The 71,520-nt window shown below is 30.0% G+C and overlaps 9 protein-coding genes across 11 annotated transcripts in view; 5 read left to right on the top strand and 4 right to left on the bottom strand.

Annotated features, from left to right (window-relative positions):
* Positions 1-3,146, bottom strand: part of LOC114183252 (signal recognition particle 19 kDa protein-like) — a 3,944-nt gene extending 798 nt beyond the window's left edge. Inside the window, exons 1-3 of the mRNA XM_028070190.1 lie at positions 2,918-3,146; positions 1,268-1,451; positions 1,095-1,194 (exon numbers count right to left, since the gene is read on the bottom strand). Coding sequence (XP_027925991.1) covers positions 1,095-1,194; positions 1,268-1,447 — 280 coding nt within the window. The 5' untranslated portion in view covers positions 1,448-1,451; positions 2,918-3,146. The remainder of the gene's footprint in view (positions 1-1,094; positions 1,195-1,267; positions 1,452-2,917) is intronic.
* A 4,142-nt stretch (positions 3,147-7,288) lies between these two features.
* LOC114183150 (probable purine permease 11) lies at positions 7,289-9,880 on the bottom strand. Its single transcript, XM_028070057.1, has 2 exons — positions 9,544-9,880; positions 7,289-8,633 (listed from the first exon to the last, which is right to left on the bottom strand). Exons 1-2 carry the CDS (start codon positions 9,548-9,550, stop codon positions 7,552-7,554), a joined length of 1,089 nt encoding a protein of 362 aa, XP_027925858.1. The 5' UTR covers positions 9,551-9,880; the 3' UTR covers positions 7,289-7,551.
* Positions 9,881-11,633: 1,753 nt separating this feature from the next.
* Positions 11,634-15,296, top strand: LOC114185816 (acyl carrier protein 1, mitochondrial). Its single transcript, XM_028073743.1, has 2 exons — positions 11,634-11,921; positions 14,904-15,296. The coding sequence occupies exons 1-2, from the start codon at positions 11,748-11,750 to the stop codon at positions 15,078-15,080; spliced, it is 351 nt and encodes a 116-aa protein (XP_027929544.1). The 5' UTR covers positions 11,634-11,747; the 3' UTR covers positions 15,081-15,296.
* Positions 15,297-25,189: 9,893 nt separating this feature from the next.
* On the top strand, positions 25,190-28,881 carry LOC114184033 (transcription factor NAI1-like). 2 transcript variants are annotated; one of them, XM_028071267.1, is made up of 4 exons: positions 25,190-25,368; positions 25,515-26,003; positions 27,784-28,140; positions 28,512-28,881. In XM_028071267.1, the coding sequence occupies exons 1-4, from the start codon at positions 25,333-25,335 to the stop codon at positions 28,596-28,598; spliced, it is 969 nt and encodes a 322-aa protein (XP_027927068.1). In that variant the 5' UTR covers positions 25,190-25,332; the 3' UTR covers positions 28,599-28,881. The 2 variants fall into 2 exon arrangements, with proteins under 2 accessions (XP_027927068.1, XP_027927067.1); XM_028071266.1 differs by having other exon boundaries at positions 25,196-25,368; positions 25,506-26,003.
* An 11,072-nt stretch (positions 28,882-39,953) lies between these two features.
* On the top strand, positions 39,954-42,213 carry LOC114185485 (cytochrome c). Its single transcript, XM_028073226.1, has 3 exons — positions 39,954-40,234; positions 41,276-41,409; positions 41,835-42,213. Exons 1-3 carry the CDS (start codon positions 40,123-40,125, stop codon positions 41,925-41,927), a joined length of 339 nt encoding a protein of 112 aa, XP_027929027.1. The 5' UTR covers positions 39,954-40,122; the 3' UTR covers positions 41,928-42,213.
* Positions 42,214-46,986: 4,773 nt separating this feature from the next.
* On the bottom strand, positions 46,987-49,961 carry LOC114185484 (probably inactive leucine-rich repeat receptor-like protein kinase At5g48380). Its single transcript, XM_028073225.1, has 3 exons — positions 49,659-49,961; positions 48,413-49,372; positions 46,987-48,211 (listed from the first exon to the last, which is right to left on the bottom strand). Exons 2-3 carry the CDS (start codon positions 49,247-49,249, stop codon positions 47,204-47,206), a joined length of 1,845 nt encoding a protein of 614 aa, XP_027929026.1. The 5' UTR covers positions 49,250-49,372; positions 49,659-49,961; the 3' UTR covers positions 46,987-47,203.
* A 3,779-nt stretch (positions 49,962-53,740) lies between these two features.
* Positions 53,741-58,450, bottom strand: LOC114183205 (probable DNA-directed RNA polymerase I subunit RPA43). Of its 2 annotated transcripts, none has more exons than XM_028070134.1 (7): positions 58,261-58,450; positions 58,028-58,179; positions 57,811-57,920; positions 57,110-57,195; positions 56,384-56,488; positions 56,123-56,300; positions 53,741-54,111 (listed from the first exon to the last, which is right to left on the bottom strand). In XM_028070134.1, exons 1-6 carry the CDS (start codon positions 58,368-58,370, stop codon positions 56,165-56,167), a joined length of 699 nt encoding a protein of 232 aa, XP_027925935.1. In that variant the 5' UTR covers positions 58,371-58,450; the 3' UTR covers positions 53,741-54,111; positions 56,123-56,164. The 2 variants fall into 2 exon arrangements, with proteins under 2 accessions (XP_027925935.1, XP_027925936.1); XM_028070135.1 differs by lacking the exon at positions 53,741-54,111 and adding an exon at positions 54,807-55,537.
* A 1,582-nt stretch (positions 58,451-60,032) lies between these two features.
* On the top strand, positions 60,033-64,408 carry LOC114185989 (TPR repeat-containing protein ZIP4). Its single transcript, XM_028073980.1, has 5 exons — positions 60,033-61,389; positions 61,982-62,171; positions 62,255-62,287; positions 62,810-63,427; positions 63,623-64,408. Exons 1-5 carry the CDS (start codon positions 60,077-60,079, stop codon positions 64,244-64,246), a joined length of 2,778 nt encoding a protein of 925 aa, XP_027929781.1. The 5' UTR covers positions 60,033-60,076; the 3' UTR covers positions 64,247-64,408.
* Positions 64,409-65,027: 619 nt separating this feature from the next.
* Positions 65,028-69,716, top strand: LOC114186290 (rhodanese-like domain-containing protein 4A, chloroplastic). Its single transcript, XM_028074347.1, has 4 exons — positions 65,028-65,719; positions 66,704-66,806; positions 67,128-67,373; positions 69,482-69,716. Exons 1-4 carry the CDS (start codon positions 65,088-65,090, stop codon positions 69,530-69,532), a joined length of 1,032 nt encoding a protein of 343 aa, XP_027930148.1. The 5' UTR covers positions 65,028-65,087; the 3' UTR covers positions 69,533-69,716.
* Positions 69,717-71,520: the final 1,804 nt, after the last annotated feature.

Raw genomic sequence — 71,520 nt, 5'->3', positions numbered from 1 at the left:
ATAAATATTAAGGTTCCATACATAGCACAACTATAAGCAGAATCACATGTGGTAAAATTACTTATAATAACTAAAAAATTCAGTTATTTAAGGCAAAGAAACTATCCAAGGAAATCATTCATATTAAAATCAAAATAGTCATCCTCGTGCTCATAATCTTCATATTCATTAATGTCATCTCCACCTCCTACATCATTATAAGTAATTGAAGGAACCTCCAAATCGCCCATAGGTGAAGCACCACTAACATGTTCTCCAACTTTAGCTAAGATGTCTACATTTGAAGCATCCGAATCTGAATTTGCTCCATTCTCCTCCACAGTCCATTCATAAAAAAAAGCAAGACCATCAATGTTATAGAAATTTTTTCTTAAATCCTTCTTGTTCAATTCTGAATTAGTCATCACATACAACACATCATTCATGGCCTTTTACAATAAACAATCTATTTGCTCATTGGTAGTTGTAGGAAGTGGAACAGTTAACTATAATTGATTAGTTGGTTTAGGAGAGTTAGGAAATGTGTAGCTTACATTCGTGACTTCTAGTACAACTTTTCATTCTGCAGAAAAAAGAAAACAAAATTTTCACTTTTCTCTCCATTTCTCTCATTTTTGGCTTGGAGTACAAGAACCTAAGTGAGATAGGTTCAAGTTCTTCAAGAATTGTGCCTTCCATTCGGTATTTTCAGTAACCTACTATTTGGAACATAAGGTCATTGGAAAACTAATAGACAATTTGAAATTGAGAAACAATTTGTTCAAAATGAATCCGCTAACATATATAGTCTTACATTTTACAATGTGATTTAAAATGATTTTCTGAAGCTAACAGTAATAACCTTTACATCCTAGATGTGATTTTTTTATTCTCAACATAGTTAGTTGAAACATAGAAATAGATGTAATGCAAATGATCAACATGACTTGGATGTCTGTCATAAACAATTCTTCTATGCCAACGACTACCAAAGTATGAGTTTTGAAAATATTAATTCCAAGTATAACTGCACTACCCGGATACCACCATAGCCAGATCTGATTCAAAGCAACATACTGACAGAAATTCATATGGGTTGAAAAAATAAATCTTACGTGACAAGATAGAGGGATTAATAAGTGTCTCATCCTCCTTCTTTAGCAACACCCTCACGCGCCCTCTTTGCATGAAATCGCGAGGGTACGCCTTGTCGATCTGCAATTTTCCATATATTACTAAATTTCGCTGAGGTTAAATAGAGATTGTAAAATATCCAAAGTTAACAAACCTCAATTGCAAAAGGAAGCTTGAGGTAGCTACAACAATCACCGATTTCAGCACAAGTAGGGTTTTCGCAAGCTTTGGCGACTGCGATGCGTCTTCCTTCTGCCATTGTTTTTTTGGAATTGATGTAAACAGGATACATCACAATCCATTTTTTTATGTTGGGCAACTGGGTAGCATCCATTTGTCTGCAAAATCGCCAAATCTAACACTGAACACTGAAAATTTTGCTGTTTGCTTAATGCTATGGCACTCAACCAAATGATAAGAAGGAAGACAAAATGTTAGGGGTGATTCGGGTTGGCTCCCCACAGGTTAGGTTAAAAATGAGTGAATCCAACTCGGCTCACTTTATGGTGAGCTAATAAAATGGATTGACTCACTAACCCGTATAAAAATTGAAAATATTTTTTATCATTTTTAAATATTCATATTTTTCTTAGTTTTTCTTTTGCCATTTTTAATGCTAATTTTTCTCCTATCATATCAAAGAGGATAGATAATTCCTTGATCTGAATGCATAACTTTTCAATATTTAATTTCAAAGGATAATTTTAACTACCAATAAACTGTAGAATGTCCCAATTACAGTAAAAATACCCATAACAACCAAAGCCATTATGAATAGTAATGGTAGCCCTGTTTCCCCAACAGCCCCAAAACAACCACATTCAGTTGTCTTGGTTCTTAAAAGAAGGGTCTGCAATATGGTCTAAATGAAAGAAAGACTTCCCATCAATAGATTGCCCTTACTCCAGCAACTCCACTTGTCACACAAGACGACCACCAAGGAGAATAGATACATTCATTTGATCAAAATTAAGCACACATTTATTTCTACCATTTTTATAAAACCACACTTTCTAGTTATCAGTTAGCATCATCTGATTGAATAAGAAAACATGATTTCAATACCACCACTGCACGAACTTGTGTGCTGGGTGTACCTCCACCATTGTTTAATGTCACTTCTTCTTAATAAAAACTAGTGATAGTATATTGGAGTGTAATATACAATTGTCATTAAGTACCTAAGAGCACAATTCCTCTAGTGTTAGAACTATATCAAAGGTTTCCCTCCTCTCTCTCCAGTCAAATAATGTCTTCCTACTCTCTCCACCTCTTTCCCTATATTCACTCTAATAACAAAATTCTCATTCCCCTGCTGCCAGATTGACATTCTTTCTCCTTGAATAGAGAATGCACATAAATGGGCCTAGTGTGATATGAGCAACTACAGAACCACTTCTTTTACATTAAGAGAAACGTAATGTGATTTTTTACAACATTACAATCCCTACAATATAGAACTTTCACATTGGCAGGTTATGTTCAAATTAAAACCATTTTTAGATGACATATAAAAAACTCAGCATCACCTAATTCAATATTTCCGAAACATAATGGAATATCACTACAGTTAAACTCACAGTCATATACATAAGAGAGGTAATTATTTCTCCTTAAATATAATTAATACAGAGCTAAATATATTTGATACAGAGGATAGGGAAACTAGTGATATTAAGGGGAAGTGAAGAGTAAAAACAAACTGTCAAAACTCGAACGAGATAAAGAAGGAAGTAATGGATTCTCGAGGAAAGCATCAATCTTTATGGGAAAGTAAAATAACAGTGATTCAGACACAACTTACCTGCGATGAGCACCGATGCGGAGTAGGAGCTACGCGAATAGCACGGTTGCGGAGGACTACTGACGCCGAAGATCAGAAGCGAAAGATGGAGATGAATCAGAGGGAAGTTAGGGATTTTTGTGTGATCAAGAAACTGACGAAGGAAATTAAATTAATTTCAATTCTATGTTATTTAATTACAAACTAGAATTGTGCAACGCGGTTATTTTTGAAATAGAAATAAATTCTGTTTCTTTTGGTAATTAATTTTGAGATTAATGAATTTTGCTTTTCTTAAATAATTGAAAGCTAATTAAAAATTTAAAAAATAGATATTAAAATTTAAATAATAATGATAAATATAATTTAAAATAAGAGATATTAATTTTGTCCATGTTATAATTCAATATAGGTTTAAATATCTTTTTCATCTTCATTTCAGTAGTGTTTGTTGCAGATGATCTTCATTCTTACCAAATGTTTATAATGATCTTCATTTTCATAGTGTTTGTTGCGGATGATCCTCATTTTTGTCAAATGGTCCTCATTTTCGTAATTTGTGTTTAATTTAGTTCTTTTTTGTGACACCGTTTAAATCAGTAACGGAACATTGTACAGGTGATACTGTTTGTATTACATTGTACTAGGGTGTATTAAAAAAAAGAACTAAATTAAACACGAATTGCGAAAATGAGGACCATTTGATAAAATTGAGGACCATCCGCAACAAACACTACAAAAATGATGACCATTTTAAACATTTGATAAAAATAAAAACCATTAACAACAAATACTATAAAAATGAGAACAAAAAATATATTTAAATATTCGATATATAATTTCTAACATGTGCAATGCATGAGAAGAACCACAATCGAGTAGCATAAAATATCAACGCTTAAGGAATGCCACAAAATACAATCTCTAATTAAAGCCAAGCCCAAAAAAAAAAACCAAGATCGAGTGACTACAAAGCCAAAAAAAAAAGTGCATTGAAGATTGGACCACAAATGGGGTCTTTCTTCCTGCACCTCCAAAATTTCTTCTACACTTCCAAACTTTCTTTAAATTCCTATAAGACCTTTGACCATTTAACAAACTCCGCAGACACCACACCCCCAAAATTATGTAGACTTTCGGAAGTCAAAATATATGACTTTCGAAAGTCAAAATATATCACCGGAAGTCAACTTCCGAAAATCAAAAATCATCACCGGAAGTCGACTTCTGGAAGTCAAAAATCATCACCGGAAGACGACTTCTGAAAGTCAAAAATCATCACCGGAAGTCGACTTCCGGAAGTCAAAGTATATTACGGAAGTCGACTTCCGTATATAAAAAAATTATATATTTTATTTTATTTAATTTTTTAAAATACGTATATAAAATTATAAAACATTTAAATTTAGAAAAGATTACTTTAAAAAATAATAAAAAATAATAATAAAAATACTAAATAAAAAATTGAAAAACAAAATTAAAAAATAATTTAAATTCAACTAATAAAACTTTAAATAATTTAAAAATGAGAAAAAAAAATATACATATATATATATATAAACCGGAAGTCGGACTTCCGTATATATATATACAATCGGAAGTCGACTTCCGATATTAAAAATTATAAAACATATATATTTTATAAAGTTTTATTATTTTAATTTAAATTATTTTTTAATTTTATTTTTACTTTTACATATTTTATTGATATTATTATAATTATTTTATTTATATATTTCATGTATATTATTTTATATTTTATTTGAATTATTTAATTTTTTCTAAAATATAAATATTTAATTTTAATCAAATTTTAATTTTTTTAATTGTATATTTTTTTATATTTTTAAATTTAAATTTATTTTTATATAATTTATTAAAAATGTAATAAAAATACAAAAGAATTAAAAAAATGATATTTAAAATAACATATATAAATAATATATAAATAATCAAATTTAAAATAAAAAAATAGGAATATTCTTGAAAATCGAATCCTAGTGATATATAATTTATTTTAAATTTGATTATTTATATATGTTATTTCAAATATAATTTTTTTAATTCTTTTTTATTTTTATTAAATTTTTAATAAATTATATAAAAATAAATTTAAATTTAAAAATATAAAAAAATATATAATTGAAAAAATTTTAAAAATTTGATTAAAATTAAATATTTAAATTTTAAGCAAAATTAAAAAATTCAAATAAAATATAAAATAATATACATGAAATATATAAATAAAATAATTATAATAATATTAATAAAATAAGTAAAAGTAAAAATAAAATTCAAAAATAATTTAAATTAAAATAATAAAACTTTATAAAATATATATATTTTATAATTTTTAATACCGGAAGTCGACTTCCGTTTGTATATATATACGGAAGTCGGACTTCCGGTTTTTATATATATATATATATATATATTTTTCATTTTTAAATTATTTAAAGTTTTATTATTTGAATTTAAATTATTTTTCAATTTTGTTTTTCAATTTTTTATTTAGTAATTTTATTATTTATTATTTTTTTATTTTTTTAAGTAATCTTTTTTAAATTTAAATGTTTTATAATTTTGTATACGTATTTTAAAAAAATAAATTAAATAAAAAATATATTTTTTTTTATATACAGAAGTCGACTTCCGTAATGTTTTTTGACTTCCGGGAGTCGATTTCCGGTGATGATTTTTGATTTCCGGAAGTCGACTTCCGGTGATGATTTTTGACTTCCGGAAGTTGACTTCTGGTGATGATTTTTGACTTTCGATGATAATTTTTGATTTTCGGAAGTCAACTTCCGATGATGATTTTTGACTTCCGGAAGTCATATATTTTGACTTCCGGAAGTCGACATCCGGAAGTATTTTTGGGGGTGTGATGTCCATGCGTTTCTTTAAATGGTCAAAGGGCATTTTGAGAATTTAAAGATTTTTTGGATGTGCAGAAGAAATGCTTGGAGGTGTAGGAAGAAAGACCCGAATCCGGCAACTAAGACCACAAATGTGCATTGAAGATTGGACCTTGCTTTTCTCTTTTTGGATTTCGACAACACATTCATCCTGATTCATAATAAATATAACCTCATGCAATTGCATCTTCATGGGCTCATTCGCGGATAAGAAAATATTTCTTTTACCACCTCCCTATGGGTGTAGGAAAAGTATAAATTATTCTTAATTTCAGAAACAGAAAAGTAAAAAATATATTTCAATTTGTGTGATTTATAATACAGTTTAAGATAAAAAATAGTTTTAGATTGTACAAGAAAATATTTCATATTATATAATTACATAATCTGAAAATACATTTTAGATTATACAATTCAAGATAACAAATATATTTTAAATTGTATAATTTAGAATATATTGTATATTTCACAATTTAAAAATACATTTTGGATTACATAGTCCATTATATATAGATTTCCCTATTAAGGGCCTTTAGAATTGCTTAAACGGGCTAGTGGAAATAATATCTTTGTCGTAGCCTTTGATACCGAGAAGCATAAAATATATGAATAGTAAGTTGTATTTATATAAAATTATTATTCTCTATTTATTATTATTATAAATTAATATTAATTAATAAATTATATTATTTGTTATTATCAAGTATATAATTTATTAATTTTATAAATGATATATAATTTTAGGTTTCTCATAATAATTTATGATAGAGTTAAATTGTTCGATGAATAATATTTAATGAATTTGACTATCGCGTATCGTCTCACACCACTTCCAGCCAGTTGGATGGATTCATTGAATACATACTTAAATATACTATATTTTAGTTAGATGGATTCATTTGATATGCGTACACAAATTTTTAAATACATACTTAAATATACTATATTTTATATCTAAGAATATTTTTTTCAAAGAAATTATATTAGGATTAAGAACTATTTTCTGTTAACAAATATTTATTTCGTGTAAATTACATTTTACAAATGCTTAATTATTTTACCACGTAATCCGAACCTTGCATATACCATAGCAACTTTCATAAAAGCATTATTTACTGCCTTCTTAACGTCATGTATTCCAGAAGACAAACCAAAAAAAGAAAAGAAAAGAAAAGAAACTAATTTTGGATAAATTTGAATCATTTAAAATGAAGTTGACAAGGGCAGAAAAAAGAAGAAGAAGAAGCTAGATTGTTCTATTTGTAGGAAAAAAATTTATTAAAAACTTTCAAAATAGTAACATAGTATTGAAATCAAGATAGACTATTATCATCTATCAGTATGTTGATTATATCATCACAAAGAGATTTGATTCATAAAGAGAACCTTGTAGAACTCAAGTATTTAGCAATTAATTGGATATGACAGATTAAGAAGTTGGACAATAATTAGAAAAAAGCAAAGAAAACTTATATCCAATTTGAAATAACCAATAATTATTTTCAACTTCTACAGGGGATATTTTCAACTTATCACAGTTCACAAAGCCATCAAAAGAACAATAATCTATAATCTATAGAATAACCAATAAACCTCCTTAACTGTACCATCTCACTCTTTCAGTGAGAATGAGTAGAAATAAAACCTAAGCTACTAAACGCTATACTGAAGGAATCAAAGCATAAAAAGAGAAAAAAAAAAGGTACTAAAGCAAAGATATGGCCAAATTCAATGATCTCAACAAGCAGAATCATTCTGAGGCTTAGGCACAGCTTGTGCACGTCTTGCCTTTGCATCATCAAGATAGTTCTGATAGATGTAAGAGGCAAAACCCCAGAGAGCCAAAAGCATAGAAATTATCTTCACCCCATTCATCTTATCATGAAAAACTATAACAGCAGCAATAGGAGTAACAGCTAAAGAGACAGTGCTGATAACATTGGAGTAGAGAGAAGATACTAGGAAGATCAAGCCAACAACACCAACAGAACATACCTGCCATGCTATTGCAGTCCAAACCAAAGTCATTACATAAGCAACCTGTCCTTTCCCAAAACCCTCCATTTCTCCATGCATAGTACGCCATTCACCACTTGCAAATAGGCCTATCACAGCAGCACTAGTGGCTACAAGAGAAGTGTAGATTTGCATTTCCAAAACAACAGAAAAAGTTTCCTTCTTCAGAACCTTCTCAAATGTCAGTTGCATGAGGGAAAGCAAAAGAGAGTACCCTGCAGAAGCTCCAAGGGTACATAGGAAACCAATAAGGTACTTTCCCTTGGAAAGACCTGATGGTTCGTGTGAGTCTTCGTTAATAGCAAGGAGTGAAGCAGAGAAAGTGAGAATCACTGTGGAGTTTATAATCAAAGCTGTGAACTTTTGAGCATTGATAAAATATGAGAAAACTGCATTAAAGGCTAATTGTGATGCACAAATCAGCGAGTATGTAGAAGCCGAGAGGTACAACAATCCAGTGGAGTACATCATATTGTCGGCAGCAATTAAGACTCCTAGAACAAAATATATCAACACTATAAATTTGATGGAAGGTGCAACAGAAGTTGAAGCCTCTTCAGGTGAACGAATTGTACATAATGGAATGAACAAGAGTGGGAAGGCAACAGTTTGAACCAGAGTAGCCATCCATTTACTATTTCCACCTTGATCATAATAAAATCTTCCAAGGATAACAGCAGCAGATTGACCTATGATAAGAAAGCCTATGCTGAGTGCCACCAGAAACCACCATTGACATCGCTTATACTTATTAAATGCTAATTCAGACATTGTTCCACGTGCAATCATCGGTTCTTCATTGTCTGTAATTTGATGCAACATTAAAGTTAGGTTTTCATTAAGTACTTTTACAGAACCTCAAGAACATCAAATGAAAAAGACAATCCCATTTAAACTCAATACACAAGTATAGCTCTCTGCACCCATGTTAATAGTTGAATATGGGTATATCAATGTTCATCCACATGGAAGAATGATTTTATAGCATATATGCTGATAAAGACAAAGCAAATCAAATCTTTCATACATAGAAAACTAACTCCAAACTTAATCCACAATAGATTTCCATGATATTGAAATTGAAATTGTCAACCACCAACCTTATTTCACTAACTGAGATCAACTACATGGATTATATATACAACATCATTGAACTCAATTAAAAATCAAAGTCTAAGTGATATTATACAATTAATTTGGAACTTTATACTAATTAATTTAACGGCAACCTGAGTCACCACGACAAGTGATAAGGATTCTAAACAAACTCTCATCTTCTCCTTGATAGTTTCCCTAAAACTACTAAACCAATTATGTTCATTCCACCACTTTTTTTTTTAACAAAAAGAAATCTTAATACTAACCTGTGAAGTAATTGGATGTCAAAACATCAATGGTGATGTAAAAGTATCCTAATAAACGTATAAAAGAAACCAAAAAGCCAACCGAAACTGCAGATACCAACTCTCAGTCATACATACACAATCACACATAAAACCCGGAAAAGATAACAAATTTGGGACCAATCAGAGCTACACATGACATCAACAAAATGAAAAAAAAGAAAAGAAAAAGAACTGCATACCCATTGGCCATGACGACTCAATCAAGAAAAAACATGAAACCAATAACAGAAAATCATGATTGAAGCAAAACCCATATATTATCTTCTATCAAGTATGAGACTTTGATCGAAAAAGGAGAAAGAGGTACCCGTCATGTTGTTGAGAAGCAGCGAAGAAGGTTGGGGGCGACGAGGGAAGAGGTGAAGAGAGAGAAAGGTTCAGCGATTAGAAGAGGGTGGAAGGGAACATTTTTACGATGAATGAGTGAACATGAGAGAGTAAGTTGTCATAAAAGTCATAAAATGAATAGAATAAGATTCAAAGGTTTAGGTGTGGGAATGGCAATTCTCAATCGCACGTTACAGTGGAAGAAGCTATGAAGACCACGTTAAAACCTGTTTGGAGAAAATAACAACAGAATCACCAAACCAGAAACACTGTTTTGGGGGCACACAGATTAAGATCTTCCTCGTTGAGGTTAAAAAATAAAACCTTCTAATCTACTTAGAGAATTAATGTTTACTTTATGTAGTAAGATGAAAATAATTTTTAAGAATGAATAGATGTTTTTTAATATGAAATTATATTTACAAGAAGCAGATTGATATACAATTGTGGAGTTAACATTGACTTTTTGACATTTAAGAAATATTTTAGTAAGATGCATTTAAAATAAAACATTGAAAATATCTATATTGACAAATAGAATTATTAGATGGAATTGGATTACTCCTTTTAACGTTATTCGCAGAACGTTAGTTGATAATTTTAAAACCATAACTAATAATATTTATTATATTCTATAAATGAGTAGTTAGTTATAGAAAAGGAGATATAATACTAAATTATCCCTTCTTAAGGATCTGTTTGTTTCTGAGTCTGGAAAGATAATATGGAGAGAAATCCGTGTTAAAATCGAGGGTTAAAAAGATGTTAAATTATGAAAAACGATAAAATTTTCATGGTTTAATTTTTCTCTCAATTTTAATTTTCCATTTTGAATTTTTTATATTAAATTATAGAGATATCCTCTTTTTTGTCTATATTTCAAAATACCAATTTTCACTCTTTAAAATATAATTATTTATTAAATCTTTTAGAATTGATCGTTATTTTTACAAACTTTTTTTTAAAATTGTCTATCTCTCTACTTTTTTTTCTATTTATCAACAATTATTCTCTCATCTTTTCTGATATATTTCACTTTATTTTTAATAAATATAATTTTATTTTATATATTAATTTAATAACATTACATTATCATCACATACTAATATAATATCACGTATATTTAAAAAATGTGTACACACAAGAAATGTACATGATATTTATAACATAATAAATAATTAAAATGAATAATATTATAATTATAAATAAATAATTTTAATTTTAATATCTTATAAAATAAACTAATTTAATATTTAATAATTAATGTTAAAAAAGTATCTAATTAATTAATTTAATTATATATTATTAAATTAATATGGAATATATTTAATATCAATAAATATATTTAATCTATTATTTTCTTATTTACCACATTTATCAAATTATTTATAAACTTTGAAAACATTTTATTTATTTTAATTTTTAATTATTTTTCCCTTAATACAAATAACTCCACATAGTCTGTCTTTTCCCTGGAATCTATTATTTTTCGATTCATCAAATCCACTACAGAAACAAACAAAGCATAAAGAAATATTTGCTTGCAGTATTTTAACCCGTCTTTCAATTGTAATTAAATGCAATTTAAACCTATAACTTTTTATGTTGTTTTGATGTATATAAATTTTGAAAATTTCAACATAACCTATTATTTAGTGATCACGTAGATATTTGTATCTAATAACATGTTATATGCTATTTTAAAGCCTTTGCTTACATCATATCACTAAACTGCAGCCAAAACCATTTTTCTTTTAAATGAGTTTAAAGATTAAACTTAAAATTCGGTGCATTTTAAATTGAAAATAAAAACTTTTGCAGAACTGGTCAAGGCCATCTCATAACATAAATTGAATTATATATATATATATATAATATTATTTATATATCTTACAATAAGTTTTGTAAGAAAATCAACTGTTATATATGTAACAGTATAAAGTATAACTTTTTACAAGCACTATGAAGTGCAATTATATTGAAAGAAGTTTATAAAATATAAAACACCATAATTAGAAAGAGGACCAAAATTATGATTTTGGATTTGTTGTAATATTATGTAAAATAGGTTTGAAGTGATAAGAGGTGGTGCAGGGTTTAGTTATTTACATTTGCTCCAAAATACACAAGCTTTTGGTAGAGTCACTTCACTTGTTTGTAAAAGAAAGGAGGAGAGAGAGAGAAATGGCAGTGAGGGCCGCCGTACTCCGCCACATTCGTGTGCCACTCCAGGCCGTTCCAAAACTTCAGCCATGGCGTGCCATGTCATCACACGGCGACGATCATATCACCAAAGAGGAGGTCATCCAAAGAGTCCTCGCCGTCGTCAAAGATTTCCCCAAAGTCGATCCTTCCAAGGTTTCGCTCTTCCTTTTCCTTCCATACTTTCATTTCTTCCATCCTTTGTTGCATCGCTATTGACAAATAAGAAAAATTCGAAATGGGTATTCTGAATCGTGATCTGCTGATTTCACCTAATGGGTTGTCCAATTGTTTGAGAAATGGGGAATGAATGTGGCTGGCCTTTTGTTTTTTTATTGATTTGGGCAAAAGGGTTTTCGAAAGTTTGGAAATTTAGCTCAATTAGAATCTGGGTGGTGTTTGGGTTCTTAATTGCCTTTAAACATTTGGGGGTTGATTTAGCTATGAGGATCTTGTATCTTCCTGAAATATGACATTTTTTTATCAGTAACTATCCAGGTGGTGTTTACATTCTGTTGTCATTGTTAGTGCGAAAATGAAAAATTATATTTCTTAATTGTTATTACGCTGATTTAACCTATTGATGTTCCCCGAGTTTAGGTCAGTACTAACCTGGGTTGTGATTGTAAATTGTAATCTTAGTTAGTGTGAAAATGCGGAATGGACATTCCAAATCTGTATTCTGTTTATTGACGCCAAACTGTCTTCTCAAAATATGAAAATTTAACGAAACCATCTGACTTGTTTTTCTGCTTTGTTGTGTTATGTGAGACTGTGCATTGTGATCCGTTTATTTTGCCAAATGGATTTTACCATAGTCTGGAAATCTAGTTCAGTAACCATATGGTTGTGTGAAAAATGCAGCTCCCAAATTACTAATCTATTCCCCAAAGGTTCTTCCCAAAGTTTATTAATTTAGCTCAATAACCTTCTGGGGAAGTGCCTGTTATTGTTTTCAGCTGATTGTTCTACTGAGACTGATGTTATAGAAAAAACTAGATGGGACTATGGCATGGTGTAACTCAAATTTTCTTCTATACTGTATTTGACTATGATTTCTGTCAATATCTTCTTAAATGGGTGGCCTGGTCCGCAGGATTCATATCAGTATGAAGTGGGGGAAGGGTTGGATTGGGGGGAATTGTTCTCTATGTGGTGTGTGTCAGGCCTTACCTAGTAAGATATTTGGCTTCTGTGTTACTTTTTTATCAAAATATTGATTTAGATAACAAGATTCATTTAATGAAGCATAACTTATGATAACAATATTTTGACAATTTCACTAATAGTGGGTTTAGATAAGTCATTTTAAGAGGGTAATTCATTTTTTTAGAGAATTTGAAATGCTTTATGACAAAATATGTTGTTTGATAAGGAATTTTGAAAGAAATTGAAATTCTAGAATTTCATTAGAATAATTGGATTACTTAAAATTAAAGAATTTCAAATTCCACCAAATCAATAAGAATTTGAAATTCTTCTTATTCTCAAATTCTCAAATTCATATTTTGGTCCTTGTAATCTGGGTTAACTAGGCTTGAGTACATTCAGCTTGACTTGACATGAAATTGACTTGATCTGGGAGTGGGCTAACTTAGCTAGAACTGGGCCCAAATCACATTGATCAATCTGATCCAAGGCCAATGCTGTTGGACCTAGGGCTCGACATACTTGGCTCAAACTGAGCCTAGACCGAATCAACTCAATCGAGGCTTGGGTCTACTTGGCTTGACTCTAACCCAGGTTGGCTCGGCCCAACCTTGCATGAGTCTGACCTTGCTAAATTGAAACACTTTATCCAAATAAGAAAATTATTTAATCTAAATTTGAATTGCCTTATCCAAGCAAAACATTTGAAAAATGAAACAATTTAAAATAAGATCAATTTAAATTCGATGTATTTGAATGTCTTAGAAATTGTGAGTTTCCCTTTTCAAACACAAGGTAAGATTTTTAGAGTTCCCCATTTTTTATTTTTACATAGCACATATTCCCGGGCAAAAGGTGAAAATAAAATGAAAAAGGCTTTCATTTTTATGAAGCCATTTTGAGTTTGATGTGCCAAGGAGTGACAGACTGGAATTTGGAAGACTGTCCCCTTGATTTGATGCACTTTTTTCTGTTTTTCATCTTTTATCCTGGCTCGTTTTTAGCTGAATTCTAGGTAACTTTCTCTCCCTTAATAGAGTTAAAAATATAAGTTCTGATAGACAAAGCAAATTATGGAATTATAATGGGTTAAATATGTTTTTTAGTCCCTAAATTTGGATGTGAAATTGGAATTCATCCTTGTCTAAAACTTTGATATATTTAGATTCTTATATTTTAAAAATGAATAGATATAATCATTTTAATTCAATTGTGCTAAATATCTTTAAGGTGTTAAATGGCGTTCCAGGCTATCATTTGAACTTAAACGTGTCAAATGGTCTGAACAGTTCAAATGTCAACCTCAAACACCATTTGACATATAGAACATATTTAACACAGTTGGATTAATAGGATTGTATCTATTTACTTTTTAAGTTTGAGGACCAAATTGTATCAAAGTTTGAGATAAGGACGAATTCTAATTTCGCGTCCAAGTTTAGGCACTAAAAATATATTTGACCCAATTATAATTCATTTCCCAAACATCCTGGTCCATAAAATACCATTTTCTTGAATAATCCTTTTCTAAATTCAAGATAATTTCCTTATCGGGTTCAGGATGGCCTTCGTCTTGTCCTTCTTCCCACTTGAGTCTAAACTCTGGACTTCAAATTGTATCCTGTAAGCACAGTGAGGAGGTTGCTGGGGGCATTGTGGCAAGTTTGTTTTTGAAATTTTCGTTGATTTTCTTCATCTCTCTCTTTATTGGTTGAGAGAGGGCTTAGGGTCTTGGAAATGAGGAAATGTGTGAACTGAAAAAGTAATCGTGCATCTATTCTTGATTTAAAGAGGATCAATCAAATCAAGCTTTCCTGAAACCCCACTTGGTGGGAGATAAGAGAGAGGTGTAACAAAATATGAACTGTGTAATACACTTTTGATTCACTGCAATGGATTCTTTAATTTGATTGCACCGAGTGTTGTTCCGTTTTGCTATTGCTAATGCCATGCATGTTGCTGTGTTTACTGGTTTGTACTGGTGGTCAGGTAAATCCAGATGTCCATTTTCAGAAGGATCTGGGTTTGGATAGCTTGGACAATGTGGAAATTGTAATGGCTCTTGAAGAGGAGTTCAAGTTAGAGATCCCAGACAAGGAAGCTGATAAAATTGATTCCTGTAATCTTGCTATTGAGTATATTGCTAACCATCCCATGGCTAGTTAACTAATATGTCTCTTCTTTTTTTTGTCCTATTTCTCTTCTTGTTGAACCCTTGAACCTTCCCCTCGTGTTTCTCATCTTTTCCTTTTCTCTTTTCAATTGGAGTCAAGGAACTGCTTGTTTACAATAATGGGAATTGTTCACAGATCAAAATTGCTACTGCTTTTCTACTGTAAGCTTTTTTCAGCCATGCTAAATCTCTGATATTATTCACTCAGATATTCATCTTAGTTTTACTTTTTCATCTGTCTATCTTTTTGTCTTACCGTGAATGTTTTAGTTTATTGATATACAGATTTTATTGTTAGTTTAAAGATATAATTTCTTGTGAATAAAATTTAAATTAATTAATTTTTTATTATGATGGATGGTTTGATGTGGTATAAAAAAAATATTAAAATCATTAACATTTTGAATTTTATTGTCTTATCAGCTCAAACCGAAAAGTAATGGATGTATTGCGACTTTAAGTTTATATATATATATATATATATATATATATATATATATATATATATATATATATATATATATATATATATATATATATATTTTACTATGTAAAAGTTTGTTTACTTTATTCAGCACTAAATAAGATTTTTATTTGCTTCTAACAAAATTTTAGATGCTATTTGAAATCATATTTTCAAGAAAAGGTAACATATATTTTCTTATATTTATTCCTTTTTATCTTTTAAAAATATTTATTAATTTTTCTTGTTGTTTTTCTATATAATGTAAGTTTAATATTTGACTTATTTCTTTCCATTTCTTTTTTTTATGTTATATATTTTATTTTAAGGTTAAATATTTTTGTGCTTGGTCAACATTCACTAAAATTGAAATCAGTGATCTTTTAGAACTTTTAAGTTAATTTGTCCTCTGTTTAAAAAGGAGTGAATTTAGTTTATTTAACCGTTAAATTTATATAACGACTAAATTCACGAATTTGTGAAGTCAAATATACGTATACAAAATAAAAAATATATTTAACCTTTATTTTAAATATTGTAATATTTATTTTATTATTAAATAAAAATTCAAAAATAATAATAGTAGATTATTTTTTCTGTTATTCTCATTAATACGTTAAATAGCATCACCAAAAAATGTATACATCCGCTTAGGATACTATTTTTACTTAATTATATTTTTTTAAAAATATAAGATTAATAACAGAAAATATCTTGAAAAAAATATAATAACTGAAACTAAAAATTACAACTGAAATAATTCATCTATATAAACAATTCAAAAAATTACAAACACATGAAAGTTTTTTTTTTTTTTTAAAGTAATAATGATTTAATAAGTTAGCTTACTAGTTTTAAGCTACGAATATTAACACAAACTCTATTTTAACATACTAACATATTAGTTTCTCATTACTTTTCCGATTACGTTTTTCATAAATGAAAATAAACCTACTAAAATTGGTATATTTATTTTTTATTCCCACTTTTTAGAATGCAACTCTTTTCCTGCACGGTAATATATTTTTATTATTTTTATTTGTGTTTAGAAATAAGATAAGTCGTGAAACATATTGTGATCTTATGTATGTAGAAATTTTCAATCGAAACACAAATTATGTATTATAGTTTTTTATTCATGAACTCGAATGTTTATGGTGTGTTTTTTTCTTTTTTTAAACAGGTTATTTATAATTTAAAAATCATACCAACCACAATTATTGCCGACCAAAGCCAGAAAAATAGAAAAAAAAAGAAAAGAAAAGAAGAAGCTGAAGTGCATTTTATTGAAGCATGAATGAACTGATGCATGCACGTTGGTCAAAACACTTATTGCTCCTACAATTTCTTGGCCGAAAATAAACGCGTTCAATCATGAGTGATGTTGAAAAAAGAGAGAATATTCAATCAGTTTAAACAAATTAAAATATCGTTAATATCCTAACATAATTTAAAAATAAAATAAAATAAAGTAGTGTAATTAGATTAAAAAGAATATAAAAAAAAAATGTTACTTTGTAACATGGTATGTTAAAACTTTATACCATTAACTATTTGCAATGCCATAATAGCTTCTTGTGAAGAGTAATTTAGAACAACCTCATCATCTTCTATAAACTAGGTTAAATTTTAAAAATAGGTTTGAATCAACTTCACAAGAATGCAGAAGCACCGAGAGCTAATACTACAACAAAAAAACTTTATTAACCATAACACTAAAAGATATGATATGAAAATGATATTTGGAATATTATTGAACCATCTAAATTATTCTTTTTAGGATTTTCTATAAATGCTTTGAGGGGGTCTAATAAGAAATTAGGGTTGTACATATAATGGTTTATTTGATTCATGATTTTCAAATGTTTTTCTTTAATCTTGGTGGGAGAATGTCCATGGTGTTTTGTTTATATATATATATATATATATATATATATATATATATATATATATATATATATATATATATATATATATATATTATCTTTTATTTTTCTATTATGTATAAGAATTATTAGGATAATAAAATGGTATTTTTTTGATATATTTTGTTGTTATTATGAAAGAAGATTAAATTGTTGTTTTTGATAATTTTTACATTAGAAATGTTAACGAGACAAGTAGGGTACGGGGAGTAGCTTCTCCGTATCCTATCTGTTGGATAAATATTTGCTTCGTACTCGTTTCTATATTTGTGTGAGTATCTATTATACAAGTATCCACATGTTTTTTTAATATCTGCGGGTACCCACGAGTATTTACAAAAAAAGTTAAATATTTAAAAATATATTTTAATCATAAATTCAAATAAAAATATAACACATAATATTCATAAATTTCAAACAAAGTCCAAATAACCCATATAAGAAATTTAACATATTCAAAAATACATAAAATTTATATTTTTCACTCGTACAAGAATTTGTAATATTCATGTAGAAGTTCAAAAAGAAAGTAACTAATATACAAAAGTGTATTTTTTTTTTCACGCGGACCGCGGGCCAACCCGTGCGGACTACGGGTTATTTGGGCCAATGGACTCAATATCTCAACCCGTTCCTCTTTTTCTTTTCTTTTTTTGCGGGCCGGCACATCAGGCCAAACCCACATTGCCACTCATAGGGTTTGAGGGGTGAGAGAAAGAATAAAATATTAGGAGATCGAATGTAAGAAAAGATCATATTTATTTATAAGAAAATGATATTCTAACAACCAAATTTTGACAACAATTTTTACAACATGATGTGGCATCTTCCCTATGACTCCTTGGTAAAATAAATTATAAAATCAAATTGACATTGCAATGTGTTGTAAAGATTGTTGTCAAAATTTGATAGTTAGAATATCATTTTCCTTATTTATATTTAAAATGAGACACATTACGTACCATGTCAAAAGAACCATTACTAATTTAAATGTGATATAGAAAAGATCTAATTGACCAAAATTTAGGAAAATAAAGACCTTATTAAATATTGAACAAAATAAAGACCAAATTAAACAAACTAGACCGATATAGAAACTAAATTATAATTTAAACCTTTAATTAATTTAAAAAAATTTGAAAATTGTTTTGGAAAATAAAAAAAACCAAATTTTGAAAAAAGAACCGATTCACGTCTTGATTGAAGATATTACTGTTAACTTTTTGAACAAATTTGTTATTGCTTATAAAAAAAATTCAGACAAAAACTTTTTAAATAAAAGAAAAAACAAATTTTCAGTAAGTTAAGGGGGTATTTGTAAAATTTCTCTCCTATAATTTTTAAATTTTTTATTTTACTTGTAAATTGATTTTGATATACGGAATGTCAATTATTATTATTATTATTATTATTATTTATTTTAAAATTATTTATAATAAAAATCTTCTAATAATATCTACACTAATGTTAACTTAAGCTTTTCTAAATAAGAGAATAAAAAACATAGTCTACATTTTGGATTTACCATGCTCGACGATATCAATTTTTTCGTACCATTATGTAAATATATCATAATTAACGAATAAATAGGTTAATATAGAAAACGTATATACTTTCTCACTATACCACAATAAATGTATTTTCATCAACAAGAAAGGCACAATAAAATAATTTAACTAAGAAAAAAAAAACTATTTATATACTACTGAAAAATAGTGGTATGAATTAAAATTACAATGAATATAACATTTTACCAAAAGTCAAATTATGAACTTTAATACTCTTAATCTAACCAACATTTTAGTGCATCATATGAATAATATGACATAGCTGTGAATCAATACAATGATCATGTAAGTATATATATATATATATATATATATATATATATATATATATATATATATATATATATATATATATATATATATATTATTTGTGTTTTTCACATGTTTTAAATAACTTTTTTTCTAATGTATTAAAAGTTGTCTTGTAACACCTACGTAGCATGGGACATTAATATCTTTTTAGCAATTATTCATATTTCTTTTTCTGCATTTGAATGATTACGAAGGCATATACAATTTTGATTTTTACTTCAGGTTCATTTTTAACTATTATCTTTTTTGTTTTCTTTTTTCTCTGTCTCTGTCTTTAACTTTTCTTATGTGTTTATTTCCTTTTCTCTTACATTTGTCGGTTTGTCATGTTTCGTCCTATTCATGTCTAAAAAATGTTATTAAAAATATTTTGGTGATGTTATACTCTAAATTTTATAGCATCTACATAGCTTGTTATATTTAATATATTTTTCCTTATGTTTTTGTCTTTTGTTTCTTTTGTTTTCTTTTACTTTTTTATTTTTACTACCACTCAATATAAACGTTTCAAAAATTCTAGCCAATTAAGCTGTGTCTTATTCTCGTACGATTATTCTAATTTGCTACCTAATCTTCATGATTAAAATTTGTGGAGTTTGACTATTGTGATTATGGTTATGATTTGATGCAGACATAAAGTAATCCCACCAAAGGTAAAATTAAAATAATTTTGTAATTAGATGGTTATGTACTGTTCTATCTACCCAATATTGTAATTATGCTAGTTACTAAATAAAAAATCAAAATTTTGTTGATAACATTTAACATGTTAAAACTAATTTTCTCTAAAAAGACTATGTTAAAAAGGATCAGTTTTATCTTATACTTTTATATATTAATAGATGATGCAAAATACCACTCTCAACTATTGGTTAGTAAGTATATTCTACAATCATTATATTTGTGGAAATTTTACATGTTAATTGAGTGAAGAGTGTGAATGGTTGATTTATAAATAAGGTATATTTCGACCGGATCGACTAGGTCGAAATTTACCGAATTTTAGTCGAAGTAGATTCGGTTAAATTTGATTGTTTTGTAGTTGGGGAAAACTTGACAAAATTTTAGTTGGACCGACTTGATTGAATTCTGTTGAATTTCAGTTGGAATCAACTAAATCGAATTTCGGGTAGGGTTGATTTAGTCGTACTTAGGTTCGGACCGACTTGGTCGAATTTTTCTAGGGGTGACTGGACCGAATACCACCAAATTTTGGTCGGGGCAACTCAGTCGAATATCGATCAAGGGGCGACTAGACCGAAGTCAGCAAAATTTCTACAAGGACCGACTCGATCGAGTTTGGCCAAATTTCAAACGAGCCCGACTTGACCGAATTCAACCGAATTTTGGAAGGACTGACTTGGCAAATTTTAGTCGAGGCCGACTCGGCCAAATTTTAGCCAAACCAACTCGACCAAATACATAGTATTTCATTCGAGGCTGACTTGACCAAATTTCGATTGAATTTGAAAAAATTTATGCGAGACCGACTCGATGGAAGTCAGTTGAATTTCTTTGGGGGTCGGCCAACTCATCCGAATTCATCCAAATTTCGATCGGTGTCAATTCTACCGAATTTCAATCAACCTTTGGCCAGGGTCAACCCGTCTCTGCCTTGAGTCTGGACTGGCCCGACTTGACCTTCATCTCAGACCGACCTAGTTCAACCTATGTCCAAGCTGACCAATCTCGACCTTTGACCTATCTAAATTCAAAGAATGGACATCCAAAGTATAATAATACTAAAATGTAAGTAAGATTAAAATCCAAATTTAATAAAATAAGTTTTAGATGAATTAAATATTTAATCAATTGAATTTTAGATCACTTGAACATGAGAAAACTAGATTGGATCAAAATATGGGATTTTTTGTCTACCCTATATGCATCACTAATAGAGTATTAAGAGAATATGCCATCAATATGATAAAAAAAAAATGAGCAAAAAATATTAATATTGAACATTTTAAAAAGTGTGGTAGGTTCATGACGAGACTTTAACCTTTATGCATGTGAGTTTTGTTATGGACATGTTGGCAAATTACCAAATTACAATAGTTACTAGAAGAATCTCTTCCTCAAACACATGATTCCCATGTTTTACAAAATTTTTATTTTATTGCAAACCATGATGTTTGTGTTATAATTGTTTTTATTGACGTGTGACAAAAACTGTTTGGTATCGAAAACTAGCAAAATATAAGGAATGTGACGTCATCAATTATAAAATGTTTGTTGATAGAAGGTCGATACTTTAGTTTTTTATTTTTTTTATAATTATAACTTAAGTAGATGGAGTATGGTTGTAAAATGTAAATTAAATATAAATTATCAACATTTCAGAAAAATAATGTTTGGAAATATCAATGATAAATATAAATGATTTTAAATGTAGAATTAGAAAGAATAGTAGAATATGAGTGTTGAATTAACTAAGTTGATAATTAGTGAACATGTATTTAAATATCTTCTAAAATAAGTGAAAATTTTGGTACCTTTTGTTTCTCGTAAATAATTAATCTATTAAAAAAGAAGGATTTTTCTTTTTCTTTTAAGAAAATTGTGGAGATCTTTTAAATTCTTTACATACTTTGGTGAAAATGGAATTCCTCCACCCACAAAAAATATAACTGTAATAAAAAGAATGATGAAGTTTTAAAATTAAAAAAAAAAACCTTACTACAAATTATTCTACATATCTAGTTAAAAGAAAATAAAATTTACTAATCAATATTATTATAATTATTACAAGAAATTTTTGAAATAACAGTTAATTTTAGAGACCGAGAATAATTGGTTAGTATAGTTAAACACTATTTTGAACATAATCAAAATTTGTATCACTAATTATAAATTTTTATTTGTAATATAACATTAACTATTTTAGATATTAATAATTTTTAAGTTATAAATTGGTATCCAAATTAATACAGTGATATTGTGAAATCTAAAATTTGTTATTATTCTGGGATTTTTTTATATAATAAATGTTAGTTTTGTAGTAAATATTAATAAGATATATTTATGATGTTTTTGTTAAATATAAGTATCAATTTTATAATAGTGAATATATTTATATATATATATATAATATTTTATTTGTAAAATAAATAAAATTAAAATAATAATTTATGGTGTTCATATTATATCATGCCAAATAATTATGCTTACAATAAATAAATACATGATAAATTAATGAAATGAGATTAAAGACAAATAACTCCATAAAAGTAACATAAAATAGATAAGTATAATGAATAAAATATATAATATAAAAAATTACAAATATCTCATATTTATCTAATATTAGAAAATAAAAGAGCAAATTTGATACAATGATTTAAAAATTATTTCTTACTTTACTCACGTAATTTTGTTCTCATATTTTCTTAAACTTGCTAATTTTTTGTATGTTGAATTGAAAAACTGTCCAAATCATATGTATACAGAAAAATTTGTAAAGATTAATTATAATCTAATTAGAATATTTTATTTCATTTTAGTCATGAATAGATTAGGGAAGGATAAGATTGTATTGTATCGTATCGCATGTATAAAGTTAATTTTTTTTATTTGTTTTTGTTCATGTATTAATCAAATAATCATTTGATATTATTTAATTTTTTTAATACATTAATAATTTAAAAATAATAAATTGAATTGTCTAACAATAATTGAGCAATAAAAACATTGCATTAGAAATTAAATATTATATTAAAAATTTGAAATATTTCATTGGATTTTCAGGTTGTATCATCCCTCCCTCCAAAGGTATCTATTATCTCAATTAAATTGTTATGTAATATTTTTTCATTAAGTTATGAAGAAATAGAATTCACCTCCAACAACAATTATTACTACTTAAAATTCTCATATTACACGAAAATTTTCTTGTAAATTTGTTAAAATAATTTGCAAGAAAAGACGTTTTTCTACTATTTTTTTGAAAGATCTGAATTGGCAGGTAATTCTTTCATTGTAATTATTTCCTACAAAATTATAAAATTCGTAAATATTTTCTACAAAATTTGTTGCGAAAAGTATTTCATACAAAATATTTTGCAACAAAATTGACAGCAATTTCCTGTAAATTTTTTTTCAAAACAAAATTTATAAGTATTTCGTAGAAAAAATTTTCAAAACAAAATTGACAGAAAATATGAGTTTTTTTAGTAATGTATATTTATGTATACTTATAAGGTACTCAGATTATCCAAATATAATATAATAACAAACATATATTAAGTGATTATCAAAAATAAAAATACCCTAAGAATTTTGTTCAACCACAAATCTTGCTATATAATCACAATATGTTGTAATTAACATTATGTATACACAATAATTAACCATAATAAAAGAAGTATGATATATATATATATATATATATATATATATATATAATTAATTAATTAGTTTCATAACCTTTTCGGATTCACGATCATGCTAAAACTTTGACAAACTTACTTCAAAATAAAATAAAATAAAGTTTCACTCATTTACTATGAAAAGTAAAATAAACTACTTTTTGGCACTTTTGATACAATAATTGTCATAGTGGTCTCAGTCTTATATCCAACAAGTTCCATTTTTTGCTATTAATCTATTCTGATCACTGATTAACTCATATACTACGTAGTCCCTACCTAAAATTTATATAATATATCGTGCAATAATAAAGGGACAAAAAACAAAAGAGGGAAAATGACAAATGTAATATAAAAATAATGAAAAGTATTTTATAAATTATATATTAATTGCGTTTTATTATAGTGATCAGACTATATATAAATATCATCATCATTATGATTATAAGAAAATAGTGGATAATATTTAAAAAGAAAATATACAATAAGTGATGCGTCAATGATTTAAAAATGAAAAGAAAAATTATTGGAATATTTAACAAGTGAAATGTTCATGTGATTTTCTGTATTATTGTTTTCTTTATAAAATACATGAGATGAAAATAAATAAAAACAAAAGGATAACTTTTAAATATATTTCATTGAAACTAAATAAAATTAATAAAGTAACATTTAAATTTATTTGATTGAGAAAGTCAAAAATAAAAGGGAAGAGTTAAAATATATATAAAAAAATATAATAATGTTTTTTATATAAAATGATACTAAATATCGAATAAAATTTTAATATATATAGTTTAAACTCCATGAATCGTATTTCACCATAATATTTCATAAAAAAGAGACAACAACCAAAAAAAAATATCATGCAACCAAACGAAAACTATAATAAACTTAACATATTACCAAACCAAAATCATAATAATCTTAACGTATATTTATTTTTTTATATTGCCCAACAATTTAAATTAATTGTTTTTAAAATTTTCTTCACTACCTACCGAACAAGATACACAATAGATATATAAAGATGGTGAAATATTTGCATCATACAAATTAGTCACCTCTAAAACCAATAAATAATTTTTACTACTAAGAGGGATCTTTAGAAGGATTTTATTCTATATTTTATATCACGTGACATTACCTCTGGATAAATCAGCCTATATAAATTTTGTTTCAATAATAATGTCTGATACATTCACACTTGTATAAAATTTTATTTATATTTAAACTTTTTACAACATAAAAATTATTCTAATATTTAAAATATTACTTTTTTATTTTAAGACTAAATCTGTTATAAAATGTTAATTTTTTTATTTTAGGGATTTTGTTTACACCACCTGCCATAAAATGAAAACGATGTAAATGATAATATAATGCCCAATTTGTTTTTAGTCAACGGAAGTTTGCTTGAAAGGAGTATTAATTACCCATGACCTAATAATTGCATGAAAGGTGTGACAAAAAAAAAGATCATCCTAGAATACAATTACTATATATAAAAGATGAACCTTGTTCCAATCACAGACACTGCAATATTCTGATACACAAGTTTCAAGTGCTGATACACAAAGTTCAAGAACTTCTCATCAGATCCATAGAACATGGAAGATTCATTGGAGAATTGGATTTCCAATCTGGTAAAACCTCTCTCAGAACCACATCTACTTTCAATTTCTGGGTTTCTCAGAATGCATTATTCTGCTATATATATATATATATACATCCATGAACAGACCAGGGAAAAAACAGAAAAGTTCACAGCTTTTGTTCTTAGTTGTCACAGGAAATGGAAGACTATGATGCTGTGTTGAGTGAGAGCAATGTTTCATTTGATGAGCAACAGTTTCTGAGAGAGATTCTTGAGGAGCCACAGAATCTGAGTCCCAGCAACAGCAGTGTGTCATTTGATGAGGCAATTGGTGACACTCTGCACAAAAGCTACAGTTCAAACTCCATCAAGTCTTTGAAAACATCATCATCATCATATGGCTCTGCAGCCACCAGATACCTTCTCTCTTTTGATACTTCAACTGCTGAGCCAATCACAGATCATAAGCATGGTTCATCAGTGCAGGGATGTTGCAGTAAAAAAAGGGGTGGTGGTGCTGTGGTGAAAGATGGAGCTGAGTTTGAAGCAGTTATGGCTCAGCCAAGAAAGAGGGTTAGAAGGTCTTGTGAGACACAGCATCACATCATGGCTGAGAGGAAAAGGAGACAGGAACTCACGGGGAGCATCATAGCACTTTCAGCCACCATTCCTGGACTCAAGAGGGTCAGTTACTACATCATCAACTTTTTCATAAAATTACTATTCTAAATATATATCATTTTTTTTACTAATGCATTTTCTTTTTGATATAATATATATATATATATATATATATATATATATATATATATATATATATATATATATATATATATATATATGCAATGGCGGACCTTGGTTGGGACAAAGGGAGCCATGGCTCTCCCAAGCTTTTAATTATATATATATATATATATATATATATATATATATATATATTATTTTTATTAAGTTTTATATATTATGTATTTTAATTGTTTAAAAAGTAAAATAAAAATTAATTTGATGGATTAATAAATGGATTAAAAAGATTAAGGTTTTATATTTAGTTATAAGATTTATCCACAACAAGTCATAAAAAAGTATGAAATAAAAGAAAGACATATTAGGAAAAAGAAATTGGAGAACAGAGATAACAAATATGCATACTCACACGATCTCATGAATAAGTATCCTAATATGATATATGTATGTTAGATTTATGATTCTTCCATTACAATATTTCTCCCAAATTAAGTTTTTCCAAATTAGTATGAACCCTAATTATGATTCTAGAAATTTTTTGTATGAAATTGGCATGAACCCTAATTATATTTTCTCAAATTAGTATAACCCAACATTATAAAATGTTGATATTTTGTATTTTCAACTGCATACAATGAATTAGTTAAATACTCTTGAATTGAAATAAAAATTAGAATACTCATTTATGTGAATTCAACAAATTAAGAAAATTAAAACTTGAAAAATTTGAATTGCATGATTTAAATAAAGAAAATAATTTTTTTAATTACAATTTTTTTTATATAAAATATCTAATTTGACACCCCTACATATTTTTTTCAAGTTCTGCCACTATATATATATATATATATATATATATATATGTGTGTGTGTGTGTGTTTTTGTATTGTAGTGTGATTGACTTATTTTGTTTTGTTACTTTTCGAGTCAACTCATTTAATAAAAGTCTAGTTGTTATATTTATAAGATAATAGTAAGGTAATTTAATTTTGATTTCCCTTGTTTGTTTCTTGGGCTTTGCTTCTTCTTCTCCTTCATCTTCCTCTGTATTCTTTTTGCAGGGATTAAACTTGCTTTATTGAAGTAATATAAATTGATAAAATATGCAATGAAATAGTTTGATATGTTGTTTTATATTTTCAACACGTCCTTTTTTAATGGAAAAGTTAATATTAACACGTTTTAGAATTAAAAAAAAAAAGTACATAAATTCACATGTGTTAATATCTAATATTAAAACGGTAATCATGTATCATCAATTAACTTTTGGATAACTAAAACAAATAAAAAAGGTTTTTTTTTTTATTATTGTTCTTTCCACCTAAATAATTGTAGTGTTTCTTGGTTATGCTTGATTAGGTATGGAATCCCTCCTCAAACGGGTTGTCCTAACATTATTTTGTTAATGACTTTCTAATTTTAATTTTGAAATTATTTATTAAACAAAAATAATTATTGGGCAGAGAATAGGGCAGTTGGATCCACTACAACCATTATCACTACAAATCGAAAATATTATTTTATTCAAAACATGACACGAGCAAGCTAATGATAAGGCAATATTTAAAGAAAGTTTTCACGGCCCACTTCCCAAATGCATTATTGTTGTTTTTGTGATGCAAAGCACTTAAACAAATATAATATATCCTAAAATTAAGTTGAATATTTAAAAATTGTGTTACTTTCTGTTAACGGTAAGATTTTGTGTGTGACTTTGCAGATGGACAAGGCTTATGTACTTCGTGAAGCAGTGAATTACACAAGACAACTTCAAGAGAGAGTGAAAGAGTTGGAAAATCAAAACAGTGAGAAAAAAGTAGTACATCATTCATCAACGTTGGTAACAAAATCTCAAGTCTCCTCCTCAAACAAAAGCAGTGAAACCAACAAAGAATCACTGTTCGAGGTTGAAGCAAGAGTCCTAGACGAGGAAGTACTCATTGGAATCCATTGTGAGAAGCAAAAGGACATAGTCTGCAACATACTTGCTTTTCTTGAAAAGCTTCATCTTTCCCCAACCAGTAGCAGTGTATTACCATTCGGCACTTCTACTCTTATAATCCACATCATTTCCCAGGTATACATATATACATCAAACACCTTTCATGAACCTTTATTATGATTATTCTTGAGTTATATTTAAAGTTCACTTCTTAATATGATATCAGAGTCATAGATTAAAGAGTCTGTCCTAACGAGATTTGTTGTTTGTTCATTCTATTGTGTCATCCGTTATTCGGAAGATTTGTCATTTATTAAACCTATCATGTCAACTGTTCTGGAATCACTGTCACATCATTTATTAATGTCTAATCCCACGTCCGGACGTCGTCAGGCTTAAAATCCGGTTATTAACTATTATTCATTTGAATTATACACATACAGTTATGTATTATGGTGTGTGAAACTATGCAAATGCATGATCTCTGATGTTCTGTTATTATGCAGATGGATGAGGAATGCAGAATGAACATGGATGAGCTAGTGAAGAATATGAGAGAATATCTGTTGGATGTGTATGACATGCAACAGTGAGTTTGTGATCCGTGCTAGTGCATCAAACATGTTCTTGGATTGTCTACCATTGAGAGAAAAAAAAAATACATCAAGTTTATGGATTGTACTATGGATTGTGATGTGAAGCTGTGCTCTGGTGGTTTGGTTTGGTTTTTCTTATGAAACAATTGAAACCTGTGAACATGGTTTGTTAATATTCACGTGCTGTAGTGTCAAGATCTTAGGTTTGTGTACATATACAAACAATGTTTCATCATAAACATTTTAATATATTGTTTAGTATTTTCATCTTTTAATTGAAGTCCTCTTGTGTGAGATATTATTCCTTTTAGTTTTAGATTTAATGAGTGTACCTTAATTATAAAACATATTTTATTAAAGATTGCAATGTAACTCAAGATTTATATTGATGTTGTGGAAAATGGTTTTGTTAATGAGACAGGAAAAACAGAGGAAACTGTAAAAGTGAAGAAAGGAAAAAATGGATATGATGTGGAAAAAATTCAAATTACAAATTACTAGTGCAAATAAAACATTATTTTTGCAATAAAATTTCAAATTACTCAAATGGATATTAAAAAACAAAATGAGAAAAAATAATTAAAATTTCATCTATTCAATAAAACATGATGCAAATTACTAGTGCAAGATAAATACTTTATGTTCTTAGATTTAATGTGAATCATTATATCGGTTAATTATGAGAAATAACATAAATATGAGTTGGTTAAAAGTGGAATATCTTCTTCACCATACTTCTCTTTTATGAAAAGAGACAGTTCTTGAATCTTAAAACCTTTTAAGCTGCAAAAAAGAAAAAATATTTCAAACATAAGTTTCATTATAAAACACAAATAAAAGGAAAATTTTGCTAAAATCATTACAAAAATTCAACCTTATTGACATTGACAATAATTAAGATGTGCACAACAATGAAAAAAAATATATAATTACCTATTTTTCGATAGTAATAAAATTCTATCGATAAAATAAATTTTTTAAATTTAATTCCAGGGAAGCTTTTCACACGTTATATTTGAATAATCATAAAAAAAGCACATTTTTTAAATTGATTTCTTTTATGGACCAACATAAATAAAATAACATTAATGATTATTTTTGCATCAGTGAACATCAAAGAATGATAGGGTTGGAGAAAAAGGACTAGAAGGACATAACCTATAGGAGACAAAAGAATACCATTCGGAGAACATTTTTTGACATGAAGGCATATAAGAGAATCAAAGCCAGAAATGTAAGATATCAAATTAAAACTTTGAAGAGGAGAATCACTTCTCTAAATAGATAATGCTCTACAACTCTATAACTCTTAGTTCTTCATATATCCAAAAGTGAATGAAGAGGATATGTTTTTTATAATCTAGACTGTCAAAATCAGTTAAAATCTACAAAACTTGGCTCATCACAGATTCGGATTAGGTTGGGTTGAAATTTTCTTACAAATTTCAATACAAGTTGATTTTTAACCCGACTCACCCGAGTTGAACCTGTGATGAGTCGGGTTGACTCACCAATCCACAAATGAAGGGTTATACAAGTGTTTTTTATTAAGTTGGACTTTGCATTCAGGTCATGTTAGGTTATTTCTTTTAGCCGATACTGAAAAAAGTAAAAAAATTGTATTCTTTTTAATTAACTGAATCCGTGAACCAACCAACCCGTGATGGACCGAACCGAATTTAAATTTTTTGGCTCGCTAATAAATGAGCCGAATTAAATTGACTCACTAAATAATCAACTCGTAATTGATCGAGTTGGATCGAACCCGATTATCCATTTTGACCGCTCCTTTATAACCTCTTTGGTAAATAAAAGAAAATTGAAAATTCATTTCGATATAAAATAATGTATACTGAAAATTCATAAGTGTGGCTTAATCATTGTTTTTGCTTTGCGTCGAATTTTGTTTGTTTCAGCGGTGATTTCACATCAATTGGACTTGTTTGTACGAAGAGGTCGAACATGATGATGATGTGCGATGTGTCAAGGTCGCGAGTAGTCCAGAAACTACGAAAATTCTTGAAACAATAAATATTTTTTATCCTATACAAGTTACACTCAAGAAATAAAAATAATATATGAATAAAAGTAATACAATGTAATATTATAATAAAAGTAATTTTTTTTAACCAAATGACGTTTATAGTCTGTGTTTTTTCTTAATTTTTATTTTATTTCTCTTCAATTAAACAATTTTAATTTTAACCTTTACTTTCTTAGATTCTTCATAAGTGTTATTTAATTTTAACACACACACGCGCACGCGTGTATATATATATATATATATATATATATATATATATATATATATATATATATATATATATATATATATATATATATATATATATATATATATATATATATATATATATATATATATATATATATATATATATAAACTAATTAAATATTAAATATATTATAAATAAGAAATACAATAATTATTGTTTTCTTAAATTTTAAAAGTAAAAATATTTCCAAAACATTTGAAAAACGAAAGAAGAGGGGATGTATAGTGAAGTCAACCTCGCGGCCATCAATTTTACATTTAATTCTGACATGAAAATTATATATACTTTTGGATATTTGTCTAATTCAAGTCTAATTAACTTGATTAAGAAAGTTTGTTTTGATTTGGTGAAGGGTTCTTCTGGTAAGTGGGAACCAGCTATGTAGCTAAATCACAGTTTTCTTTCTCCTTATAATTATTAGAATAATAAATATTTAAAGTAATTAAATTTCATATTCTTTAATTTTTCAATCTTAAACATTCAACAAATTTTGAATAGTTCTAAAGCAACTTTCATTATAAAAAAAACTACATATAGGAGAAGACAAGAAGAAGAAAATAAAAGTACAAAAGTGGCACTGCACTTCAAAAGCTTCGGATTCTTAACAACCATGACCATTTTTTGATTCACTTTAACATCTTCTGTGACTTCAAACTCAATAAGCGTCCTCGAAGTGCTTTTATCAGGTCATCAATGGTCATGGAATACTCGTCATTCATCTGCAATACCAACAACAAATAAAAATTACAATTCCATTTTTCTATTATAAATACTTATTTTTATCATTAAATATATTTTTAAGTCTTAAAATTAAACGTAAAATTAAAATATGTTTATTCATACGGTCCGAATCGTCGAACTTTAAAAATATCAAATTTTAAACTGATATTTAAATTATTATATCATTCGATATATTTTACCTCAAATATTAATTTTAAATATTATTTAATATAAAAATAGAATTGATATGATTAAATTAAAAATTTTATTTATTTATTTTTTAAATTTAAAAATAAAAATATATTTAAAATTTAAAATATAGATAAATATATTTAGTTTTAATTTTTTTGATAAAGATTATACCAAGAAACAAAAGCAACAAAAGCAAGAAGATTGTAACAACCTTTAGATGTGTTCCCATGTTAATATGTCAATTTAATGTAAATAGTTGGGAAGATCTTAAATGCTTCTTGTTTTATATAAGACAAGATAAGGTATACAACAGTGAGACCTTAAAAAGTGTGAACAAACATGACAAGACACTGTTGCTTTGAAAAGTTAAATTTTTTGTACCTTAGCAATAATGGTGACCTTAAATGTTGAACTTCCAAATGGCAACACACTGGAACGTGTCGCACAAAGATGAAGATTGTTGAGCAACGTCAAAGTGTTGTTTGGATTGCGACAAAAAATTCCTATAAGCACTTCCCTGTCTAAAACTGATATCTTCATTTGGGGAAGTTCTTCTTCAACACTTTTGATTTTCTAGCTCTTTCACACGTTCTTTAAGTCGTTTCACATAATCCACAGCTTCACGTACCACACTACTCTTGTTTCTCTGAAAACATGTTTAAATCATTAATCACTGAAAAAAGTCACGTCGTAGTCGGCAATATATGATTGCACAAACACGGTGTTACCAGAAAACGTAAATATTTTTTTATTATAACTTTTTTCAGTGCAGTGCCTCAATTTTTTTTTTATCACGTTGAAAATGATTTCAGAATTGCTCATTTACTTTAGGTGGGTAGGTTTAGACTTTATGTTTTAAAATATGTAAAATCTCAAATCTAACGTTGTGGATCAGAAATAAATTTAATATTTTTTTTGAAAATAACGGGACCCATTTGGATAAGTATTATTTTGATTTTTTTTTTCTTATGTTATCTTTTTAATCTAGACTTTGAAAAACTGGACTTTAATTTAATGAGTATAACAAATTACCAGTTTGAAAATCTGACTTCGTAAACTAATTGAAAGCCACTTTTTTTTTTATATATTATATTTTTAGGAGAAGTTGACATATATAGACCCATTCTAATCACGTGAATGAAAACAAAACAATCAGTAATGAAACGACACTTGATTAAAAAAATGAAGAATAATGTCCACGCATGTATATATCCTTTAAAATATTATATACTAAAATGTCGTGTTCCTAAATTTTATTCCTCGAAATTATTTTTGCAAAAAACACAGATTTTTTGGATTTTGTCGTGTCAGCAGAAAGTTCTACGATGTTCTTCGTCAATTCTTCTCTTCTTTTTCTCTCAGCCAATATGTGATGTTGTGTGTTTGTTCTTGGGATCGCGTTTTGTCTCTGTGTCATGCTTTTGGAAGAGCGGTTCTCATGTGCTTCAGAATTAGGGTTATCAGAACACAAAACATGACCAGCAGAAAATGATGAAGTTTTCGAGTTCATGTTACTTTGAAGGTAGGAAGAAGATGAATATTGGTTTATTATAGGATACATTTTTACTCGTTTTTTACTGACACTGAAAAATAAAATTTAACTATGATTAAAATTTTCTTTTTAACAATTTTAGAATCATCGTTTTATAATTGTTATTATTGGAATTTAGAACCTTCAATAACGATTGAAATTGTCATCGCATGCATCATATACAATGATGATCCTATAAAGAACGATCTTAGAATGTGCAATTTAATTTTTTGTCATGTTATGAAGCATAGAATTGTCGTTGTAGGTGCTAACAATGACGAATATCATTACATTTCATTATTCTTTTCAAAATGTTATTTTTGTTTTATGGTATTTACCTCGTTTCAACTACTTACATATATCGTAATTACACACTTCTCATCTAATAATAGTTAAAATCGTTGTCATAATTGATAAACAATAACAATTATGATTACAAATATTGTTATCTCTGTTATTATATATTGTTTAAATGTTATTTTTGTTTTATGGTTTTTACCTCATCTTTTACTAACCTACATATATCGTAATCATTTCATTCATTTTAAAATAAAAACATAATTTTTTCTTTAATTTAGGTTTTAAACTAAACCTAAAATAATATAGTAAAAGTTATAAAAAACTATAAATAAATATGACATGTGTAAAATATTATAAAAACATAAAAAATAAAATAAAATACTATTTAAAATAAATACTATATTTGAAAAGACTTGCATAATTCATGATTGAATAACTTATATTCAACTCTAACATCATGAAACCTTTAATGAATTTGTTGGCTTTTTTGTATTTAGGGGTTGTTTTAAATTTAAATTTATAAAAATGGGTCCGTTGATTTTTTTTTTTGCAAAATAGGATCAAGTCGTCGTGGTGGAGGACGACATTAAAGGTGAAATCGTCCTCCACCTTGCCCGTTTCTTTTTTTTTTCGAAGCGAAATCGTGTTCTCAGAAGCCGGTTTCCGTTTAATTTAAAAGTGAAGTCGTACTTCACCTTTTGGGTTTTTTTTTTTACATTCAGCTTTATATATATATATATATATATATATATATTATCTAGTTTTTTTTTTAATATTTGTTTACAGTGGAGAAACAAAGTGACATCTCTACTTCTTCGTTTGATTTTACAAATTTAGTATTTTATTAAATGATACTTGATAGTTAGTAGACTAACTAAACTACAAATAAAATAAACATAAACAAATTAAATATTTAAATATAATTATCGAAGAATTTTTTAATATTTTTTAATTTGTATTATTTTATCTTTTTAATTTTGTATTAAGATTTAACAATTAAGTATTTTAGAATTTTTTGAAACTATTTTTTATATTTTTTTTACTGTAAGACAAATATTTTAAAAAAAAACTAAATAATATATATTTAAAAAATATACATAAAGCTAAACGTAAAAAAAAAAAAAACACCAAAAAGTGAAGTCGCCATGCTTAAGGACAATTTCACTTTTAAAGTGAATGAAAACTGGCTTCTCAAAGCACGGTTTCATTTTTTGAAAAAAAAAAAAAGAAAACCGGCATGGTGGAGGACGACTTCACGTGTAATGTCGTCCTCCACCACGACGACTTGACCTTATTTGCAAAAAAAATTTTAACGGACCAATTTTCACAAATTTGAATTTAAAAGAATCCCTAAATACAAAAAAGCCGAATTTGTTACTACGACCATCACAACCTTTAACAATGCAACCATAAAATCATTGGAATATGGAAATTGTTTCTTTTTTGAGAACTCTCTTTTCAACATTTTTAATCAATATCTTCTTTTTTAGGATTGTAAATTTTTGAGCGGGTCAAAATTAAAAGCATATTTTAAATAGTTTTGAAAATTTTGGGATGTTAAAGAACTAATATAGGTCCAAATCACTAACATATACAACATAAAGGAGATATTCAAAAATAATTGGACAAAGTTCAGGGTTTGAGTGTTGTACAATTTATCTATAATCCCACTTTCAAGTACAATTACTAATTATTGTTTCCATATTGTATCCAAAATTTTAATTTAATGAAATTGAACAATAATTAAGCCACATTATGTTGTGTTGGTCTTTGTTCATCCTTATCTCCTAACATTCCTAATATTTTTCTATAGGACGAACAAGGGATTATTAAGTATTAGCTTGACCAAATGTTTATCTTTTATAATATATTTTTTTATCAGTAAATATTAATTGTTAGTATTTTATCAAGCCTCAAATTCTACTATGGATCCAAGACATCATAAAAATGGTAGAAGGAGAAGATAGTTCATCCTCAATCAAAAAATGCACCTTAGGATTAGTAACCGTTCAGGTACTTCTTGACTTAGTAACAAATAAAACAGACTTATACTCTAACAGTGGCTCTGTCGGTCTTTTAATTATTTCGGTTTGACACTTTATAAAGGATTCAATCATTTCAACAATCTCATCCAGCATGTTTTGTGTGTGACGGAAAACAGACTCATTTAGTGCCTTTATAAGGAAGATCTCTGTGTGCATGTAGTCAAGCTTTGTGTATATGTGCTTAAGCTCATGATCTTTAGATATAAGATCGTAAAGCTCCAGTATCACAGAGTCCATCTTATTGGAAATGGTGGATTGAGAGGAACATATATCTTGCGTGATTAGGGTGATCTTAGTCTTCGTGAGATTGAGTTCTCTATCAAAACCAAATTTTAAATGTTCGAACTTCTTTCTTTGAAGCACGAGCTCTCCAATAGGAACTTCTTTCTTCGTGAGATTGCGACTCATCATTTTTTATGCTGATACTGGGTTCCAGAGGTGGAACTGCCTAGCGGCACGAGACTGTCCGCCAGGCGACGCTTGGTGGTTTACCCAATTTTGGGTTTCTTTGATGAAGGGCTTGGCGGTGGTGATTGAACCGCCATGCGACGCGAACCAATTTTTGTTTAATTTTGGTGTTTTGGGGTTCATGGGTTAACTCTGATTGGGGTAAAAGACAGTAATAATGATTGGTTGGAGATCAGATTTCGTGGGATTATATGTAGTTGAAGGTTCAATTGAGTGAAAAACTATATGAACAATAATTTAGGGCTGATGATTTGGGGATTTTTATAGTGGCACTCACAACGTGCACTCACAACGTGCACACTCACACCGGCAACACTCGCCAACCTGAGCCACAACTCAAGATTTCTTTGTGTTCATCCGCCATCCCGGGCCACAACTCAAAAGATGTTATTTCGAGCCACAATTCAAGGAATACCACGTGTTTAACTCCTATTTTGAGCAACAACTCTAGGGATACGTTCTGAGCCACAACTCAAGGAATCCCAGCAAGCCGACCTTCGAGATATCATCAAAGTATTGTAGACCACGTACATCAAAGCAGGCAAACAACTTTGCTTCACGGTATCGCCTGGTGCAACACACTAGGCGCCAAGCGCATAAGCTTCCAGACCGCCTGGCGGGGGACGTGTCCCCCACTATCGCCTAGCGTGTTGAGCTCTACCACCAGGCACCACACTAGTACAACAAGTTGTACTGGTTTTTCTGCACTTCAACCATTTTCTAATCCTCTGCCAGGCAATCACACACTTCCAGAATATAAATTCTCTTATTGGTCATTGCATTACCATTGTTCTCACTCTCACGTGGTTCCCCAATCCCATTATACCAATGATTGGTTTACTTAAGATCAAACCTACTCATCAACCTTACAACTCTTGCATCTCATACTAGCTTATGACTAAACTTTACTATTACCTGATAGTAACATATTTAGTCTATTCATACCCACACCACAACCATATATTATGCCTTATAATCTAATATGCTATTTGTTCCCTATGCACAAGTTGTAAATTTCTCTAAGTCAACCATCTGAACTACTAGCTAAGCTTATGAGAAATATGTACTAACCTCTGTCATATTTTATACTTCAGCCCCAATACAATTAAAATCACAAATTTCCAGTCCACTCATTAGTTTCCATCTCCTTTCCTTCATAAGTTCCTCACCGACTCTAAAGATAGTACAAGAGGATCATTTTCACTAATTGTTCAATACTATTCCATATCAAGGTCATCACAGCATCCAACCCGAACCCAGCACACCCAAAAATCCCCAAAACGCTTCTGGTGTCGCGTTGTCGCCTGGCGGCACACTATAATTCGCCAGGCGGTGCATCAGTCTTGGGAAAAATCCCAGGTTCTGTTACACCTGCTAACAACTTCCCTCACTCCCTTTTCTCAATTTCTGTCCAATCTCCTTCGTTTCAATCGCAAACACAATAACAGGGGTACGATAATTAACTCTAACTATTTCCAACATGGATTCCAATTCAATTTCACAATAATTACACCCAATCTTCAAAACCCCAAATTTGTTAACCCTAATATTCACATATAACTAATTTCACTTAATTCTCTCGCTCTGCAATGTAATTCCACCAATTTTCATCTCTCTTTAATCATTTTATGGTTTAGACACATTTTCCACCGATCAAAAACAACACAAAATCCCGAAAACATAAAAATCGAGCCAACATGGCTCGCGTCGCCTTATGGGTGTTCATCACCACCATGCACTTCATCAGAAAAACCCAGAACTGGGTTACAGGCTTGTGTCGCCTGGCGGTACAGGGCTTCACCGCCAGGCGGTTCCTCGTGGAACCCAGAAAATACACCCGAAACACGAAATTTAACATACAATTCATGCTCAAGCATACAAGTTAACGCATAAAGCTCCCCTAACCTGTAACCTGGAATTCTTGCTTAAACTTAATATTCTTTAATTCTTCCTTGCTCCCAAATGGTTTGTCGTGGTTCTCTCCAATTAGACTGTATGCTTCACTCATAGCCCAATTCCACATCTTATCTATAATTTTAATAAATTAAATAACACACATAAAACTTGAATCCAAGTTCTTTCACACAATCAAGTACTCTCGACCATTAGAATTAGTAATTTTCCACATCTTACATGTCAAAATATATATATATATATATATATATATATATATATATATATATATATATATATATATATATATTATTCTTTAATTTACATTTACTTTTTTTTTATTTTTAAATTTTATTTATATTTTAATATAATAATATTAATTTCTTCAAAATTATAAAATTTATTTTTTAAAATTTTGTTAAACGGATCTCCGGTTAATATATGTAAAATTATATTATTTTCCTAATTTATATTAATTTAAATATTTAATAATTTTTGTTAATAAAAATTAAACAAATAAAATATAATTTAATTAATATAGATTTATATAAATATGAAAAAATATTATAATAATATTTATTAATTTTAATCTTAAAAAAATATATTTTTTAAATTTATTAACCGGATCTCCACCGGTTAATATTTGTAAAATTATGTTATTTTTTTAATTTATGTAAATTTAAAAATTTAATAATTTTTATTAAATAAAAAATTAAACAAATTAAATATGATTTACTTTATATTTATTTATATAAATATTAAAAGAAATATTATATTAATATTTATTAATTTTAAACTTAAAAAAATATTTTTTAAAAATTTGTTAACCGGATCTCTACATTCGATTAACATTTATAAAATTATATTATATAAGAGAACTGAATGTCGATATGCGGTTCTCAAATCCTTCAATTAGATGTCAACATTCATAATACTACAGTTCAATATCTACATTCGTAGTTGTATATTCAAAACTTATGAATCAGATATCGACATCCATAATTTAAAATTCTGAATCAAATATCAACATTCATAATAGTGTTTTTTTGTTAGAGGTAGACTGATGTATAAAAATAAAAAAAAGAAATTTTACTATTTACTTTTATTGTGAAAGGCAAAATAGGAATTCAAAACCTTTGTAAAATATAGAAGAAAACATTTCGAATGAAGGGATAAGTCCCATTTTTTTATCCAATTTAATTTAAAATGGGCTCAGCCCAAACTAAATTTTAGCATGTTGAACTTGCATTGGGCTCATCGACTTTTGACCTAACAAATTTCAGTTTAATAACCTACATAAAAAAGTCTCATTTAATAATATTAAACTAAATTTAAAATAAAATTTAGTTTTTAACTCAACAAGAGAAGTTCATCAAAATACATAAGAGCACTGTTCTTTATATTTAGAAGGGTTAAATATCTTTTTGTCTTTTAAGTTTTAGTGAGAATTAGAATTATTTTTTTTTTAAATCTTAAATCAATTTAGTTTTTCAACTTTGTAAATGTGTGGATTTAACCTCGTTAACAAAATTTTATTAAGTTTATTTGACATTTTAAACACATTGTCTTTTAATTATTTTACACCCTTTAACACATGTTCGTTTGAGTGTTAGCTGATAAATATATTTGAGACGTCAAATAAACTTAAAAAATTTGATTTAAAAGACTAAATTGATATATTTTTAAAGATAAAAGACTAAAATTATTCAAAATTTATATGAAAAACTAATTTTAATATTTATTAAAAATAATTTTTACTAAAAGTTGAATAAAAAAAGATATATTTAACCATGGACGTCCTAAAATAAGCATTAATTAAAAGTTTTTCAACTATTTTAAAAACTGAGTAATTTACCTACGATTTATTTAATTTAGTTTTCACAAAGCTACTCTTACATTCGAGAAAGGGGTTAGGTGGCAAGTGCCAGGTTGTTTCCAACGTGAGGGGTTTTAAAAAGATTTTATGTGACCGCCTTGTGGTGTGGCGTGTGGTGCTATCTTCTCATTTCAACTTCATTTCGTTTCATTTGCATTTCATTTCACGTTTTCTTTCTGGAAGCTTCGGCAAGCAGAGATCCATGGCGTCGTTCGATGAAGCTCCCCCTGGAAACTCCAAGAACGGCGAGAAGATCTTCAAGATTAAGTGCGCTCAGTGTCACGCCGTCGAAAAAAGTGGCGGTCACAAACAAGGTATCGTATTCGCTTCTTCCCTTTTTCTCCTAATTAGCACTCAGATCTATCGCTCCACTGTTACTTTTTCATCACTTTTTGCTTCGCTCTCCACGCTCCATGCTCCCAGGATTTGGATTTTAGCCATTCGCGCCTTTTTTATTTTTCATTGTTTAGGTTTCAGAGTTCCTGTGTTGATATCGACTCAAACATTCTATTGTATGTTTGGCTTTCGGTTGGAAGAGTTTAAATATACTCTTACCCTCAAAGCAACTTCGTTTTTATGGTTGGAATTCGCAAATTACTCTATTAAATCTGAAGCTTATTTGATGTGTGATTGGTTTTTTGAAACTTGAAATTGGTTTTTTGAAGTCTGATCTGTCAACCTGTGTCAAGTATTTTTCTTCTTCTAATTAGTTGATTTCATTATAGAGATTTGACCGGAGAGAAGAAAGAGGCGAATGAATTGGTTATGTTAGAAATTATTGGGAACGCAACAAGAGTTTAATTTGTGCGCGTTTTCGGTAAAACCTTTTTATAACCGATAAGAATTCATAGACTTTGAATGTTCTATACAGAAGGTTTCCTTTATCTAATGTTCCTTTCTTATCGGAATTATTCTGGCTTACTTTTATTTTATAGGATTTATAGTTTACACATTTGTTTTTGAGAAAAGGTAGGGGAAGACCTAGAAACACAATAGATGAGATAAGTAACAATTTAAAAGGGATCACATGGTATTTCTGAGAATTTGGTTTGTAACCGAACCTAATGATGCGTGTAAGCCCGGTGTAGCTGGCTTCACCTTGTGGGATAAGATTGTTATTGTTGCCATTTTTTGTTATATTACTTTTATTTTTTAATATTTATTGAAATATCATTTTGTGATGTTAAAATAAATTTATCTTGAATACGATTAGTTTATTAATCCAATTACGATTCCACTTCTCTGATCGCATTCCGCAGTTAATTCTATGTTTTGTTACTTGTATTCCTTTCATGAATGATGTCATTATGCAATATTCTGAAGATAAAATTATTTAATCTTGTTGATAACTTTAGGACCCAATCTGAATGGTTTGTTTGGAAGGCAATCTGGCACAACCCCTGGATATTCCTATTCTACCGCTAACAAAAACATGGCAGTGATTTGGGAGGAAAAGACCTTGTATGATTACTTGCTCAATCCCAAAAAGGTACGGCGTAAACTAATATTTTAATTTCAAATCTATTTCACTAACCTGCATAGTCATCACTTACGCTACTTGTATAACCTGATTTTGATATATGCATTTTTTCTATTATAATTGGGTCAATGTGCTGTTAAGTTTTATGGTAATTTTGCAAGGTGACATTGAAAATAGTTTTTCTATTGTACAGAGGTTATTGATTAGTTAAGTAATCATTGATTATCCAAATTTGAAATTTGCTTATGTAACCTGTTTGTGAATCATTTTATGACACTATATATATAATTTTCATTTTGTGATTGATTTCCTGTGTAGTCAGGGTATTGTGCTATTAAATTTTATTATAATAATATTGCAAGGCAGGGCGATAATGAGAACTTGTTTCCACGACCATGTTACTGATTTGTGCTTTCATTTATCCCCTTGTGCAGTATATTCCAGGGACGAAGATGGTATTTCCTGGTCTTAAGAAACCTCAGGATCGTGCAGATCTTATTGCTTATCTTAAAGAATCCACTGCCTAAGGATTAAACTTTCATACATACAGTTACGCACTGTTCATTCGAAGTTCCTGAGATTTAAATTTTCAGACATTTAATTATGTGGTGCAGCAAGTACTGTATCAACAAATAAAGTAGACTTGATTTGTTTGCAATGCTATTTTGTTCATTTTGCATTGCTTTTTAAGAATTTCCAATATATGGGCTAATGCCCAATTAATTTAGCAGTTGAAAGCTGAAACATTGTTGCTGATATTAAATTTGCAGAAGCACAATTTGGTCTACCTTTGTTGCCCGAGTGATTTTTAAAGTCTTATAATTTCTGTAGTTTGCTTAGCTGAATGAAATGCATACTTTAATTACAATGATGTAGGTCATGATATGCTATAGGAGAGGGTTGGCCCAATCTTGAGCTGGAGTGTGGTATGTTGATGGATTTTATTCCATTGACAATTAGCCCTGAATAAATTTGAGCTGAACAATTCTTGCATTTGAATGATAAAATCGGTCAGTTGGCTTTAGTTTATTTTCTACAGGTCTTCTAGTCGTTTTATGGAGCCATTAGTTTATTTGCTACATGTCATCTGGTCATTTTGTGGAGCTATTATTTTTGTTGATTATGAAATTAAAATGGTAGACTGTTTACACAACTAAAAATATTTCTAGTGTTAGTATTTTTAGTAAGAATGCAGAGAAAGAGAGATAGAAAAGTAGTTGAATATTTTGAAATAATTGAGAAGGATGAAGAAAACTTATTTTCCAACATAATAGGTGACCTCAGAGAGAAAGAGAATGATTAGAACCTTAGCATCTAAAGATTTGGATGGTTGATTGAGCGCATAGTTCATGGGAAGATGAATAATAGATATGTTTTGGACATGAATTTAGGATCTAGAATCTAGTTGGAGGGGAATGATTAGAACATTCAGATACTATGCTGGTGTAACTGAGAATGGTTAATAATTCTATCTCACCCAACTCTGTCACGGGGTTGAATTAAGCTGTATTTTTTCATATTAAAAATTAAGTAATTTATATTATATACGAATATATACACAACATGCATATGTATTATACCAATTCATATTAAAAATTAAGTAAGTTTGCATGAAAGGATTACATTTATTGACTTTATTATAATTGCTTAAAAAGGTATTTTATGGTTTGTGGTTGGTTGGTTAGTGATGTAATTTGTGAAGGTGTCAAACTGGTCTTGTTTGTTGGTCGGGCTGCTCCTCAGCTTATAAAAAAATGACTTGACGTCATCCATCAACTTGCTAATTTTTAAAATAAAAATAAATCATTTTTACATATTATATTATTTAAAAATAATTATACTGTAATTTAAATTATTAATGTTTACAAATTATTGTGTATTAGTATTAAATGTTATTTATTTATTTCATTTGAGAATGTTTATTTTAAATTGACGTTTAGGTGAATCTTTATGATATTTTATTGGCGAAATTGAATCGCTATCATTGCGGGGTCACTGAAAATAATATTGGTTATTGTTTCCCCTATTTCTATACCTTCTTCTGCACTCTCCATCATAATTGAATGACCAAAATAAATAATTTTATATAAATTATTCGGCAAATTTTTTTGATGATTGTTATTACATCGGTATTTAGTCATCCAAGAGAAAATATTTTAGAACGAGTTTAATTAATATTATAAATAATTAGATGGAAATAAATGTTTTTAGGGTCAATTCATTTTATTTAAATTAAAAATATTAAGAATGAGTTAGATATGATATAATATATTTATGAATCAATTAAAATGATAATTTGTTTATCAAAAATTAAAATTGTGGATCTATATAGAAGTGATTTGTCAAAAAGAAAAAGTAATGTGTAAAAAAAGGTTTATTAGTAAATGGATTCTAGAAGTGGTTTCATGGTTAATGGAAATGGTATTACAAAATTAAAGGACAAGAGCAAAAATAGATAAAGGAGTTATGTATGAAATGGATTGGTGATTTTTAAGATTTTTTAATTAGATTTATTTTCTATTCTCAGTATTTTTTTTCTTTATTTTTAATTGTTTATGTACAAATACTGAAACGTTCTTATTCCTTTCATTGAATTTCATATATTACTTTTCTTCATACTTTATAACACTTCAATAATTTTACTTTATTTTTATTTTTATTCAATTTTCTTTTCTTTAAAAGCTTTAACTAGACAGAACTTTGAAAATCTATTTTAATTCCGTTATTGTTTAGGTTTAAATTATTTTTTGTGGTATAACATATTATGACCATTGTTCAATTTTTTTGTTCTATAAATCATGAGTGAAGTTTACGATGTTTTGTATTTAAAAGATAATATATTATCTTTCAAAATGATTATACTACTTTTTTCGGCAGATTCAATTCTTGTTATGATTGAATATTTTTTTATTTAAGAGAATATAATTCATTTTATATCAAAACCCTATAAACATCTTTATTCTTTTTCAATTGATTTTCTTAAATCTCCTAAAAAAAGGTCATATAAAATAAAAAATACAAATAACATCCGGCAGATTAATCCACTCAAACATAAAATTTTATCATTTTGTTTTCATATATCTTTTAGAGCATCGAGAGACTCATTAAGAAATATATGTTTCGGTATAATTTATATTCTAGAAAAGTTTAATTTTATTTTAGAACACGATTTAAAACTAAAATACGAAGTAATTTCAAAGTTTATATTCCGCAACATTAAAATACCATATTTTTAAATGAACATTTTTATTTTGAATTATGATAAAATATATAAATATTGAACGTGAAATTAGACGTTAAAGGATAATCTAATAGTAGTTTGATGTAGATGAAAGAATATACTCAACAAACAATAAAGTGTAGTTAGGAAATGTTTTAATTTGTAATTTTGTTATTATGTTAAAAAATAGATTTTTAGTTTAATTTAATTTTATAAAATTGATTTATAAAATAAATTTTATATTTATTTATATATTATAAATTGATCTGATTTTTTATCGACGTGATAAATTTGCTCAAAGATATTTCAAAAACGGTTAGTCAAAACAAAATAGAACAACATTTTTGCTTTTGTTTTAAAAACAAACTAATTATAAGTGTTTCAAACTAGACAGGTTCAACTGCTATTTTAAAATTTGTGATTATTAATTAACTTTCACACCTACCTATTTATAATGTGCAATCCAATTATTGAAGGGTAATTGATATTTTTTTTAGTCCCTCAAACACCACCTTTTTGATGAATATTCCTCACAAGTAGTTGTTTATTTATGTATCTTTTATACCACATTTTTCATTGAGCATTATGTTTATTATTGGTAGATAGGCCCCACCAAAAGTAGAATTAGTTATTAAACACAATTAAGCTTTTAATAAGCAACCTGAACAGCTATAATGCAGATAATTAAGGGCACTGGTCACATTCCATAAACATATGTTAAACTAATAAATAGGTTTATAATGAGAGTCAAATAATAGTTGTTTGCACCCAATTTTCAGGTCGTCGTCATGCGCCAAATTGCTTGTTTTGGCTCTAATATGTCTTTTTCTAGGTATGTGAAAATTCAACCTTAGCAAACATTTTTATAGTGAAAGTTGCAAATAAAACATAACAATTGAAGCATTTGGACTTATATGCTTTGTTTGGTTGAGGAAAATGGTGTGAAATCAAGACCAACATTAACTTTGATTTACTTTTTAAATTACATGTTATTATTGGCCTTTTAAAATGTTACCATAATTTATTATTCTTATTTCAAAGAAAGGCATAGTGGTTAGTTAGCCTTCTTTTCAAAAGCAGTGTTATGTTAGGAACATTGAAGAAATCCACACATGCCCGTTAGGCTCAAATTGGTGCAATTAATTTTGAATCCCTACACACATAAAATTGTTTGAAGAATCTCTTGAAATTAAAACTTTCTTCTAAGTGTTTGCAACTATGATAACTTTGCAGCATGGATACTTTTTATACAAAGTGTATGCTTATCCACTATGAATTCACTGTTGCTTTGAAGACTTTTGAGATAGCTTTAAGCAGTGGTGGGGAATGTACAAGATATGATTGAGATTTGCCTTGTAGAATGTAGCAAAAATTAACCATGACACAGTGAATTTTCTTACTGAAGAATTAAAGTTATGGGAAATTGCTTGGAAGAAGCAAGAGGTTTGGTTAGATACCTGACAGAAATGAACCTGTATATATACTCTTTTTTCTTTCTTCTCACTGCAATATCTGCAAATTCTAGATAAAGATTATTTCTTTGTTTTATTTCCATGATTGCCAATTCAAAATTTAGTTGCTTTTAAGGCCTTTTATGTGTTTGTGTGTTTATTTTATCAAAATTTAACTAATGATTTTTGATAGGATAAGGAGGAAAGTACAAGAATTTATTTGGACTAGTGAAACTGTGTTAGAACTCCAACAAACTCTTTTCACCTATTTCACATGAGACTTTACGTCATAAATTTAACCATGAAACTCAGTACAATAAGCTAAAAGAAAAACTTACTCTGATAAGTTATGCCAATAAGCATAATGAAACAAGTTAAAAAAAAAAATATACTTATGAAAGTTATAAAGCATTTTCACAAGCTCAAATCTAAGTTCTTTTCTTCCAAACACTCCCATATGCTTAACCAAGCTGGTTAGAATTTTTAATCTCAAACATACAGTATCTTTTTCTTCTGATTATACCTCACAATGTTAGCTGAATCCACACACATCTAATTCTTTACATTTCCAAGCATTGTAGTATCTATGCATCCATGCTTCAACGGGCCAAAACATAATGTGACCAAGAATGTACACCTATTGGCCCACGTCCTACACGAAAATCCACCCATGCACATGGGATTGTGGAACCAATAGAAAGGCTATTAAATGCATACTTGGTCAACTATGCACACATAATGCAATCTAAAACGAAGTTTAGCATGATGAAACTCTTATGGTCTGGATGCTTAAACCAGATGAGGCCATAGCTAATAATGACAGTAACTCACTACTCAATACATTGAACTCATAAAATACTCAAGGGGAAAGAAAATCTGCCAACATGTCGATATGCAAGGGGAAGAACAAGGAAATTTGAGCAAAATAAGGATTATAACAATGTCACCTATATATAGTGAGCATTCATGATTGATAATTGATGTTTCAACATTGGTAGCACACTAGTGGATCAAGACAATAAAACCTATATATATATAACACTAACATTTATTTTAGGGTCACAAGGAAAGGGATACTTACATAATAAAATTGATTGCACAGCCTAGTTATATCTCACATACACATACCTTTTCAGTTATGTCCCTCTCGAGCTACAATAAGTTCTTCTAAGTTCTCAGCGGCATCAGAGTCTACAGACAGCATTATCTCATCCTCAACTGTGAAATTATAATTCAAGCCAATGGCTCTTAGAAGCTGGTATACTTCAAACATGGTAGGCCTCTCCTTTGGCATTTCTGAGACACAATTGCATGCAACCTTCAGAAATTGGAAAATTTCCTGGTCTACTCCATTCCCAAGTAATGATTCATCAATGACAGCATGGAGTTTTGCATTGCTAGATTGCTGTGAAATCCATTCAACCAAATTTCCCTTGAAAGTTTCTGGAGCTTTAGCCACATGAGTAGGTCTTTCACCTGTCACCAGCTCAAGAAGCACGGTCCCAAAGCTATAAATATCCCCTTTAGGAGTGGCTACCAAAGTTTTTGTATATTCAGGAGCAACATAACCCAAATCCCCAAACTCCCCATTCACAAAAGTACTCAGATGTGTATCAATTGGGTTCATCAATCTAGCAAGACCAAAATCAGAAATTTTGGGCTCAAAATCAGCGTCCAACAAGATGCACTTAGAGCTTATGTTCCGATGGAGAATACGGGGATTGCAGCTATGATGAAGCCATGCTAACCCTTTGGCTGCTCCAATTGCAACTTTGAGCCTTACAGTCCAATCCATGGTGCACACGCCTGCATCAGGATGAAGTTGATCATGGAGGTTACCATTTGGCATATTTTTATAGACCAAAAGCCTCTCCCTTTTAGCCAGACAAAAACCTAAAAGAGGAACCAGGTTACGATGTTTGACAGTCCCTAGTATAGCCATCTCAGACATAAATTCTTTCTCTGAGTGTTGAGATTCCTGCAATCTCTTAACCATGAGTGATGTGCCATCAGGAAGGACAGCTTTGTAAACAGTTCCTGATCTTCCAGACCCAATAATATTGCTATTACTGAAGTTATTAGTTGCCTTCATGAGATCATTCAAGTTCATTTTTGAAATTTCCTTCTCAAACATAGAAACCTGGTGAACAAAGTCAGCACAGTTACACACAATACGCAAGAGTTCAAATCACATGAACTATGGCTGCATAAATTTAAACGGAAATATACAAACAGAAATCATCATGTTTGATAAACTTTCCATAACTAAGCAATTTTCTAAAACACGGATCAATCCAAGAAATAAAAGGAATATCAGCTCCATGTAAATAATATAGCTTACCTTTATTGTTTTGGTTCCCTTCAGACTTCTTGCCCACTTGTTTCCTTCAGGATCCTCCTCCTTCTTCCTATAAGAAATACGGCGCACATAGAAGAACATTCCAATGCCCAAACCTAATGCTGCAACTGTCACACCACCAACAGCTGCTCCAGCTATAACAGCAGTGTTACTCTTTGCAGACTTGGCATGGCAAACATCCAGAGGACCACCACACAGGTCAGAATTATTTGCATAACTTGTTGCATCAGCAACACCTGCTTTAAAGGCTGGAACCGGCCCTGTCAAAAGATTATTGGAAACACTAAAAGCCTTAAGCCGCGGAAGCTGGCTCAAGTTTGCAGGGATTTGACCAGAGAGTTGGTTTTGGTCAAGTCTGAGAGTATTAAGATAGGTACAGTTTGAGAGGGAAGCAGGTATTTCCCCAGTAAAATCATTTGAGGAAAGATCAATGGATGTCACAAATGTAAGAAGTGTGGATACATCTGCTGGAATGGTGTTAGAGAGTCTGTTAAGTGAAAAATCTAATCCTGTCATGCTTGAGCAGTTCTTAATGCCGCGTGGAAACTCACCCTTGAGTCCCATGTTCGACAGTTTTAGATTCAAGACCCTGTTCTCATCAGGGTGCCAACACTCAACCCCAGTGAACTTGCATATATACCCTTCTGTTTTGTTGTTGAATTCCCAGGATTTTAAATAATTGAAAGGGTCCTGAAGTTCACGCTTTACACTTTGCAAGCAGAATATATCACTGTCAGTCCCACAAACCATGCCACAGAAAACCAGCAGAAAGAAACTAACAATAACATGAGAGCTGAAAACTTGGCTACCCTCAACCATCTTTACCAAAAATCCAAGAACAATGTATTGAGATAATTCACCAAAATTGGCAACTAAAGAAGCTTTAGCATAAAATTTATAGACTCCATAGCACTTGAATCCTCACAAGTGCACATACACGCCCTGAAACACAATAACACAAACACCATCAATTCAATTCAGCAGTTCACAATTCACACCGACCAAATCAACCAACCCATGAATACAAAAAACAGAGAGGAAAAAAGGGCAACTATTCCCCACCCCTTTAAGAACAAAATTCACAGTCTTCGCTAAATCCCACCGAACTTACACAAAAAAAGATATTTTTAAAAAATCCCTTTTGACACAAAATCAACACAAACATAAATAGAAGGAACCCAGATTCAGAAATCACGTGAATTTCGTCCAGGAGCACTGAAATACCCACCTGGGATATTGAGCAAGTCAACTCAGAAATAACAGGGAATAATCACTTTGCCCAAAGGAAAGGGCAAGGAACATGAAACAGAAGAAAAGGAAGAGTAGACTAAGAATTGGTGGAGAGAGAGAATCGGTATATAGTGATGATGGGAAAGAAGAGAGTGAGAATGCGTTTCATGGACTGTGATGAGAACACAAAAGAGAAGATATTCACAAGTCAAACGAATAACACGCTAAGTTTTTTGTTTTTTTGTTTTTTTTTTTTTGACAAGTTCAGAGAAGTGTAGACTATTGATGAAGACGAAGACTTAAAGAGTTTGTTTCTTTGACTACTTCGCTTTTTGCTGAAAATAAGGGGCAAAAAATATTCAAGACAAAACTTTGGGATTTTTTTTTTTAATTTTACCTTTTAAAAAATAGGGAAGAAAAAACATCCTATGTCCTATTTCATTCCAAAGAGAGAAATCTAATGTGGTGTGGAGTAATTTGCACAACATTTTAGATTCTATTTTTGATATTAAGTTGTACATGAAAAGAAAATATGAAATATATATATATATATATAGAGAGAGATCTTATGCATGAAAGGGAAAAATAGAATGAAAGAGAGTGTGAATATATAAATATAACAAAATAAAAATTTTATTTTAATGATAAGGTAAACAGGCGTGATAAGTATTCATATTTTGTTTTTGGTATAAGAGTACATTTTTAGTACGAAAATTTTGAATTTTAGTTATTACTAAATTAATTAAATATGTTTTTAGTGGTTTTTAATAATTATCAAAATTTAATATTAATATGAAATATACAATTACTCTTGAAGAAAATATATTTATCTTAAATTTACAAAGTAAAAAATAAAAGTTAAATTCCTACTTCTTTGATAAATACATGGAGGTGATAATTATTAAAATTGAAATATATATTCAATTATCTTTAATTATTATAATTCAAACAAAATAAAATTAAAGTTTTTATAGTAAAATTTAATTTTTTATTATTGAAAAACGAATATTTCAGTGAAGAGACTATTTATTCTAGTAATAAATATGTATGATAACAATTGACGTGTATTAGGATTCAAATTTTATTTTTATTTCTTCTCATTCTGGACTTGATTTCTTATAAAATTAATTTTAAATATTTTTGTGTCAATTATTTCTTTTATAGGGATACTCTCAATGAACAATTATTGTTTTGAGTTCTATAAGTGGAACGCGGTATTGTCTGAAGGGGTATCATTTATTCAGAATTTCAATCTACTTTATTTTATTTTTAAGACATACCAAAAAAAATTAAATCAAATCACTGATATATTAAGACATACCAAAATAAATTCAGTGGGAACTTATATATTATGATTTTAATATGGCGTATATAATTTGTTATCTTATTTTAGGTAAAATCAATTATTTAATAGGAGAATAATAGAACAAAATACTACACATGGATAATTAGATATTGCATGAGTAATTAAAATCAAATATGAAGTTCTGTTTACGCAAAAACTAGACGTGAAGTTAGGTACGAAAAAATTAATTAAAAGCAAAAGAAAAAAAAAAGTGGAACTCAAATTTTTATTTTACTTTTTTTCAAAAACTTTTAGGAACCAATCATTTTAAAAAGTGTTGGAGAGGCGTATGAAACTAGAATATCAATTCGGCTTATGAGCGAGTTTTTTAAAAGCTTTAATCAAAAAGGTATTTTCGAAAGGATTAAATAACTTTTTTCTTTATTTTTTAAAACTGAAAAATTAGCTAATAGCTTAAACTATCAAACTAACTCATTAAATTATAAATGTAAAAAAAAAATTAGCTAAGTAATATATAAAAGTAAATAAGAATTAGAAATGTTTATACCATATTTTGTATTGTTAGAATATATGATATTTTAATTATATTTTTTTATTCAACTCTTATAATATGTTACGTATAGACAAATTATTGTAAGTCTTTTAAAATTGGGTCCTTTTTTTCTTTTTATTAATATATATATATATATATATATATATATATATATATATATATATATATATATATATATATATATATATATATATATATATATATATTTAGTTCTTCACGTTCAGAAATGCTATTTTTAGTTCCTTAATATTGTTGGTGTTATACTGATGGCTAGCTAACACGATAAATTTTATCTACGTTAATCATAAAATAATGACGTAAATTTTTTTAATTTAATTAGTAAAACATATTTTTAATCTTAAAAATTTAAGTCCAAATTTATGTTACTCACTTAAATTTTAAAACAAATATCCTTAGTTAGTCCCTTACACATGTGTTAGTTTGTCAACATATTATCATTTCAAAGATTTTTATTATTTATAATTTTTTTTCTTCCAAAAAATAAAAAAATCCTCGTTTGTCACACACACACACAAAGATTTTTATTATTTATAATTTATTTTCTTCCAAAAAATAAAAAATCCTCGTTTGTCAATACTTTTTGTAAGTTTTTCCATACTTTAGTGTAGATTATTCTCTTCAGATAACATTTTATTTATTTATTTATCATTAGATAAAGTCTCAATGATAACTAATGATAAGTAAGAAAAAAGTTTCGATGACAATGTATAGAGAATAAAGAAGGAGAGTTTTGAAAAAACAAATAGTTATTATTGAGGTAAGTTATGCTCTTTTAATAATTATAATGTTTGGTGTTTTAGGCATGAAAAAGTTGTAGCTTCTGAAGATGAATCTCCATATTGAAAAGTATCAATCAAATGTTGAACTATGAAGTTAATGTAATGTAAAGATGTATTCGCATTCTATATATATTTGCATTATCTTTTGATTTGACAACAACTTTTTCTGAGTTAAACTTTGTATTGAAAATTTCGCATTTTGTCACTTTTTGTAAAGATTGAAATTCGACAATCACAATTTAGGATTTGTAGTTTGTTTAAAAGAATTTTTCCCAAATCCATTTACATTTATAACAATTTATTAGTCTTATAAGTTTTAATAAATGTACGAAAAGTATTTAATAAGTGTTTAATTAAGTTTATCAAAACCTAATGCAAGGAAATAATAGAAAGGGAAAAGGGCATCATAGAACTCTGATGCATTTAGACACCAGAAACCAGTTTCTTCCTCTATATAAAAACCAACTTTCATATACACCTTTTAAATTGTTTCCCTCTATTTCGCACCTAATATTTTTTTTTTAAAAGTTCATTCATTCTAAATCATTTTATATTTTAAAATAAAAATATTAATTTGTTTAAGTTGGACAGGTATTGAATAAAAAGTTGGTTGTTTGTCTATCATTACCTAAAAAAATTAAATTTACTTTTTTTTTTCAGCGTTAAAATCTAAAAATAAAAAATAACATTAAGTAATACACTCTAATAGCTAAAAAAATAATGTTTAGATTATGCAGAATGAAAATCAAATAACTTTCAGATTATACTATTTAAAAAAATGAAAATTTATTGTTATATCAAATATGACAGTGCAAGAAGAAACGTAAAAAATGGTTAGCCCAGTACGGACGAAGACATTAAGACAATTAAAGACTTAGACATGATTATTTTAGAAATCAAATTCAAAAACACGTTTTTAACCGTCAAATCTACCTGCATAGATTATTATAGTCCTAAGTTAGCAACTTTTTTAAATCAATATAATTTAAAAATTGTTACATAGTCAGATCTATGTAGCTGCAGGCTGGTTTTCATTTCAATAAAGAACACAGTTCAAAGATACCCAATCTAAAAATGATGTATCCACATATTAATATTATTATACATGATCCAGTAATAGACTATGTTTTCTTTCATGACTGAATAAAGAAATCGTAGCTTCATAATTTTTCCCAGTTATTCGTATAAGAACCATCAAAAAGGTAAAGCTCACTTAAATAATTGTTCGTAGAAACCAGAAAAATGAAAGTTCGTGGTGGTACCATAAACTTTATCATAAATCTTTTGTTTTAAAATACTCATCCAAACCGAGTCTTTCTAAATGCAAAGCTTAAACATCCATTTCAGGGACCACTTATGATTTGTTTGTTTAAAAGGCAAATATTTTGTGCTAGTCAAATTGAAACAAGAGAACATGGTAATTTACAAACCAATAGAAAAAAGCTTAGGATAATTTCAGCATGTAATATCGATGTGATCAAACCAAAGAAAAATACTCAAATTTTCTTCCCACGTAATTCATGCCATTCCATCCTATCTAATTACGGGACTCGGTGATATACATGGATAGGTCCCACTTCCTATAGGAATCAAGAAGCTATATTACCAATAGGAAAATACTGCAAATATTCCTTTGACTTGATCATACAGTAAATTATCATCATAATCTTAAAAAATTATGACCTAAATGAAACAGGTGCACCTTTGTCCAAGGCAACTTCGGGAATCCTTTCAGAAATCTAAATGCTGAAGCATCCCAAAGTAGTTAAGACGCCAATTTGCGTTTTCAGTCCTTGAGAAAAAGAATGAAACACATTTGGCATCAGATATAAATCCAAAAACTTGCATTCATAAATTTAGCTTATGTGCAATGCCAATCACCTGAGTATAGTCATCATCCAGGGAAAGTATATATTTACATAAAGTTGCACAAACATCACAGGAATCTAAAGTCATCTATTGTCTGAAAAATTGAATTTAGATATTTATACAAAATTCAAAAACCTTGTTCCCAAGCTATGATTCAGATAAAGCCAACACTTACGTAAAATAAACTGAGCTGAGAGACTCCACAAACCAATGTTTCAATAGGTCAATGCAAATGGAACAACAAAGCGGTGTTCTAAAACGCCGCATCCTCGTGTGGGACAAATTATGTTTAACATTGAATTATTTTACTAAGGCTAATTATTCAATGTTACAACATTAACGCAGACATACAGAGAAACATAGTTTACATTTCCAATAACAAATTATCTCTTTTAGACCTCAAGAGAACATAAATAAAAACATACATCAATCTCAAACACTAACAATAATATCTATCTATCTATCTATCTATCTATCTATCTATCTATATATATATATATATATATATATATATATATATATATATATATATATATATATATATATATATATATATATATATATATATAAAGGCAAATTATTGAATTCTCCATTTTCTAAAATATCTAGAATTGAGATAGTCCTTCGATTCCTATCCAAAGACAAATTTTCAAGTTCATTTAAGGAATTCAATAACTTGATTTTCCCTTTACTTTTTCTCTTTATAGACTTTCAATTTAGGGAAATGCAATATGTCTTCTCTCCACTATATCTTCCCTTGATCTGTTTATTATTTTCATGTACTTAAGTATTAAGAGAAGAGATATATAACTGAAAAAAGAGAAGTCGATATAGCAACCATGTGAAAGTGACTCATCAATACCTTATATTTAATCTCTTATTCAGACTGAGTTGATAAAGATATGCATGCAAACTATTTTTTTGCATTAGATGACTGGATTTTTGTCTGTAGGCTTTAAATGGATTCAAACATTTTAGCTTTAAGAGTTTGAGGCCATTTTTAAATTTTTTTCTCCATGAAAAATAACACAGTAAATGGACATTTTTCTAAGGAAAAATTAAAGACTTTGGTAAAAGTAAAGCTGTTTGCTGCTTGGGTACAGCTGGTTGGAGCCAGATGCTCGCAACATCAATGGTGTCACTACGGCCTTATAATTTGGTGAGATCAAATATATTTTTTAGCTTCTGTTTCGTTATCTTCCAAGAGGTTTGCAATTTCAGACGCTAAAGGAATGGACAGCTTTCCAAAGGAGGTGAGAATCCTACTGCAAGGCGTAACGTGTCATAATGAGCACACTGTTGGCATTTGATCAACATAACATGGCTCCCTACTTTTAAGTGTTGTCGTACTACCAAAACAAAAATTATATAGTACAAAACTTAATGCAGGAAAACGTTCATCAGAACATAAACCATAAAATTAAAGGTGTCAGAATGAATTGCAATCAGTGAGTTAACCAAGCTCACCATGGGTTTCATCCACGTTGAGTTGGAAAATTGAATAGTTTTAAATTATGGATCAAAATCAAATTGTCTCATTTAATACATGAGTCAAACAGGTTTGAGCCAGGTTATAAGGTGTTGACCTGTTTTCATGATAAAAAGATAATTACAACTTGAAGGTATTAGGACTCTTAATATTGATTAGCTATTTAAATATTCAATGTTATATATATGTAGAAGACCATTAATAAAAAACATCATTTTTATATTCTTATATTCAGTGACTCATAACTTTCAACGAATAGTGGGTAGAGCAAAGTTGAATTTTTTTTGGCTCACAATAAAGTGAGTAGGGCTGAGCAAACCCATCTTTAGCTCACCTGTGGTGACCTAACCCATGTAAACTAAATTGACTCACTTTGACATCCACCTAAAATTTCTTGGCATTAGGCACTTGATATATAATCTACTATTAAAAAATGAAAATTTACCTGTGGATAAAATGCACTCAAAATAAGATTCCAATGCTACATTCAAGAATCCTCCGAGTGTTTTTGCCTTTTTGCACTTGTTTTCTTTTGAGCAATGTCCAAAGTTGACAGTTCCCCATCCACAACATCTTGTTCAAGCACTATTCGTTCTGGCTGAATTCTTTTCTTCTTTTCACTCCTGTACATTTTTAAGACAACTATCAAAGTATATACTTTCAAAAGTATTGTTATGATTGGACAAATACATTATAAGAGAAAAACCTGTCAGCATGGGAAACAACTTCTAAGTTCTTGTCCAACCAATAAATGCTGCCTGTGTGCTCGGGAATTAGAGATCCATAAACATGAAGTATTTCTTCATCAAAACTGCAAAAGGATAAATCATTGAAATTAATCATGTGATGAAATGTTCAACTCATAGTCTTATTACCATCAATTCATACAAATTTCATAATCAGGAGGTTATCAGGATTTGGATCCAATAAATTTCATTACTGTGAAAAAAAATCTTCACAGTACTCCTTCTATTGTCTGCACTACTGTAGAAACAACCAAACTCAGAATACATGTCCCTAAAAACAATAGCATAGACTCACGGAACAAATATATGATACCCACTGCATATGCATAAGATGCTATCAGTGCCCACTTTAACCCATTCAACAAAACGAAAACAAAAGTACATACTCTCGTACAATGAATATGTCAAAACTGTGGAGTTTCTGATAAATTCAGATACAGCTAATCATACAATTATAAACAGTCGTGCAAACTTATGACTATTGCCTAATTACTACCCATATAAGTCTGCAAGTATGATGTTTCTTCATTGCAGTAAACCCCTACCGAGTGAGAGACGCATTCCGGTACAGTTTGACATGTCTTTATTGATACAAATATGCATTAAGATTTGAAGTCACACTCAATTCCAAGGAATATAAATTCTACACAATTAGTCTTAGCCGAAGCAAATTAACAATATGTCACCTCTTGACTGAAAACCGTATCATGGTCCCGACCTTTATCACATGTCGCTTGTTAGACCTGCTTGCATACACCTCTTGTCCTTTTTTCTACAAAGAGGAAAAGGAATCACAAACGTATCAGCACCACTGATTAATCACTAAAACAAAAAGAAGTAATAAATTAATTATTGCCACTATTAAAGAAGGTCCGGATTCAATTTTCAAAATTACACATTCCAATAAGTACACTATCTAATTTGAACGAAACACGCAAAAGCTAGTTATTCTAGCTTCCTTTGATCCACATCAATGTTGAATAACACTTTAATTACATATTATGTTCCTGTAAGCTGCAATCTTTACGTTTTAGTCCCAAAACCTAAACCTACTCGTTTCAGTCCCTGTCATCCAAAACCATAGAAACAAAATGTGTGTAAAGACTACAATGAACTAAAAAATGTCCATGTAGAGACTACGACGAGTAGCTTTTATGTATATAGAGACTAAATAATAAAGATTGTATGAGTACAGAAACTAGATGAATAATTAAATATTGAATTAACAGGCATCCAAACACAAATTTAGTTGATCCCTAAACCATATCAAAAACACTAAATAATCCCTCATTAATCTACAATGGCCGAACAACAAGCCATATCAACAACACTAATTAGTTAATTAATCACTAAAACAAGTTGAAACCAAGAGCCAAACGAGACTCACCATTTTCCACACAAACTCTTCCCTGATGTCTTTCTCTGCTATAACCGCAGCAGAAAAGCCAAGCACAACAACGTGAATGGACTCCTGCGTAAGCTTAACCACCTTCCCTTCTGAAACCAACAAAACAAACCCTACCGGTTAACGCAAGCCATTGATTTTTCATTAATTTATTCCTTGAACTTAAAAAAAAAAAAAAGTGGTAGAGAAGAAAAAATACCTAAAAGCGTGTTTGGCTTGGGAGAAAAGAGCAAAAAATTGACCTTGAGTTTGACGCCGAAGTAAGGGTGAACGCCGGGGAGGATCTTAGCGCACGTGTCCAGCGAGTTGACATCATAAGCCAAAACGACGCCGTCGACGATTTCGCTGAACCTGCAATGGGAGAAGTTAGAGACAAAACGACGACAAGATTGTGACGTTTTGTTAGGGTTTGGTTTTGGTTCGGAAGCGTACGTGAAAAGCAAGGAGCTGAGTTCGCGGAGAACGGCTTGGGAAACCTGGTTGCTCTTTGAAGGGTGAATGTAAACAGTTAAATTCGCTTTCGAGACCTTCAAGCCTTCCATTGACGGTTGTACTCCACGCGCCACTGACTTCGGTGATGAAGTGACACCGCTGTTTGGCTAAGAAGGGAGTGAGAGGAAGAAGAAACTAGAGAATTAGGTTTATACACTTTTTTAGTACCAAAAATACCCTCCACCTTCCTCTTGGTTGACTAGTTTGACTTCATACATGTTTAAATTAGAATAAGAGAAAAATATAATGAATATAAAAATTTGAAAAATTAGGATGAATATTTATTTTCGTCTTATTTTCTAATGTTCAGCCTAAAAAATTATTTAAAATATATTTCATTTGTATTAAAAACTAGGTGGAAAAATCATTTTCATTTAAATATATATATATATATATATATATATATATAAAAGAAAAAATCAAAAGCAAAAAAGTAATTAAATTATTTTTTAGCTAAAATAATATATTATCATAATTTAAACAACATTGATTATTTTTTGTTATCAATAAAAATGTTATTTTATATGTTACATTTTAATTGTTGTGTGTATAATATTTTTTAACAAAAATTTCTTGTATTGCCATAACTAGTTTTACCATTCATGTGATTTAAGTGTAATATATAAAATTTGTTATTATTTATTGTATAAATTGATAATAACAAAATTCCGTAGATAAAATCCAGTACCTATGAATTATTCATGAAAAATAAATTGTAGATAATACCTAGACGGTACTTACATACCAAAATTATATAGTAATTACATACAGATTTTTTTTTATAAGTAATTATTGTGAATTACTTTTAAATAATTATTTATAAATTTTTTATAAATAATTACTTACAGATTTTGTCATAAATAATACTTATAAATTTTTTTCCCGTAGATAATAATCTTTCAATTTTTTCGTAAATAATTACATATTTTACCCAAACAGCCAATTTACTAAATGGATTTTCTATACTAAAAATACATATACAATCCTGGTCATACAGCGAAATTCATGATAAAATCAATACATGAACTAAATAGAGTAATATTTCAATTATAAATGAAAAGTATTGTCACAAAAAACATTAATTCAATAAAATGTGCAAAAAATAATCTAATACAATGCACTAAACATTCGAACCATAATAAAAAGAATCCACATAATCAAAATCCGATAGGAATACTAAGTGAAAAAACACTAACAGAAGGTTTAAGATTAATATTTCTACGAATATTAAAATATCGATATATGATATTAAACAAGAAGCCAAATTTTAGTAAGTTTAAAAGGAATATATAAACGAATATTATCAGTAAACACACTTTCATTTAATGCACACGATTTAGTTTATATGCAAAGAAGATTTAAATCTTTGGTTGTTATAGTAGAATTTTCTAAAATAGTTGCTTGTGTTTTACATAATAATAAAAACAAATTTATGAAATTTGAAATAAAACTATGAAATTATTTTGATCTCTAAAAACTCCATCCTTGAAAATAAATGTTTTCATTATCTGTAAAGCAGTAGCAATTTAGTTTCTCCGTGCTGGTACTGTAAGTATTAAGTATTTGTATATTAAGACTAGTTAAAAATAATTTAAAAAATATATTTTAATAAATTTACGGTCCATTGATATTCTATTAAAATAAAAAATGTTACCTATCAAGTGCAATTTCAAAATGAAAGGTAAATTTTACAGAAAAGAAAACAACCAAAGGCAAAACAGAAAAACCAGCCTTTCAAATTTTCCCGCCAAAACAAATGAGAATTGCAGAGATATCCTCGCCGGAGCTCCGGCCACTTCAACGAGACACGGAGGCTAACAACCGTAGCCTCTCCCATATCGAAGCAATCGTCAAGCAACTCGAAACGCTCACCGCGGATAAACCACCTCCGGAAACTACCACCTCCGATCTCCGACAATGTCTTACTCAGCTAAGTCAACTCGCTCCGTTTCCGAATTCGTTGAGGCTTCAGATCTGGAAGCTCAGTTACCGCCTCTGGAACGCATGCGTCGACATCTCCAACACCATCCGGTCCTCATCCTCCGCCACCACCGAAAGTCAAGCCGAACTCCGACACATCGCCGCTGACCTTCTCTCTATCGCCGGAGAAGTCGCCGGCGTTCCCTCTCCGGCGATAAAATCGGCATCGTTCTACCACAAGACCGGTCTGATATGGCACAACCTCCGGAAATTTGATCTCGCGGCGAAGTGCTTCGAGCGCGCCACTGATCTGGTTTCGAAGCTTGACATCAATTCAATCGTCGACGCTGGAGAGAGAAAAATGTTGCTGGATCTGAACCTGGCTCGGTCCCGAACAGCATGGGAGGTTCGGGACCCAAGCCTGTCGGTTGCGCTGCTTAACCGGAGCAAGAGCTTCCTCTTCGGTTTGTGCGACCACTACGCGGATCTCGCGAAGCAGTACATGGCGTTCGGGAAACGCGCGCTGTCGAACAGCGGCGCGGACGCAAGTCGCGAGGCGCTGAAGCTGATGAACGAGGCGTTGGAGACTTGCGAGAAGGGATTCGATACAGCGCGAACACGGGAAGAGAAGGTGGAGATCCGAGGGTTGAGGTGGAAGGCACTTAGGTTTATTGCTGCGATTCATTTGCAAAAAGAGGAATATGAGAGTGTGATAAAGTGTGTGAAGGTTTTGAGAGACTCAGCTGATGGCGGTGACGAGCATCCGAGTCTTTCGGTGTTGGCGATGAAGGCGTGGTTAGGGTTGGGTAGGCATGGTGAGGCGGAGAGGGAGTTGCGGGGTATGGTGATTGACAGGGGGATTCCGGAGGGAGTTTGGGTGTCGGCGGTGGAGGCGTATTTTTCGGCGGCGGGGACAGCTGGGGCGGAGACGGCGAAGGGGGTGTTCTTGGGGCTGTTGGGAAGGTGTCATGTTAGTGCTGGGGCGGCGGTGAGGGTGGCGCATAGGGTGGCGGGTGGTGGCGGGGAAGGGGGGAGAGTGAGGGCTAAGGTGGTTGCTGAACTTGTGTCTGATGAGAGGGTGGTGGCCCTCTTTGCAGGACAGGATGCTGCTAAGGATAGGGTGGCAATGCATGCTGTTCTGTGGAATTGGTATAGCTTCTTGAATCTTTCATTCCTAATCTGCTTTGAATACTTAAGTTTGTAAGTTTTGCAATGTGGCACCGTGGGGTGTGCAAACTTCAAATTTAGAACAGTTTGGCTATGCTATCTTTCTGTTTTATCTTCTCAAGTGTATTCTCAAGAAAACATATAGTGAGTGTGGTAGAATATAATGGAATAGAAGTTATTGTTCGTGGTTGAACTTATGTTAAAGGACAATAAAGACACCATGGCATTGGAGATTAGTAGTTGTTCAAATAGTGGTAAATTAGGGTTTGAAGTTTTGTTGGAAGAGGTGGCCCCGTTTCATGCTTGAGTGCACTTCAAGCAAGATTGCCTTTAGTGTTGAGTTCCTATAGCAAACTCAAAATAGGAACATAGGCAACTTGTTATACTTTGATTCTTAGATGTGACATTTCATGGCTCGATTATAATTGACTTTACCTTGGTAAATAATAAAATGTACATGCTGAGGGGTTTACCGTTTGCCTGATCCAGATTTGCGCTCCGTAATGTTTTGCAATAACTAGGAAGTTCTCTCCAAATGAACCTACTGATCTCAATATTTTAATGTGATTTACAGTGGTGCCGATAACTTTCAATCAAAAGATTATGAGACCAGTGCGGAACTCTTTGAAAAATCAATGCTCTATATTGCACATGATACAGAGAACAGAATACTTCGAGCAAAGGGCTACAGAGTTCTGTGTCTCTGCCACCTTGGTCTGCTGCAGCTGGATCGTGCCCAAGAATACATCAACGAGGCTGGAAAGGTATTTTTATTCACAGAGTTCTGAATTTGTTGCACTAATTTTCAGTCAAATATGAAATATTATCGATGTTTTTCTCTCTGCAGCTTGAGCCTAACGTTGTCTGTGCTTTTCTTAAGGTACACTTTCTTCTAACCGAGAATCTGTTGGTGCTTCAGTATCCATGTATATAAAGCAGCATATAAATTTATAAGGCTATCCTATGCTTGAAATTCACGTTGAGCTATCCAAAATCACATTGAAATAAGATTAATAATCGTGTGTTGGTGCTTGTGTATCCATATGCATACATCACAGATCACACAAATTTATAATGCTATCCTACACGTCTGGATTTATGTTAAATAATAAAAAATCATTTTAAAATAGCAGCTAAAATAATATTAGGTGAATTGATAAAATTGAATTTGAGTTAAAAAATATTAACTAACTTCTTGTATTGTTTTACTGTGAAGTTTGTGTTATAGAATAAAAGCATTCAAGCATAATATATATAATTCAAGATCTATTTTAATTAAAATTTATTTTGCAAACATGTAATGTTTTAAGCTTGTTGCAACTAACCCCACTTGCATCTCATTAGGATGATAGAAACATTTTTGCATGCGAACTTAAATTGACATTTATTTGTTTTAACCCAGTTCAAAATTTATCTCCAAAAGAATGACCACCAAGGGGCTATTGATCAAATAGAAGCCATGACAACATGCCTTGACTTTCAACCAGATTTTCTCTCACTTTCAGCGCATGAAGCTGTTGCATGTCATGCTCTACCTGTTGCTGTTGCCTCTCTATCAAGTATGCTAAAGTTCTACGCTTCAGGAAAGTCCATGCCCACTGCCGAAGTAACAGTTGTGCGCACCTTGCTGACAGTCCTCTCTCAAGAACCAGGTAATGAACAGCAAGTTATCAAATTTTTAAAACATGCCCATACTCGAGCATCAGAGATTGGTCCCGATTTCTTCTTTGGTAAAGAGGAGGTTGGCAGACGGGAACGGAATTGGTTTGCCGTGACTTCATGGAACTATGGTACAAAAACGGGGCAGGATAAGAATTATGAATTATCAGCTGAGTTCTTGAAACTGGCATCAGATTTTTATGCACTAGTCGAGGGTTCCGATGATGAGAGCAATGTCATGGTTTGCAAATCGTTAGTGCTTTCTGTATCATCAATGATAGCTTTAGAGTTTCAAAGGAACACTCCAATGTCAGAAACTGAAGTCAAGCAAGCTCTACTCTTGCTAGATAGAGCAGGGCAGGTATGAAAATGTAGCACCAGATTCATTTTGCTAGATGCATTTCTCTTTTAGATTGACATTTTTATTTTTATTTTTTGATCAGCCTCTTTTAGATTGACATGATGCATAATATGCTATCAAAGTAATTTTTTTAGGTTATATTTTAGTTTTCAATGCCCTTGAACATTTTCTTGCTTCCATATTGTGTGGATGCAGATGCTAAAATCAAATTCGTCCAGGAACTCAGTCAACAATGACCAAATTAGTACCATTGAGCCTGAACTTCTTTTCATATACACTTTCTGTGCTTATGATATACAAGGCAGGCTGAATGACCCAGGTTCGCAATTTCTCAACGTGAGAAACTTTGCCAGTTCAAAGGCTTGCAAACCCCACCACCTCCTCCAAATTGGTCTCTCTGCCTCACAGGCACCACGGTTGAATCACGAAGTAGCATCCTTTGCTCTAAATGAATGCCTCTCATCTTTCCTAGCATCACCAGTTCCAGATTATCAAAATGTTGCTCTTGTGATGCGCAAGCTTATATCCATGGCTAGCGTTTACAAGGGTGACACTGATGATGATCTTGTGTATGGCATGTACAGGCAAGCCTATAGGATAATGGTTGGTTTAAAGGAAGATGAGTATCCAATTGAAGAAGGAAAGTGGCTCGCCATGACTGCATGGAACCGAGCAGCAGTGCCAGTGAAGTTGGGCCAGATTGAAGCAGGGAAGAAATGGATGACTGTCGGCTTGGACATTGCAAAGCATGTTCCAGGCATGGAAGCTTACAAAGCATGCATGGAAGAAGTCCTAGGTAATTTGAAGAAAGAACCTTGATATACACGAATCTCAAATACGGTTTCTAGTAGTACAGAACTCATAGATCTCTTGTACAGGAAAGTGTATATTATAGAAAACATCTGGTGTTGAATTTTGTTTTGGAAATTTTCTGTAAGTTTTATAAGAGCAGGTTTCAACTACTTCTACTCTTCTGTAAAACAAAGCTACTCCCATTCTAATCTTGGGGTTTTCTTTTCTGGGTTTCCGAATTATTGAACTTGTGTATCTGTGTGTTTAAATGGTGAGTCGAAAGAGTGGAATTTCCTGATCCAAAGATGCTTTATAGTTTATATGATTTAGATGCAAGTCAAAGTTATTCTTCATCTTCGTAGTTATTAATTTTCATTAATATTAACAATTTTTTTCTTTTGTTTTTTATGTGAAATGTGATTTTTTTTCTTAATGTCAATATATTATTTTCAATTGAAGTTTCTTAATATTCTTTTGATTAAAATATAATTTAAAATTATTTCTCAATTAATTAATGTTTACATGATTATTTTTTTATACCAGACTTTCTATCAAGGTAACACAACCATATTTACTAAATAAAATTATATAATTATATATATATATATATATATATATATATATATATATGATATTTACAAAAGGTAACACAAACTATATTAACTAAATAAAATTATTCTAATTTAATGGTATATAATTTAGAGCAATAAATATATAGAATAATAAGTAGATTTAATGCAATTTTTTTAAAGTTTATCATTATAAGTAAAAATTGAATACAAATTATAAAGTTGATGTGAGAAGAATATAGTGAAAACCTTCGAGAAGACCACACTATCTGTGTGTGTCCCTGCAAAACCACCCTCTCATGGATTCCCTCTCTCTTCTTCTCTCTCCTTATCCACTCTCCCTAAAACCCCACAAACCCAAAACCTTCAAAACCTTCTCTCATTTCTCAAACCACAACCCTCAACACTCCACAATTAAACCTTTTCAATCCTATTCTTCAATCTCACTCTCTTCACCCCAAACACCTTCTCCCAAAGCATTAGCAAAACCCTTCTTCTCATTCGCCCTCTTCAACCTTTTCACTCCGTTTCCCTGCATAGCTGACGTCGCCGCCGAAGAAGCTGGCAAAATCAACATTGAGTCAGTTCTGGTTTCCATCGACGGCTTCTTCAACCGGTACCCGTTTTTCGTGGGCGGGTGCGCCTTCATTTGGCTGGTGGCGATTCCACTGGCGGAGGAGTATTTCAAGAAGTGCAAGTTCGTGTCGGCGATTGACGCCTTCAGGAGGCTCCGCGATGATCCGAACTCGCAGCTGTTGGACATAAGGGATGAGAAGAGCTTGAGGTTTCTGAGGTCGCCGAATTTGAAATTTATTGAGAAGGAAGTGGTGCAGGTTGAGTTCACTGATGGTGGGAATGAAGATGAGTTTGTGAAGAAAGTGTTGGGGAAGTTCAAGGACGCGTCGAACACCGTTCTCTGTGTTTTGGACAGGTAAATAAAAATAGAGAATGGGAAAGAGAATAGTATTGCATGTTACAATTATATTAGAATTTGGTATTTGAAATCTCGAACGTGCAGTTTAAAGCATTGTTTTATCTCGATAATTGCATTCTGAACATAATTGAAGTTTGAAGTGGAAAAAGGAAACTAGATAGTAATTCTGTTTCACAGTAGATGGGGTAAAGGGGAAGAAATCGATGTTTTGCGTTTTGAAGTGTAAAGGAAAAGTGGGTATTCTGGATTATATGTCCATTCAGCTTAAGAGATACTAAGTCAAAGTAATTGAATATGGTTAATGTATTTCCTTTTAAATTCTAAAGTGAGTATGTACTGAATTCAACTGAAAAGGGCAAAATTAAGGTTCTGAAAGAATTAACATCATTTGTTTTGCTTTGCTCAAATCGGGACATAATAAATGTCTAAACAAAGTTTAATTTTTCCATTTGAATAAGATACATTATAGTGCTATGTAATGTGGGCTTACAATTTGGAGTGGTTGCAATCCAGTTTCCTTACCATTATTCTCTTTGACTTGGTTTCACTTGAATGAGAAATTTTTCTGTTGACTTTGCACTTGATTGATAGCTACTATCTACCTTTATCCTTTCAAAAAGATCTCCCCATTTCACGATTCATTATACTGTAGTGGAATGAATAGAGGACTGATTCAAACTATGGTTATCTGGCTTGGAAAGTGCCTGGAGATCTTTTGCCCATCTGCAACTTTTAATTTTTATTTTCCTACAATTGGCTGATTTGTTTTAATTAAAGCTTTTGTCTGTACATTTCACCTATGTTGTCTTTTTCTTCATATTTTACATTTTACTAAAGTTTGGGGGAAAAGTCTGCGTACATTTTAGCTCTGACTAAGAACGAAGGAATCTTATTGCTAACGAGAATAGTATAATTTCTTTAACTGCATACTATACATGTCTGCAGAATTCCTCACCTGATTCTCTTTTGAGTGTAAGGTAGTTTTGATGATAATTCCATGAAAGTTGCCGAGTTACTATTTAAGAATGGTTTCAAAGAGGCCTATGCAATCAAAGGTGGAGTTAGAGGCGAGCAAGGTTGGATGGTATGACCATTATCTTCTCTTTCACTTGCGTTTGTTTAGCAGAAAGTGCAGAACAAACATCTGCCTACATTGTATAAATTTTTTGTTCACATTAGGAAAACCTTTTAAATTGGATGTAAGTTGGTTTTCTTCATTGTCGCTATCAAAACACCTGAAAAGCTATGAAAGATAGAGTATTAGAAAGATCTAAGTAGTGGATTCAGCGATCAATTTTTTGGTAATTCAGTTTGTCCTTTAAACTTGATGCCCAAAAAGGAGTTTACAAATCTGGTTGCAGAAAATCTGTTGAAAGTAAATGAAAAAGAGTGTTCATGGTTGCAGGCTATACAAGATTCCCTTTTGCCCCCTTCTGTGCATATAAGGAAAAGGGTAAAATCTTCAAAGGAACCCAATAAAAACGGAAATGGTGCCATCCAGCAAAAAGATAGCAACAATAAGAGTTCCTTATCCCAAGAGATCTCCCCTGTTGGAAACCAAAAGATGGACAACGGTAATGTGAAAAGCTCTGTAGAGTCTACTCCAGAAGTGAAAACTGGTCCTGTAGTGTCCTCCTCTCCTTATCCCAATGTATGTTATCCTCAACTCTCTCATATCATGTGTCTTTATGTTCTAAAAGGGCATGTTTAACAGTTAAAGTAGGAATTGTCAATTAGTTAATGTTGATCGATGAGTTATGCTTCTGAAATTTGTTCCACATCACTGTTATTCAGCTGATGTGTTTTATGAAATTATTACTGTAGCAAAAGTGTATTGTATCTGGGTTCACACGGATAAATGTTCAGGCCATATTAATTATGGTAATAGTTTTCATTCTATTCAGAAATTTACTCACAAATTTTCACACTTTGGTTTCATGTGTCTGTCTCCATATATATCAGGTTGGCTTAAATGCACCATTGGTGGGTGCAGGAGCAACTCCTTCACTAATCTAGTTATACATATTTGTTGCAGTTTATTTTGTTTTGAATTTATTGCGATTTCTGAATAATTAGTTGCAAAATGACAAGAATGAAATATTTTTAGGAGGTGTTGACCTTAAGGTTATTTAGGCTTTGAAAGATTACACTAGCTTTAGTAGTGTGCAAGTAACCCAGGTATAAATAATATTAAGGATTTGTATTCAGCATCTTTAAGTTGTATTATAAAAAGTTTAGATCTTAGATGTTTGTAAACCTTAGAATACCTCTGTTATTGTTCCACTTCAATGCATCTCTCTCTATTTCTCTTCTCAAACAATCGTTTAAGCTTCTGTGCTATATTCTCACTGCATGCGCCTTGCAAGTTGCAACTGGTGTTTTATGTCCATTGTTTTGTTATACTGATTAACATGACAACTGATCCTAGGAAAACACAGTTGAGGTATAGTGTTGAAAGAAATACTGTCAAGAAGTAGTTCACTATCAATCGTGTGGGGGAAGTGATGCAATCCCAAAATTTTAACTTTCGAGTACTCAAGTTTTCTTAAGGCTAGTGAGTACGATGTCTGAGAAACCTATTTTACATTTTTCCACCTTTGGGGGTCTTATCCTCTATATACATTAAACAAAACCATGTGGGCTATTGAGTACTCTAAGATCATAGGAATATAAAAAAATCAAAACAGAACAGATATGAATAATTTATAAAAGACACAGAATTGATGAAGTTGCTCCTGGTGTCTTGAGGCTAATCGAGTAGTGAATACCCTCCTTCGAGGAATTTAGAAGAATCCTAGGAAGTAATTCTCTTGATGGGCCTTTTCGTACTCCTCTGGGATTCCAAGCATGCTTTTACCACCCTGATTTTGGTAGTAATGATGGAGTAACTTATTGACCTGTTCTTTTTACCTTTTAACTGCACTCGGTTATGCTACAGCTCAGTACTGGTATTGTGGCAGTTGTGGCAGCAACTTTATTTATCATTTAAGGTCATAATTCAAATTTCAGAGTACCCTACCCAACCATCTCAATTGTGTATAGATATTTACAAAGTGGATACAAAAGTTCCAAGCCCGCTCTGAGCATAAATAGTTGAGTCCATGACTCGTGGGTGCATATGATAGTTGGAAAGAGCACTGTTATTTTGATGGTTTGATATCATACCAATTATAGCAACCTTACAGGATATAAAAATAAAAGTGGAATCATTTTGCGTGCTTTTTATCTGTTCTTCAATTTTCTTTCTATTCTGATTCAAGTTCACAACCACCTTCAAGCTTCAGAAGTTATGACTCTATCTAGTTAACATTTATGCAATACTTTTAAATAATGAAAAATCTTACGTTAGATTCAAGCGTTGAATACTAATAGTAATTGTATCTCAAGTAATCACACGCACAGAACTTTTTGTACCTCAGTTGGTGGTGTCAATATGTGAATTTAAGAATGAACTTGATTTAGGTGATGACTTCTGATGGAAAGATCCATTGGAGAATAGACTGGTTCCGACAATGGTGATTCCAACTTTGTCAGTACAACTGTGTTCATTTTTTCCAGTATGCTAAAAATGGAAGATGTCTGATATTATTTCATAAATTTGATTGGTTTTGTTATTAAGATATTTGCTTGCATGATTTGAAAACATGAAACAGAGCCACAGTAAACCTCAATACTTGTGAAGTGTGTGTACTACTATTTTCTTACATTTTATGTTTTGGAAATAAAAATTCTCGTCATTTTTGTCTTTCTTTTTTGCAGTACCCGGATTTGAAGCCACCATCATCTCCAACTCCATCAAAGCCACAATAGTTTTCTTGGTTAAAGCATACTTAACTGACATCTGTATGGCAGAAATACTATTTGGTGACTCTTAAATCGTTTATTTTTAATTTTACAGTCATTCTTTTTCTTTTCTACTTTGAATTTTAGAGCGTGAAATACGTAATACTGCACAATCAGAATCAATCTGGATGTTTAGTATTTATACTCTAAACAATTTTTTGGCAACAGCAACAACGAAAGTGAATTAGTTTGTTTAGGAGATTGCCAAAATAAAAAAAGAAAAGAGAGGAGAAAAATGAAGAGAAATATTAAAGCCGCTAAACGTTTGCATCTTTGTCAGGACAAAAATTTAAAGACGGTGGACATTCATAATATCTACGAACTATTATATAGAAAATGGTTTATGGTACTAATGTCATGTATTTAATTATAAGCATTCTCTCCTCTTTTCCATAGATTCTCCCTCAATTATAAAGCTGCCATTTTGTCTTTTTCAGTCAATTGCAATTCCATTTTTAATGCTTTGATATACATTACTTATATTTGTTAATAATGATCACGAATAATTGTTTGAATGTATTCTCCTTAATTTTATCCTGGAAGTGAAAAATAAGAGAAAAAAAAATAGTAATTAAGTTTTTATGAGTTAAAATAACCTACGTATAAGTTTTTTTATGTAGTTTTTCAACTTTCATTCTAACTTGTGTGTAACTTAATTTTAATATATGAAAATGCTTATATATTTTTCCCTTGAAACGACTTATTTAAAAATTTGTGAAAGATATCCTTAATTATAATAAACATAAATGATTAAAATGGATTTTTCTAGTAAGAGAAAAGACATTTACTCTGTATATTCTGTGCTTTAATGTATTCATTCCCTTATGTCGTTATCTTCATAGGACGAGGCAACTTTCAACAGTAGGAAATCTTTTTTCCACCCTTGATAGTCTTTAAAAGCTTGAAGCATTCAAGAACGAGGTACGCTTACAGCTACCCCACAAGCAAAAAGAAAACACCATAATCCACACGCATTTTATTTGATTAGATTTTCATTGTTTAAAGGAAAATTAAAGGGACCAATGCTTTCTTAAAAGATGTTAATATGACCTTTTTATGACTTTCTTTCACACTCCCTAATAAAATACTCGAACTTTTAATTGCCACTTTATAGTATTAATCATTTGATTAGCTCCACCCTGCTTCAAAACTTTACTTCCTCAAACCAGTAATGAAAAATAGTGGAAAAAATGTTATTTTTAAAATCACAAGTTTTCACCGCACTATCCTTATCATGGTTAATGAAACATGTTTCCCCGGACTTTAAGGAAGTTTGTATATTTTTGGCTTTTTTCCTTGTCTTCTTGTCAAACCAGAAACTGTTTCCATCTATTCTTTTTAAGGAGTTAAGATTTATTTAATTCATGCGCCGCGTCAGAGAAACACCGAAAGTCCATGTTTTTCGATAAATGAGCAACCAAACCATGTCAAATCAAATTACAATTTCACACATTTCATTTCTTAATATAATCCCTGCATGCATTACCATTATAATAACCATTTTAAAACTCACATCAATTATCGTGTTATTGGATTTTTGTTTCCGTTTTCGAACATGTTTGTGGAGATTCTAATGCTTGAATTCACAGTATTAATTTACAAGTACGAACATGAGAATAAGACGGAACCTTCCTTAAACTCTATCCATTATCATAATCACAGTATTTTCTTCTTTCTAATATTCTCTGATTCTTTATAATTACCAAAATTCTATTTTTTTTCTTTATTTACATGTTTTTCAACTCTAATTATTTTTTCTCATTTATCTACTAGTCTTCATCTAATTTTTAATCATTTTAATCATAAATATTTTATTACCCTCTATGTCATTATCTGATTACTTAAACTGTTCATATTTATTTTATATTAAAAATGTAAAATGCAATCATACAATTTTTTTAAGCAAATTGAAATCTATCCCTGTTAACTAAGCAAGATGTTAATGAGATAAAATG

The sequence above is a fragment of the Vigna unguiculata genome, chromosome 5 (genome assembly GCF_004118075.2).
Source record: "Vigna unguiculata cultivar IT97K-499-35 chromosome 5, ASM411807v1, whole genome shotgun sequence".
In the NCBI taxonomy this organism is placed as follows: domain Eukaryota; kingdom Viridiplantae; phylum Streptophyta; class Magnoliopsida; order Fabales; family Fabaceae; genus Vigna; species Vigna unguiculata.
Note: the sequence above shows the minus strand (reverse complement) of the source record. Positions and strands in the feature narration are given on the sequence as shown.

Coding starts and splice junctions, on each gene's coding strand:
- LOC114186290 (XM_028074347.1), top strand. CDS start 65,088: ATGGATTCCCTCTCTCTTCTTCTCTCTCCTTATCCACTCTCCCTAAAA. Junction 66,807..67,127: donor GAGGCGAGCAAGGTTGGATG/GTATGACCATTA, acceptor TCATGGTTGCAG/GCTATACAAGATTCCCTTTT. Junction 67,374..69,481: donor CCTCCTCTCCTTATCCCAAT/GTATGTTATCCT, acceptor TCTTTTTTGCAG/TACCCGGATTTGAAGCCACC.
- LOC114184033 (XM_028071266.1), top strand. CDS start 25,333: ATGGAAGATTCATTGGAGAATTGGATTTCCAATCTG. Junction 25,369..25,505: donor AGAATTGGATTTCCAATCTG/GTAAAACCTCTC, acceptor TTTTGTTCTTAG/TTGTCACAGGAAATGGAAGA. Junction 26,004..27,783: donor CCATTCCTGGACTCAAGAGG/GTCAGTTACTAC, acceptor GTGACTTTGCAG/ATGGACAAGGCTTATGTACT.
- LOC114185485 (XM_028073226.1), top strand. CDS start 40,123: ATGGCGTCGTTCGATGAAGCTCCCCCTGGAAACTCCAAGAACGGCGAG. Junction 40,235..41,275: donor AAGTGGCGGTCACAAACAAG/GTATCGTATTCG, acceptor TGATAACTTTAG/GACCCAATCTGAATGGTTTG. Junction 41,410..41,834: donor ACTTGCTCAATCCCAAAAAG/GTACGGCGTAAA, acceptor CCCCTTGTGCAG/TATATTCCAGGGACGAAGAT.
- LOC114185484 (XM_028073225.1), bottom strand. CDS start 49,249: ATGGTTGAGGGTAGCCAAGTTTTCAGCTCTCATGTTATTGTTAGTTTC. Junction 48,212..48,412: donor AGGGAACCAAAACAATAAAG/GTAAGCTATATT, acceptor TTTGTTCACCAG/GTTTCTATGTTTGAGAAGGA.
- LOC114185989 (XM_028073980.1), top strand. CDS start 60,077: ATGAGAATTGCAGAGATATCCTCGCCGGAGCTCCGGCCACTTCAACGA. Junction 61,390..61,981: donor CATGCTGTTCTGTGGAATTG/GTATAGCTTCTT, acceptor TGTGATTTACAG/TGGTGCCGATAACTTTCAAT. Junction 63,428..63,622: donor TGCTAGATAGAGCAGGGCAG/GTATGAAAATGT, acceptor GTGTGGATGCAG/ATGCTAAAATCAAATTCGTC.
- LOC114185816 (XM_028073743.1), top strand. CDS start 11,748: ATGGCAGTGAGGGCCGCCGTACTCCGCCACATTCGTGTGCCACTCCAG. Junction 11,922..14,903: donor CCAAAGTCGATCCTTCCAAG/GTTTCGCTCTTC, acceptor ACTGGTGGTCAG/GTAAATCCAGATGTCCATTT.
- LOC114183205 (XM_028070134.1), bottom strand. CDS start 58,370: ATGGAAGGCTTGAAGGTCTCGAAAGCGAATTTAACTGTTTACATTCAC. Junction 57,196..57,810: donor AAGAGTTTGTGTGGAAAATG/GTGAGTCTCGTT, acceptor TCCTCTTTGTAG/AAAAAAGGACAAGAGGTGTA. Junction 56,301..56,383: donor GTTGTTTCCCATGCTGACAG/GTTTTTCTCTTA, acceptor AAAAATGTACAG/GAGTGAAAAGAAGAAAAGAA.